Genomic DNA, 71,807 nt, shown 5'->3' with positions numbered 1-71,807 from the left:
TTTACATTAGGGTTAGGGTTACAAACTAGGGTTTTACATTAGGGTTAGGGTTTAAAACAGGGGGATTAAATTAGGGTTAGGGTTTCAAACTAGGGTTTTACATTAGGGTTAGGGTTTCAAACTAGGGTTTTACATTAGGGTTAGGGTTTAAAACAGGCAGATTAAATTAGGGTTAGGGTTTCAAACTAGGGTTTTACATTAGGGTTAGGGTTTCAAACTAGGGTTTAACATTAGGGTTAGGGTTTCAAACTAGGTTTTTACATTAGGGTTAGGGTTCAAACACGGGTTTTACATTAGGTTTAGGGTTTCTAACTAGGGTTCCAAATTAGGGTTAGGACTTCAAACTAGGGTTTTACATTAGGGTTAGGGTTTCAAACTAGGGTTTTACATTAGGCTAAGGGTTTAAAACTAGGGTTTCAAATTAGGGTTAGGACTTCAAACTATGGTTTTACATTAGGGTTAGTGTTTCAAACTAGGGTTTTACATTAGGGTTAGGGTTTAAAACAGGGGTTTTAAATTAGGGTTAGGGTTAAAAACTAGGGTGTCAAATTAGGGTTAGGTTTTCAAACTAGGGTTTTACATTAGGGTTAGGGTTTTAAACAGGGAGATTAATTTAGGGTTAGGGTTTCAAACTAGGGTTTTACATTAGGGTTAGGGTTTAAAACTAGGGTTTCAAATTAGGGTTGGGGTTTCAAACTACGGTTTTACATTAGGTTTAGGGTTTAAAACAGGTTTTTTTTTAATTAGGGTTAGGGTTTCAAATGAGGGTTTTACATTAGGGTTAGGGTTTCAAACTAGGGTTTCAAATTAGGGTTAGGGTTTCAAACTATGGTTTCAAATTAGGGTTAGGTTTTCAAACTAGGGTTTTACATTAGGGTTAGGGTTTAAAACAGGGGAATTAAATTAGGGTTAGGGTTTCAAACAAGGGTTTTACATTAGGGTTAGTGTTTCAAACTAGGGTTTTACATTAGGGTTAGGGTTTCAAACAGGGGTTTCAAATTTGGGTTAGGTTTTCAAACTAGGTTTTTATATTAGGGTAAGGGTTTAAAACATGGGGATTAAATTAGTGTTAGGGTTTAAAACTAGGGTTTCAAATCAGGGTTGGGGTTTCAAACTAGGGTTTTACATTAGGTTTAGGGTTTCAAACTAGGTTTTCACATTAGGTTTAGGGTTTCAAACTAGGTTTTCAAATTAGGGTTAGGACTTCAAACTAGGGTTGTACATTAGGGTTAGGGTTTCAAACTAGGGTTTTACATTAGGGTTATGGTTTCAAACTAGGGTTTCAAATTAGGGTTAGGTTTTCAAACTAGGGTTTTATATTAGGGTTAGGGTTTACAACTAGGGTTTACATTATGGTTAGTGTTTCAAACTAGGGTTTAACATTAGGGTTAGGGTTTCAAACTAGGGTTTTACATTAGGGTTAGGGTTTCAAACAAGGGTTGTACATTAGGGTTAGGGATTCAAACAAGGGTTTTACATTAGGGTTAGGGTTGCAAACTAGGGTTTCAAAATTAGCGTTAGGGTTTCAAACTAGGGTTTTATATTAGGGTTAGGGTTTTCAACCTAGGGTTTTACATTAGGGTTAGGACTTCAAACTAGGGTTTTACATTAGGGTTAGGGTTTCAAACTAGGGTTTTACATTAGGGTAAGGGTTTAAAACTAGGGTTTCAAATTAGGGTTTGGGTTTCAAACTAGGGTTTTATATTAGGGTAAGGGTTTAAAACATGGGGATTAAATTAGGGTTAAGGTTTCAAACTAGGGTTTTACATAAGGGTTAGTGTTTCTAACTACGGTTTCAAATTAGGTTTGGGGTTTCAAACTAGGGTTTTACATTAGGGTTAGGGTTTCAAACTAGGGTTTCAAATTAGGGTTAGGGTTTCAAACTATGGTTTCAAATTAGGGTTAGGTTTTCAAACTAGGGTTTTACATTAGGGTTAGGGTTTAAAACAGGGGAATTAAATTAGGGTTAGGGTTTCAAACAAGGGTTTTACATTAGGGTTAGTGTTTCAAACTAGGGTTTTACATTAGGGTTAGGGTTTCAAACTAGGGTTTTACATTAGGGTAAGGGTTTAAAACTAGGGTTTCAAATTAGGGTTTGGGTTTCAAACTAGGGTTTTACATTAGGTTTAGGGTTTCAAACTAGGTTTGGGGTTTCAACCTAGGTTTTTAGATAAGGGTTAGGGTTTCAAAAGAGGGTTTTAAATTAGGTTTAGGGTTTCAAACTAGTATTTTACTTTAGGGTTAGGGTTTCAAACTAGTTTTTCAAATTAGGGTTGGGGTTTCAAACTAGGGTTTCAAATTAGGTTTGGGGTTTCAAACTAGATTTTCACATTAGGGTTAGGGTTTCAAACTTTTTTTTCAAATTAGGGTTAGTGTTTCAAACTAGGGTTTTACATTAGGGTTAGTATTTCTAACTATAGGTTTCAAATTAGGTTTGGGGTTTCAAACTAGGGTTTTACATTAGGGTTAGGGTTTCAAACAAGGGTTTTACATTAGGGTTAGTGTTTCAAACTAGGGTTTAACATTAGGGTTAGGGTTTTAAACTAGGGTTTTACTATAGGGTTAGGGTTTCAAACAAGGGTTTTACATTAGGGTTAGTGTTTCAAACTAGGGTTTTACATTAGGGTTAGGGTTTCAAAAAGGGGTTTCAAATTAGGGTTAGGTATTCAAACTAGGTTTTTATATTAGGGTAAGGGTTTAAAACATGGGGATTAAATTAGGGTTAAGGTTTCAAACTAGGGTTTTACATAAGGGTTAGTGTTTCTAACTACGGTTTCAAATTAGGTTTGGGGTTTCAAACTAGGGTTTTACATTAGGGTTAGTGTTTCAAACCAGGGTTTTACTTTAGGGTTAGGGTTTTAAACTAGGGTTTTAAATTAGGGTTAGGATTTAAAACTAGGGTATTACATTAGGGTAAGGGTTTCAAACTAGTTTTTAAAATTAGGGTTGGGGTTTCAAAGTAGGGTTTCAAATTAGGTTTGGGGATTCAAACTAGAGTTTTACTTTAGGGTTAGGGTTACAAATTAGGGATTCAAATTAGGGTTTCAAATTAGGGTTTCAAATTAGGGTATAGAGTTTCAAACTAGGGTTTTACATTAGGGTTAGGGTTTCAAACTAGGCTTTAACATTAGGGTTAAGATTTCAAACTAGGGTTTTAAGTTGGGTTTAGGGTTTCAAACTAGGGTTTTACATTAGGGTTAGGATTTCAAACTAGGGTTTCAATTTAGGGTTTCAAACTAGGGTTTTACATTAGGGTTAGGATTTCAAACTGGGGTTTTATATTAGCGTTTCCAAATAGGATTAGGGTTTTAAACTAGGGTTTTAAATTATGGTAAGGGTTTCAAACTAGGATCATACATTAGGGTTAGGGTTTCAAACTAGGGTTTAACATTAGGGTTAGGGTTTCAAACTAGGGTTTTAATTTAGGGTTTCAAACTAGGGTTTTACATTAGGGTTAGGATTTTAAACTGGGGTTTTATATTAGCGTTTCCAAATAGGATTAGGGTTTTAAACTAGTGTTTTACATTATGGTAAGGGTTTCAAACTAGGATCATACATTAGGGTTAGGGTTTCAAACTAGGGTTTAAAATTAGGTTTAGGGTTTAAAACTTGGGTTTACATTAGGGTTAGGGTTTCAAACTAGTTTTTCAAATTAGGGTTAGTGTTTCAAACTAGGGTTTTACATTAGGGTTAGTGTTTCTAACTACGGTTTCAAATTAGGTTTGGGGTTTCAAACTAGGGTTTTAAATTAGGGTTAGGGTTTCAAACCAGGGTTTTACATTAGGGTTAGGGTTTTAAACTAGGGTTTTAAATTAGGGTTAGGATTTAAAACTAGGGTATTACATTAGGGTAAGGGTTTCAAACTAGGGTTTTACATTAGGGTTAGGGTTCCAAATAGGATTAGGATTTTAAACTAGGTTTTTACATTAGGGTTAGGGTTTCAAACTAGTTTTTCACATTAGGGTTAGGGTTTCAAAGTAGGGTTTTACATTAGGGTTAGGGTTTCAAACTAGTGTTTTACATTAGGGTTAGTTTTTCAAACTAGGGTTTTACATTAGGGTTAGGGTTTCAAACTAGTGTTTTACATTAGGGTTAGTTTTTCAAACTAGGGTTTTACATTAGGGTTAGGGTTTCAGACAAGGGTTTTACATTAGGGTTAGTGTTTCACACTAGTTTTTCCAATTAGGGTTAGTGTTTCAAACTAGGGTTTTACATTAGGGTTAGAGTTTCAAACTACGGTTTCAAATTAGGTTTGGGGTTTCAAACTAGGGTTTTACATTAGGGTTAGTGTTTCGACCAAGGGTTTTACATTAGTGTTATTGTTTCAAACTAGCGTTTTACATAAGGGTTAGAGTTTCAAACTAGGGTTTTAATTTAGGGTTAGGGTTTCAAACTAGGGTTTGACATTAGGGTTAGGGTTTCAAACTAGGCTTTAACATTAGGGTTAGGATTTCAAACTAGGGTTTTAAATTGGGCTTAGGGTTTCAAACTAGGGTTTTACATTAGGGTTAGGATTTCAAACTAGGGTTTTACATTAGGGTAAGGGTTTCAAACTAGGATCATACATTAGGGTTAGGGTTTCAAACTAGGGTTTCAAATTAGGTTTAGGGTTTCAAACTTTGGTTTTACATTAGGGTTAGGGTTTCAAACTAGGGTTTCAAATAAGGGTTAGGTTTTCAAACTAGGGTTTTACATTAGGGTTAGGGTTTCAAACTAGGATTTTATATTAGGGTTTCCAAATAGGATTAGGTTTTTAAACTAGGGTTTTACATTAGGGTTAGTTTTTCAAACTAGTTTTTCACATTAGGGTTAGGGTTTCAAACTAGTTTTTCAAATTAGGGTTAGTGTTTCAAACTAGGGTTTTACATTAGCGTTAGTGTTTCTAACTACGGTTTCAAATTAGGTTTGGGGTTTCAAACTAGGGTTTTACATTAGGGTTAGGGTTTCAAACCAGGGTTTTACATTAGGGTTAGGGTTTTAAACTAGGGTTTTAAATTAGGGTTAGGATTTAAATCTAGGGTATTACATTAGGGTAATGGTTTCAAACTAGGGTTTTACATTAGGGTTAGGGTTCCAAATAGGATTAGGATTTTAAACTAGGTTTTTACATTAGGGTTAGGGTTTCAAACTAGTTTTTCACATTTGGGTTAGTGTTTCAAAGTAGGGTTTTACATTAGGGTTAGGATTTCAAACTAGTTTTTCAAATTAGGGTTGGGGTTTGAAACTAGGGTTTTACATTAGGGTTAGGGTTTCAAACTAGGGTTTTACATTAAGGTTAGGGTTACAAACTAGGGTTTTACATTAGGGTTAGGGTTTCAAACTAGTGTTTTACATTAGGGTTAGTTTTTCAAACTAGGGCTTTACATTAGGGTTAGGGTTTCAAACTAGGGTTTCAAATTAGGGTAAGATTTTAAAATTGGGTTTTACATTCGGGTAAGGGTTTCAAACTAGTTTTTAAAATTAGGGTTGGGGTTTCAAATTAGGTTTGGGGTTTCAAACTAGAGTTTTACTTTAGGGTTAGGGTTTAAAATTACGGTTTCAAATTAAGGTATAGTGTTTCAAACTAGGGTTTTACATTAGGTTTAGGGTTTCAAACTAGGGTTTCAAATTAGGGTTAGGGTTTCAAATTAGTGTTTTACTTTAGGGTTAGGGTTTCAAACTAGGGTTTTACATTAGGGTTAGGGTTTCAAACTAGGGTTTCAAATAAGGGTTAGGTTTTCAAACTAGGGTTTTACATTAGGGTTAGGGTTTCAAACTAGTTTTTCACATTAGGGTTAGGGTTTCAAACTAGTTTTTCAAATTAGGGTTAGTGTTTCAAACTAGGGTTTTACATTAGGGTTAGTGTTTCTAACTACGGTTTCAAATTAGGTTTGGGGTTTCAAACTAGGGTTTTAAATTAGGGTTAGGGTTTCAAACCAGGGTTTTACATTAGGGTTAGGGTTTTAAACTAGGGTTTTAAATTAGGGTTAGGATTTAAAACTAGGGTATTACATTAGGGTAAGGGTTTCAAACTAGGGTTTTACATTAGGGTTAGGGTTCCAAATAGGATTAGGATTTTAAACTAGGTTTTTACATTAGGGTTAGGGTTTCAAACTAGTTTTTCACATTAGGGTTAGGGTTTCAAAGTAGGGTTTTACATTAGGGTTAGGGTTTCAAACTAGTGTTTTACATTAGGGTTAGTTTTTCAAACTAGGGTTTTACATTAGGGTTAGGGTTTCAGACAAGGGTTTTACATTAGGGTTAGAGTTTCAAACTACGGTTTCAAATTAGGTTTGGGGTTTCAAACTAGGGTTTTACATTAGGGTTAGTGTTTCGACCAAGGGTTTTACATTAGTGTTATTGTTTCAAACTAGGGTTTTACATAAGGGTTAGAGTTTCAAACTAGGGTTTTAATTTAGGGTTAGGGTTTCAAACTAGGGTTTGACATTAGGGTTAGGGTTTCAAACTAGGCTTTAACATTAGGGTTAGGATTTCAAACTAGGGTTTTAAATTGGGCTTAGGGTTTCAAACTAGGGTTTTACATTAGGGTTAGGATTTCAAACTAGGGTTTTACATTAGGGTAAGGGTTTCAAACTAGGATCATACATTAGGGTTAGGGTTTCAAACTAGGGTTTCAAATTAGGTTTAGGGTTTCAAACTTTGGTTTTACATTAGGGTTAGGGTTTCAAACTAGGGTTTCAAATTAGGGTTAGGTTTTCAAACTAGGGTTTTACATTAGGGTTAGGGTTTCAAACTAGGATTTTATATTAGGGTTTCCAAATAGGATTAGGTTTTTAAACTAGGGTTTTACATTAGGGTTAGTTTTTCAAACTAGTTTTTCACATTAGGGTTAGGGTTTCAAACTAGTTTTTCAAATTAGGGTTAGTGTTTCAAACTAGGGTTTTACATTAGCGTTAGTGTTTCTAACTACGGTTTCAAATTAGGTTTGGGGTTTCAAACTAGGGTTTTACATTAGGGTTAGGGTTTCAAACCAGGGTTTTACATTAGGGTTAGGGTTTTAAACTAGGGTTTTAAATTAGGGTTAGGATTTAAATCTAGGGTATTACATTAGGGTAATGGTTTCAAACTAGGGTTTTACATTAGGGTTAGGGTTCCAAATAGGATTAGGATTTTAAACTAGGTTTTTACATTAGGGTTAGGGTTTCAAACTAGTTTTTCACATTTGGGTTAGTGTTTCAAAGTAGGGTTTTACATTAGGGTTAGGATTTCAAACTAGTTTTTCAAATTAGGGTTGAGGTTTGAAACTAGGGTTTTACATTAGGGTTAGGGTTTCAAACTAGGGTTTTACATTAAGGTTAGGGTTACAAACTAGGGTTTTACATTAGGGTTAGGGTTTCAAACTAGTGTTTTACATTAGGGTTAGTTTTTCAAACTAGGGCTTTACATTAGGGTTAGGGTTTCAAACTAGGGTTTCAAATTAGGGTAAGATTTTAAAATTGGGTTTTACATTCGGGTAAGGGTTTCAAACTAGTTTTTAAAATTAGGGTTGGGGTTTCAAATTAGGTTTGGGGTTTCAAACTAGAGTTTTACTTTAGGGTTAGGGTTTAAAATTACGGTTTCAAATTAAGGTATAGTGTTTCAAACTAGGGTTTTACATTAGGGTTAGGGTTTCAAACTAGGGTTTCAAATTAGGGTTAGGGTTTCAAACTAGTGTTTTACTTTAGGGTTAGGGTTTCAAACTAGGGTTTTACATTAGGGTTAGGGTTTCAAACTAGCGTTTTACATTAGGGTTAGGGTTTCAATCTAGGGTTTTACATTAGGGTTAGGGTTTCAAACGAGGGTTTCAAATTAGGGTTGGGGTTTCAAACTAGGGTTTCAAATTAGGCTTGAGGTTTTAAACTAGGATTTTACATTAGGGTTAGGGTTTCAAACTAGGGTTTTACATTAGGGTTAGAGTTTCGAACTTGGGTTTTATATTAGGATTAGGGTTTCAAACTAGTGTTTTACATTAGGGTTAGTTTTTCAAACTAGGGCTTTACATTAGGGTTAGTTTTTCAAACTAGGGCTTTACATTAGGGTTAGGGTTTCAAACTAGGGTTTCAAATTAGGGTAAGATTTTAAAATTGGGTTTTACATTCGGGTAAGGGTTTCAAACTAGTTTTTAAAATTAGGGTTGGGGTTTCAAAGTAGGGTTTCAAATTAGGTTTGGGGTTTCAAACTAGATTTTTACTTTAGGGTTAGGGTTTAAAATTACAGTTTCAAATTAAGGTATAGTGTTTCAAACCAGGGTTTTACATTAGGGTTAGGGTTTCAAACTAGGGTTTCAAATTAGGGTTAGGGTTTCAAACTAGTGTTTTACTTTAGGGTTAGGGTTTCAAACTAGGGTTTTACATTAGGGTTAGGGTTTCAAACTAGCGTTTTACATTAGGGTTAGGGTTTCAATCTAGGGTTTTACATTAGGGTTAGGGTTTCAAACGAGGGTTTCAAATTAGGGTTGGGGTTTCAAACTAGGGTTTCAAATCAGGCTTGAGGTTTTAAACTAGGATTTTACATTAGGGTTAGGGTTTCAAACTAGGGTTATATATTAGGGTTTCAAAATAGGATTTTGGTTTCAAACTAGGGTTTTACATTAGGGTTAGAGTTTCGAACTTGGGTTTTATATTAGGATTAGGGTTTCAAACTAGCGTTTTACATTAGGGTTGGGGTTTCAAACTAGGGTTTCAAATTATGGTTAGGGTTTCAAACTAGCGTTTTACATTATGTTGAGGGTTTCAAACTAGGGTTATATATTAAGGTTTCAAAAGAGGATTAGGGTTTCAAACAAGGGTTTTACATTAGGGTAAGGGTTTCAAACTAGGGTTTTAGATTAGGATTAGGGTTTCAAACTAGGGTTTCAAATAAGGGTTAGGGTTTCAAACTAGGGTTTTATATTAGGGTATCCAAACAGGATTAGGGTTTTAAACTAGGTTTTTACATTAGGGTTAGTGTTTCAAACTAGTTTTTCACATTAGGGTTAGGGTTTCAAACTAGTTTTTTAAATTAGGGTTAGTGTTTTAAACTTGGGTTTTACATTAGGGTTAGGGTTTCAAACTAGTTTTTCAAATTAGGGTTAGTGTTCCAAACTAGGGTTTTACATTAGGGTTAGGGTTTCAGACAAGGGTTTTACATTCGGGTTAGTGTTTCACACTAGTTTTTCAAATTAGGATTGGGTTTTCAAACTAGGGTTTTACATTAGGGTCAGGGTTTCAAACTAGGCTTTTACATTAGGGTTAGGGTTTCAAACTAGTTTTTCACATTAGGGTTAGTGTTTTAAACTAGTTTTTCAAATTAGGGTTAGTGTTTCAAACTAGGGTTTTACATTAGGATTAGTGTTTCTAACTACGGTTTCAAATTAGGCTAAGGGTTCCAAAATTGGGTTTTACATTATGGTAAGGGTTTCAAACTAGTTTTTAAAATTAGGGTTGGGGTTTCAAAGTAGGGTTTCAAATTAGGTTTGGGGATTCAAACTAGAGTTTTACTTTAGGGATTATGTTTCAAATTAGGGTTTCAAATTAGGGTTTCAAATTAGGGTTTCAAATTAGGGTTTCAAATTAGGGTTTCAAATTAGGGTTTCAAATTAGGGTATAGAGTTTCAAACTAGGGTTTTACATTAGGGTTAGGGTTTCAAACTAGGCTTTAACATTAGGGTTAGGATTTCAAACTAGGGTTTTAAGTTGGGTTTAGGGTTTCAAACTAGGGTTTTACATTAGGGTTAGGATTTCAAACTAGGGTTTCAATTTAGAGTTTCAAACTAGGGTTTTACATTAGGGTTAGGATTTCAAACTGGGGTTTTATATTAGCGTTTCCAAATAGGATTAGGGTTTTAAACTAGGGTTTTACATTATGGTAAGGGTTTCAAACTAGGATCATACATTAGGGTTAGGGTTTCAAACTAGGGTTTAAAATAAGGGTTAGGTTTTCAAACTAGGGTTTTACATTAGGGTTAGGGTTTCAAACTAGTTTTTCACATTAGGGTTAGGTTTTCAAACTAGTTTTTCAAATTAGGGTTAGTGTTTCAAACTAGGGTTTTACATTAGGGTTAGGGTTTCAAACTAGTTTTTCAAATTAGTGTTGGGATTTCAAACTAGGGTTTACATTAGGGTAAGGGTTTCAAACTAGTTTTTAAAATTAGGGTTGGGGTTTCAAAGTAGGGTTTCGAATTAGGTTTGGGGTTTCAAACTTGGGTTTTACATTAAGGTAAGGGTTTCAAACTAGTTTTTAAAATTAGGGTTGGGGTTTCAAAGTAGGGTTTCAATTTAGGTTGGGGTTTCAAACTTGGCTTTTACATTAGGGTCAGGGTTTCAAACTAGGGTTTCAAATTGTGGTTAGGGTTTCAAACTAGCGTTTTACATTGGGGTTAGGGTTTCAAAATAGGGTTATATATTAGGGTTAGGGTTTCAAACTAGGGTTTTACATTAGGGTTGGTGTTTCAAATTGTGGTTAGGGTTTCAAACTAGCGTTTTACATTATGGTTAGGGTTTCAAACTAGGGTTTTACATTAGGGTTGGGGTTTCAAACTAGGGTTTCAAATTGTGGTTAGGGTTTCAAACTAGCGTTTTACATTAGGGTTAGGGTTTCAAACTAGTTTTTCACATTAGGGTTAGTGTTTTAAACTATTTTTTCAAATTAGGGTTAGTGTTTCAAACTAGGGTTTTACATAAGGGTTAGAGTTTCAAACTAGGGTTTTAATTTAGGGTTAGGGTTTCAAACTGGGGTTTGACATTAGGGTTAGGGTTTCAAACTAGTTTTTCACATTAGGGTTAGGGTTTCAAACTAGGGTTTTACATTAGGGTTTCAAACTAGTTTTTAAAATTAGGGTTGGGGTTTCAAACTAGGCTTCTACATTAGACTTAGGGTTTCAAACGACAGTTTCAAATTAGGTTTGGGGTTTCAAACTAGGGTTTTACATTAGGGTTAGGGTTTCAAACTAGGGTTTTACATTAGGGTTAGGGTTTCAAACTAGTTTTTAAAATTAGGTTTGGGGTTTCAAACTAGGCTTCTACATTAGGGTTAGGGTTTCAAACTACGGTTTCAAATTAGGTTTGGTGTTTCAAACTAGGGTTTTACATTAGGGTTAGGGTTTCAAACTAGGGTTTCAAATTAGGGTTAGGGTTTCAAACTAGTGTTTTGCTTTAGGGTTAGGGTTTCAAACTAGGGTTTTACATTAGGGTTAGGGTTTCAAACTAGTTTTTCAAATTAGGGTTGGGGTTTCAAACTAGGGTTTCAAATAAGGTTTGGGTTTTCAAACTAGGATTTTACATTAGGGTTGGGGTTACAAACTAGGGTTTTACATTAGGGTTAGGGTTTCAAACTAGTTTTTAAAATTAGGATTGGGGTTTCAAAGTAGGGTTTCGAATTAGGTTTGGGGTTTCAAACTTGGGTTTTACATTAAGGTAAGGGTTTCAAACTAGTTTTTAAAATTAGGGTTGGGGTTTCAAAGTAGGGTTTCAAATTAGGTTGGGGTTTCAAACTTGGCTTTTACATTAGGGTCAGGGTTTCAAACTAGGGTTTCAAATTGTGGTTAGAGTTTCAAACTAGCGTTTTACATTATGGTTAGGGTTTCAAACTAGGGTTATATATTAGGGTTTCAAAAGAGGATTAGGGTTTCAAACAAGGGTTTTACATTATGGTTAGGGTTTCAAACTAGGGTTTCAAATAAGGGTTAGGGTTTCAAACTAGGGTTTAACATTAGGGTTAGGTTTCAAACTAGAGTTTTATATTAGGGTTTCCAAATAGGATTAGGTTTTTAAACTAGGGTTTCACATTAGGGTTAGGGTTTCAAACTAGTTTTTCAAATTAGGGTTAGTGTTTCAAACTTGGGTTTTACATTAGGGTTAGTGTTTCTAATTACGGTTTCAAATTAGGTTTGGGGTTTCAAACTAGGGTTTTACATTAGGGTTAGGGTTTCAAATAAGAGCTTTACATTAGGGTTAGTGTTCCATACTAGGGTTTTACATTAGGGTTATGGTTTCAAACAAGGGTTTTTTACATTAGGATTAGTGTTTCACACTAGTTTTTCAAATTAGGCTCAGGGTTTCAAACTAGGCTTTTACATTAGGGTTAGGGTTTCAAACTAGGGTTTCAAATTAGGGTAAGATTTTAAAATTGGGTTTTACATTCGGGTAAGGGTTTCAAACTAGTTTTTAAAATTAGGGTTGGGGTTTCAAATTAGGTTTGGGGTTTCAAACTAGAGTTTTACTTTAGGGTTAGGGTTTAAAATTACGGTTTCAAATTAAGGTATAGTGTTTCAAACTAGGGTTTTACATTAGGGTTAGGGTTTCAAACTAGGGTTTCAAATTAGGGTTAGGGTTTCAAACTAGTGTTTTACTTTAGGGTTAGGGTTTCAAACTAGGGTTTTACATTAGGGTTAGGGTTTCAAACTAGCGTTTTACATTAGGGTTAGGGTTTCAATCTAGGGTTTTACATTAGGGTTAGGGTTTCAAACGAGGGTTTCAAATTAGGGTTGGGGTTTCAAACTAGGGTTTCAAATTAGGCTTGAGGTTTTAAACTAGGATTTTACATTAGGGTTAGGGTTTCAAACTAGGGTTTTACATTAGGGTTAGAGTTTCGAACTTGGGTTTTATATTAGGATTAGGGTTTCAAACTAGTGTTTTACATTAGGGTTAGTTTTTCAAACTAGGGCTTTACATTAGGGTTAGGGTTTCAAACTAGGGTTTCAAATTAGGGTAAGATTTTAAAATTGGGTTTTACATTCGGGTAAGGGTTTCAAACTAGTTTTTAAAATTAGGGTTGGGGTTTCAAAGTAGGGTTTCAAATTAGGTTTGGGGTTTCAAACTAGAGTTTTACTTTAGGGTTAGGGTTTAAAATTACGGTTTCAAATTAAGGTATAGTGTTTCAAACTAGGGTTTTACATTAGGGTTAGGGTTTCAAACTAGGGTTTCAAATTAGGGTTAGGGTTTCAAACTAGTGTTTTACTTTAGGGTTAGGGTTTCAAACTAGGGTTTTACATTAGGGTTAGGGTTTCAAACTAGCGTTTTACATTAGGGTTAGGGTTTCAATCTAGGGTTTTACATTAGGGTTAGGGTTTCAAACGAGGGTTTCAAATTAGGGTTGGGGTTTCAAACTAGGGTTTCAAATCAGGCTTGAGGTTTTAAACTAGGATTTTACATTAGGGTTAGGGTTTCAAACTAGGGTTATATATTAGGGTTTCAAAATATGATTTTGGTTTCAAACCAGGGTTTTACATTAGGGTTAGAGTTTCGAACTTGGGTTTTATATTAGGATTAGGGTTTCAAACTAGCGTTTTACATTAGGGTTGGGGTTTCAAACTAGGGTTTCAAATTATGGTTAGGGTTTCAAACTAGCGTTTTACATTATGTTGAGGGTTTCAAACTAGGGTTATATATTAAGGTTTCAAAAGAGGATTAGGGTTTCAAACAAGGGTTTTACATTAGGGTAAGGGTTTCAAACTAGGGTTTTAGATTAGGATTAGGGTTTCAAACTAGGGTTTCAAATAAGGGTTAGGGTTTCAAACTAGGGTTTTATATTAGGGTTTCCAAACAGGATTAGGGTTTTAAACTAGGTTTTTACATTAGGTTTAGTGTTTCAAACTAGTTTTTCACATTAGGGTTAGGGTTTCAAACTAGTTTTTTAAATTAGGGTTAGTGTTTTAAACTTGGGTTTTACATTAGGGTTAGGGTTTCAAACTAGTTTTTCAAATTAGGGTTAGTGTTCCAAACTAGGGTTTTACATTAGGGTTAGGGTTTCAGACAAGGGTTTTACATTAGGGTTAGTGTTTCACACTAGTTTTTCAAATTAGGATTGGGTTTTCAAACTAGTGTTTTACATTAGGGTCAGGGTTTCAAACTAGGCTTTTACATTAGGGTTAGGGTTTCAAACTAGTTTTTCACATTAGGGTTAGTGTTTTAAACTAGTTTTTCAAATTAGGGTTAGTGTTTCAAACTAGGGTTTTACATTAGGGTTAGTGTTTCTAACTACGGTTTCAAATTAGGGTAAGGGTTCCAAAATTGGGTTTTACATTATGGTAAAGGTTTCTAACTAGTTTTTAAAATTAGGGTTGGAGTTTCAAAGTAGGGTTTCAAATTAGGTTTGGGGATTCAAACTAGAGTTTTACTTTAGGGATTATGTTTCAAATTAGGGTTTCAAATTAGGGTTTCAAATTAGGGTTTCAAATTAGGGTTTCAAATTAGGGTATAGAGTTTCAAACTAGGGTTTTACATTAGGGTTAGGGTTTCAAACTAGGCTTTAACATTAGGGTTAGGATTTCAAACTAGGGTTTTAAGTTGGGTTTAGGGTTTCAAACTAGGGTTTTACATTAGGGTTAGGATTTCAAACTAGGGTTTCAATTTAGGGTTTCAAACTAGGGTTTTACATTAGGGTTAGGATTTCAAACTGGGGTTTTATATTAGCGTTTCCAAATAGGATTAGGGTTTTAAACTAGGGTTTTACATTATGGTAAGGGTTTCAAACTAGGATCATACATTAGGGTTAGGGTTTCAAACTAGGGTTTAAAATTAGGTTTAGGGTTTAAAACTTGGGTTTTACATTAGGGTTAGGGTTTCAAACTAGGGTTTCAAATAAGGGTTAGGTTTTCAAACTAGGGTTTTACATTAGGGTTAGGGTTTCAAACTAGTTTTTCACATTAGGGTTAGGGTTTCAAACTAGTTTTTCAAATAAGGGTTAGTGTTTCAAACTAGGGTTTTACATTAGGGTTAGGGTTTCAAACTAGTTTTTCAAATTAGTGTTGGGATTTCAAACTAGGGTTTACATTAGGGTAAGGGTTTCAAACTAGTTTTTAAAATTAGGGTTGGGGTTTCAAAGTAGGGTTTCGAATTAGGTTTGGGGTTTCAAACTTGGGTTTTACATTAAGGTAAGGGTTTCAAACTAGTTTTTAAAATTAGGGTTGGGGTTTCAAAGTAGGGTTTCAAAGTAGGGTTTCAATTTAGGTTGGGGTTTCAAACTTGGCTTTTACATTAGGGTCAGGGTTTCAAACTAGGGTTTCAAATTGTGGTTAGGGTTTCAAACTAGCGTTTTACATTGGGGTTAGGGTTTCAAAATAGGGTTATATATTAGGATTAGGGTTTCAAACTAGGGTTTTACATTAGGGTTGGGGTTTCAAACTAGGGTTTCAAATTGTGGTTAGGGTTTCAAACTAGCGTTTTACATTATGGTTAGGGTTTCAAACTAGGGTTTTACATTAGGGTTGGGGTTTCAAACTAGGGTTTCACATTGTGGTTAGGGTTTCAAACAAGCGTTTTACATTAGGGTTAGGGTTTCAAACTAGTTTTTCACATTAGGGTTAGTGTTTTAAACTATTTTTTCAAATTAGGGTTAGTGTTTCAAACTAGGGTTTTACATAAGGGTTAGAGTTTCAAACTAGGGTTTTAATTTAGGGTTAGGGTTTCAAACTGGGGTTTGACATTAGGGTTAGGGTTTCAAACTAGTTTTTCACATTAGGGTTAGGGTTTCAAACTAGGGTTTTACATTAGGGTTTCAAACTAGTTTTTAAAATTAGGGTTGGGGTTTCAAACTAGGCTTCTACATTAGACTTAGGGTTTCAAACGACAGTTTCAAATTAGGTTTGGGGTTTCAAACTAGGGTTTTACATTAGGGTTAGGGTTTCAAACTAGGGTTTTACATTAGGGTTAGGGTTTCAAACTAGGGTTTTACATTAGGGTTAGTTTTTCAAACTAGGGTTTTACATTAGGGTTAGGGTTTCAAACTAGTTTTTAAAATTAGGGTTTGGGTTTCAAACTAGGCTTCTACATTAGGGTTAGGGTTTCAAACTACGGTTTCAAATTAGGTTTGGTGTTTCAAACTAGGTTTTTACATTAGGGTTAGGGTTTCAAACTAGGGTTTCAAATTAGGGTTAGGGTTTCAAACTAGTGTTTTACTTTAGGGTTAGGGTTTCAAACTAGGGTTTTACATTAGGGTTAGGGTTTCAAACTAGTTTTTCAAATTAGGGTTGGGGTTTCAAACTAGGGTTTCAAATAAGGTTTGGGTTTTCAAACTAGGATTTTACATTAGGGTTGGGGTTACAAACTAGGGTTTTACATTAGGGTTAGGGTTTCAAACTAGGGTTTTACATTAGGGTTAGTGTTTCAAACTAGGGTTTTACATTAGGGTTAGGGTTTCAAACTAGTTTTTCAAATTAGTGTTGGGATTTCAAACTTGGGTTTACATTAAGGTAAGGGTTTCAAACTAGTTTTTAAAATTAGGATTGGGGTTTCAAAGTAGGGTTTCGAATTAGGTTTGGGGTTTCAAACTTGGGTTTTACATTAAGGTAAGGGTTTCAAACTAGTTTTTAAAATTAGGGTTGGGGTTTCAAAGTAGGGTTTCAAATTAGGTTGGGGTTTCAAACTTGGCTTTTACATTAGGGTCAGGGTTTCAAACTAGGGTTTCAAATTGTGGTTAGGGTTTCAAACTAGCGTTTTACATTGGGGTTAGGGTTTCAAAATAGGGTTATATATTAGGATTAGGGTTTCAAGCTAGGGTTTTACATTAGGGTTGGGGTTTCAAACTAGGGTTTTACATTACGGTTAGTTTTTCAAACTAGGGTTTTACATTAGGGTTAGGGTTTCAAACTAGTTTTTAAAATTAGGGTTGGGGTTTCAAACTAGGCTTCTACATTAGGGTTAGGGTTTCAAACTACGGTTTCAAATTAGGTTTGGTGTTTCAAACTAGGGTTTTACATTAGGGTTAGGGTTTCAAACTAGGGTTTCAAATTAGGGTTAGGGTTTCAAACTAGTGTTTTACTTTAGGGTTAGGGTTTCAAACTAGGGTTTTACATTAGGGTTAGGGTTTCAAACTAGTTTTTCAAATTAGGGTTGGGGTTTCAAACTAGGGTTTCAAATAAGGTTTGGGTTTTCAAACTAGGATTTTACATTAGGGTTGGGGTTACAAACTAGGGTTTTACATTAGGGTTAGGGTTTCAAACTAGGGTTTTACATTAGGGTTAGTGTTTCAAACTAGGGTTTTACATTAGGGTTAGGGTTTCAAACTAGTTTTTCAAATTAGTGTTGGGATTTCAAACTTGGGTTTACATTAAGGTAAGGGTTTCAAACTAGTTTTTAAAATTAGGATTGGGGTTTCAAAGTAGGGTTTCGAATTAGGTTTGGGGTTTCAAACTTGGGTTTTACATTAAGGTAAGGGTTTCAAACTAGTTTTTAAAATTAGGGTTGGGGTTTCAAAGTAGGGTTTCAAATTAGGTTGGGGTTTCAAACTTGGCTTTTACATTAGGGTCAGGGTTTCAAACTAGGGTTTCAAATTGTGGTTAGGGTTTCAAACTAGCGTTTTACATTGGGGTTAGGGTTTCAAAATAGGGTTATATATTAGGATTAGGGTTTCAAACTAGGGTTTTACATTAGGGTTGTGGTTTCAAACTAGGGTTTCAAATTGTGGTTAGAGTTTCAAACTAGCGTTTTACATTATGGTTAGGGTTTCAAACTAGGGTTATATATTAGGGTTTCAAAAGAGGATTAGGGTTTCAAACAAGGGTTTTACATTATGGTTAGGGTTTCAAACTAGGGTTTCAAATAAGGGTTAGGGTTTCAAACTAGGGTTTAACATTAGGGTTAGGTTTCAAACTAGAGTTTTATATTAGGGTTTCCAAATAGGATTAGGTTTTTAAACTAGGGTTTCACATTAGGGTTAGGGTTTCAAACTAGTTTTTCAAATTAGGGTTAGTGTTTCAAACTTGGGTTTTACATTAGGGTTAGTGTTTCTAACTACGGTTTCAAATTAGGTTTGGGGTTTCAAACTAGGGTTTTACATTAGGGTTAGGGTTTCAAACAAGAGCTTTACATTAGGGTTAGTGTTCCATACTAGGGTTTTACATTAGGGTTATGGTTTCAAACAAGGGTTTTTTACATTAGGATTAGTGTTTCACACTAGTTTTTCCAATTAGGCTCAGGGTTTCAAACTAGGCTTTTACATTAGGGTTAGGGTTTCAAACTAGTTTTTCACATTAGGGTTCGTGTTTTAAACTATTTTTTCAAATTAGGGTTAGTGTTTCAAACTAGGGTTTTACATAAGGGTTAGAGTTTCAAACTAGGGTTTTAATTTAGGGTTAGGGTTTCAAACTAGGGTTTTTATTAGGGTTAGGGTTTCAAACTAGTTTTTCAAATTAGTGTTGGGGTTTCAAAGTAGGGTTTCAAATTAGGTTTGGGGTTTCAAACTAGGGTTTTACAATAGGTTTAGGGTTTCAAACAAGGGTTTCAAATTAGGGTTTCAAATTAGGGTATAGAGTTTCAAACTAGGGTTTTACATTAGGGTTAGGGTTTCAAACTAGGCTTTAACATTAGGGTTAGGATTTCAAACTAGGGTTTTAAGTTGGGTTTAGGGTTTCAAACTAGGGTTTTACATTAGGGTTAGGATTTCAAACTAGGGTTTCAATTTAGGGTTTCAAACTAGGGTTTTACATTAGGGTTAGGATTTCAAACTGGGCTTTTATATTAGCGTTTCCAAATAGGATTAGGGTTTTAAACTAGGGTTTTACATTATGGTAAGGGTTTCAAACTAGGATCATACATTAGGGTTAGGGTTTCAAACTAGGGTTTAAAATTAGGTTTAGGGTTTAAAACTTGGGTTTTACATTAGGGTTAGGGTTTCAAACTAGGGTTTCAAATAAGGGTTAGGTTTTCAAACTAGGGTTTTACATTAGGGTTAGGGTTTCAAACTAGTTTTTCACATTAGGGTTAGGGTTTCAAACTAGTTTTTCAAATTAGGGTTATTGTTTCAAACTAGGTTTTTACATTAGGGTTAGGGTTTCAAACTAGTTTTTCAAATTAGTGTTGGGATTTCAAACTAGGGTTTACATTAGGGTAAGGGTTTCAAACTAGTTTTTAAAATTAGGGTTGGGGTTTCAAAGTAGGGTTTCGAATTAGGTTTGGGGTTTCAAACTTGGGTTTTACATTAAGGTAAGGGTTTCAAACTAGTTTTTAAAATTAGGGTTGGGGTTTCAAAGTAGGGTTTCAATTTAGGTTGGGGTTTCAAACTTGGCTTTTACATTAGGGTCAGGGTTTCAAACTAGGGTTTCAAATTGTGGTTAGGGTTTCAAACTAGCGTTTTACATTATGGTTAGGGTTTCAAACTAGGGTTTTACATTAGGGTTGGGGTTTCAAACTAGGGTTTTACATTAGGGTTAGGGTTTCAAACTAGTTTTTAAAATTAGGGTTGGGGTTTCAAACTAGGCTTCTACATTAGGGTTAGGGTTTCAAACTACGGTTTCAAATTAGGTTTGGTGTTTCAAACTAGGGTTTTACATTAGGGTTAGGGTTTCAAACTAGGGTTTCAAATTAGGGTTAGGGTTTCAAACTAGTGTTTTACTTTAGGGTTAGGGTTTCAAACTAGGGTTTTACATTAGGGTTAGGGTTTCAAACTAGTTTTTCAAATTAGGGTTGGGGTTTCAAACTAGGGTTTCAAATAAGGTTTGGGTTTTCAAACTAGGATTTTACATTAGGGTTGGGGTTACAAACTAGGGTTTTACATTAGGGTTAGGGTTTCAAACTAGGGTTTTACATTAGGGTTAGTGTTTCAAACTAGGGTTTTACATTAGGGTTAGGGTTTCAAACTAGTTTTTCAAATTAGTGTTGGGATTTCAAACTTGGGTTTACATTAAGGTAAGGGTTTCAAACTAGTTTTTAAAATTAGGATTGGGGTTTCAAAGTAGGGTTTCGAATTAGGTTTGGGGTTTCAAACTTGGGTTTTACATTAAAGTAAGGGTTTCAAACTAGTTTTTAAAATTAGGGTTGGGGTTTCAAAGTAGGGTTTCAAATTAGGTTGGGGTTTCAAACTTGGCTTTTACATTAGGGTCAGGGTTTCAAACTAGGGTTTCAAATTGTGGTTAGGGTTTCAAACTAGCGTTTTACATTGGGGTTAGGGTTTCAAAATAGGGTTATATATTAGGATTAGGGTTTCAAACTAGGGTTTTACATTAGGGTTGGGGTTTCAAACTAGGGTTTCAAATTGTGGTTAGAGTTTCAAACTAGCGTTTTACATTATGGTTAGGGTTTCAAACTAGGGTTATATATTAGGGTTTCAAAAGAGGATTAGGGTTTCAAACAAGGGTTTTACATTATGGTTAGGGTTTCAAACTAGGGTTTCAAATAAGGGTTAGGGTTTCAAACTAGGGTTTAACATTAGGGTTAGGTTTCAAACTAGAGTTTTATATTAGGGTTTCCAAATAGGATTAGGTTTTTAAACTAGGGTTTCACATTAGGGTTAGGGTTTCAAACTAGTTTTTCAAATTAGGGTTAGTGTTTCAAACTTGGGTTTTACATTAGGGTTAGTGTTTCTAACTACGGTTTCAAATTAGGTTTGGGGTTTCAAACTAGGGTTTTACATTAGGGTTAGGGTTTCAAACAAGGGTTTTTTACATTAGGATTAGTGTTTCACACTAGTTTTTCAAATTAGGCTCAGGGTTTCAAACTAGGCTTTTACATTAGGGTTAGGGTTTCAAACTAGTTTTTCACATTAGGGTTCGTGTTTTAAACTATTTTTTCAAATTAGGGTTAGTGTTTCAAACTAGGGTTTTACATAAGGGTTAGAGTTTCAAACTAGGGTTTTAATTTAGGGTTAGGGTTTCAAACTAGGGTTTTTATTAGGGTTAGGGTTTCAAACTAGTTTTTCAAATTAGTGTTGGGGTTTCAAAGTAGGGTTTCAAATTAGGTTTGGGGTTTCAAACTAGGGTTTTACAATAGGTTTAGGGTTTCAAATTAGGGTTTCAAATTAGGGTTTCAAATTAGGGTATAGAGTTTCAAACTAGGGTTTTACATTAGGGTTAGGGTTTCAAACTAGGGATTTTATTAGGGAAAGTGTTTAGAACTAGTTTTTCACATTAGGGTTAGAGTTTCAAACTAGTTTTTCAAATTAGGGTTAGTGTTTCAAACTAGGGTTTTACATTAGGGTTAGTGTTTCAAACTACGGTTTCAAATTAGGTTTGGGGTTTCAAACTAGGGTTTTACTTTAGGGTTAGGGTTTCAAACTAGGCTTTAACGTTAGGGTTTGGGTTTCAAACTCGGTTTTTACATTAGGGTTAGGGTTTCAAACTAGGGTTTTACATTAGGGTTAGGGTTTCAAACTAGGGTTTTTATTAGGGAAAGGGTTTCAAAATCGTTTTTCAAATTAGGGTTGGGGTTTCAAAGTAGGGTTTCAAATTAGGTTTGGGGTTTCAAACTTGGGTTTTACATTAAGGTAAGGGTTTCAAACTAGTTTTTAAAATTAGGGTTGGGGTTTCAAAGTAGGGTTTCAAATTAGGTTGGGGTTTCAAACTTGGCTTTTACATTAGGGTCAGGGTTTCAAACTAGGGTTTCAAATTGTGGTTAGGGTTTCAAACTAGCGTTTTACATTGGGGTTAGGGTTTCAAAATAGGGTTATATATTAGGATTAGGGTTTCAAACTAGGGTTTTACATTAGGGTTGGGGTTTCAAACTAGGGTTTCAAATTGTGGTTAGAGTTTCAAACTAGCGTTTTACATTATGGTTAGGGTTTCAAACTAGGGTTATATATTAGGGTTTCAAAAGAGGATTAGGGTTTCAAACAAGGGTTTTACATTATGGTTAGGGTTTCAAACTAGGGTTTCAAATAAGGGTTAGGGTTTCAAACTAGGGTTTAACATTAGGGTTAGGTTTCAAACTAGAGTTTTATATTAGGGTTTCCAAATAGGATTAGGTTTTTAAACTAGGGTTTCACATTAGGGTTAGGGTTTCAAACTAGTTTTTCAAATTAGGGTTAGTGTTTCAAACTTGGGTTTTACATTAGGGTTAGTGTTTCTAACTACGGTTTCAAATTAGGTTTGGGGTTTCAAACTAGGGTTTAACATTAGGGTTAGGTTTCAAACTAGAGTTTTATATTAGGGTTTCCAAATAGGATTAGGTTTTTAAACTAGGGTTTCACATTAGGGTTAGGGTTTCAAACTAGTTTTTCAAATTAGGGTTAGTGTTTCAAACTTGGGTTTTACATTAGGGTTAGTGTTTCTAACTACGGTTTCAAATTAGGTTTGGGGTTTCAAACTAGGGTTTTACATTAGGGTTAGGGTTTCAAACAAGGGTTTTTTACATTAGGATTAGTGTTTCACACTAGTTTTTCAAATTAGGCTCAGGGTTTCAAACTAGGCTTTTACATTAGGGTTAGGGTTTCAAACTAGTTTTTCACATTAGGGTTCGTGTTTTAAACTATTTTTTCAAATTAGGGTTAGTGTTTCAAACTAGGGTTTTACATAAGGGTTAGAGTTTCAAACTAGGGTTTTAATTTAGGGTTAGGGTTTCAAACTAGGGTTTTTATTAGGGTTAGGGTTTCAAACTAGTTTTTCAAATTAGTGTTGGGGTTTCAAAGTAGGGTTTCAAATTAGGTTTGGGGTTTCAAACTAGGGTTTTACAATAGGTTTAGGGTTTCAAATTAGGGTTTCAAATTAGGGTTTCAAATTAGGGTATAGAGTTTCAAACTAGGGTTTTACATTAGGGTTAGGGTTTCAAACTAGGGATTTTATTAGGGAAAGTGTTTAGAACTAGTTTTTCACATTAGGGTTAGAGTTTCAAACTAGTTTTTCAAATTAGGGTTAGTGTTTCAAACTAGGGTTTTACATTAGGGTTAGTGTTTCAAACTACGGTTTCAAATTAGGTTTGGGGTTTCAAACTAGGGTTTTACTTTAGGGTTAGGGTTTCAAACTAGGCTTTAACGTTAGGGTTTGGGTTTCAAACTCGGTTTTTACATTAGGGTTAGGGTTTCAAACTAGGGTTTTACATTAGGGTTAGGGTTTCAAACTAGGGTTTTTATTAGGGAAAGGGTTTCAAAATCGTTTTTCAAATTAGGGTTGGGGTTTCAAAGTAGGGTTTCAAATTAGGTTTGGGGTTTCAAACTTGGGTTTTACATTAGGGTAAGGGTTTCAAACTACGGTTTCAAATTAGGTTTGGGGTTTCAAACTAGGGTTTTACAATAGGTTTAGGGTTTCAAGCAAGGGTTTTACATTAGGGTTAGTGTTTCAAACTAGGGATTTTATTAGGGAAAGTGTTTAGAACTAGTTTTTCACATTAGGGTTAGAGTTTCAAACTAGTTTTTCAAATTAGGGTTAGTGTTTCAAACTAGGGTTTTACATTAGGGTTAGTGTTTCAAACTACGGTTTCAAATTAGGTTTGGGGTTTCAAACTAGGGTTTTACATTAGGGTTAGGGTTTCAAACGAGGGTTTCAAATTAGGATTAGGGTTTCAAACTAGGGTTTTACATTAGGGTTAGGATTTCAAACTAGGGTTTTACATTAGGGTAAGGGTTTCAAACTAGGGTTTTACATTAGGGTTAGGGTTTCAAACTAGGGTTTCAAATTAGGTTTTGGGTTTCAAACTTGGGTTTTACATTAGGGTTAGGGTTTCAAACTTGGGTTTTACATTAGGGTTAGGGTTTCAAACTAGGGTTTTACATTAGGGTTAGGGTTTCAATCTAGGGTTTTATATTAGGGTTTCCAAATAGGATTAGGTTTTTAAACTAGGGTTTTACATTAGGGTTAGTGTTTCAAACTAGTTTTTCACATTAGGGTTCGGGTTTCAAACTAGTTTTTCAAATTAGGGTTAGTGTTTCAAACTAGGGTTTTACATTAGGGTTAGTGTTTCTAACTACGGTTTCAAATTAGGTTTGGGGTTTCAAACTAGGGTTTTACATTAGGGTTAGGGTTTCAAACAAGGGTTTTACATTAGGGTTAGTATTTCAAACTAGGGTTTTACATTAGGGTTAGGGTTTCACGACAACATAGAACTTTCCATTTTGAAGCTAACATTAGTGGTTAACATCAGTGCTTGCCCCTCCATTTCTGAATTTTAAAAATAGTATGCGCTTTAGTTACCTTCTTGATCTGCTGTCATTCTGTTCCATGCATGTCACAATCACCATCTACTAACAAAGACATTCGATGGTAGGGCTCGTGCTGACTTTGGTCAGAAGGGATTTGTCAGAGTCACAATAAATCCACTTATTGCGTCTACTAGTCTTTACAAAATCAGATTTGAATAAAGGCAGCTAATTTCAATGGTTACAACAAGATGACCATAAAATCCAATGATTACTGTAAGACCTGCTTTCTCGTCCAGTGTCCAGAACTGAATAAAAAAATCACATGTTGAAAATATCTTATCAGAATTGGGATTTGAACCCACATCTCCATTTGAAGACCAGAAAGCCCAAACCACTGAGGAAAGATGCATATCTTGAGTCTGGCGCATTAGACCACTCGGCCATCCTGACATGCAAAAGCTTTAAATAATGGGAAACTAAACCTGCAACAGTCTGGTCCCAGCCAAAATGCATCCAGAAGTACTTTTCAGCTATGCGTTTTGAACCCATGCCTTCATTTGGAGGCAGAAATCCCAATTTGCTGTGGAAGGAGTCATCTTTTGTCAGGTGGCCAAGAGTAATCGTCTATGCTGAGTTGTAACAATCTGTATTTCTTGGCAAGCTAAAATGCAATAATCTGATCAGTTAAGTACTGCTGAGTCCATACTCATGTTCAAATGAATTGACAAGACTTTAACTCGAACCTTTGCCTTTCTTGGGAGACCAAAAATCCCAATACACAGTGGAAGGAAGTACACCTTGTCTAGCACCTTAGAACACTTGACCAGGCTGACACTTAAGAACTCAGCATTAACACCAGTGCCAGCCCACATGTCTCAAATAGCAACCGGAAACAGCGCCAAAAGTCCATACTCATGTTCAAAAGGAATTGACAAGACTTTTGCTTGAACCTATACCTTTCTTGGGAGACCAAAATTCCCAATACACAGTGGAAGGAAGTACACATTGTCTAGCAATTTAGAACACTTGACCAGGCTGACACTTGAGAACGTGTGTACTTTTGTAAACCGTTATCTAAACAAGAGCCAACAGCTGGTCAAAATTTCAACAAACAATGATCCCTTATAAAAATATCACCTTAGCCACGTCAACCCTGATGCCTTCAACAGTAGTTGTCAAGAGTGTGCTTTGTACCCATGGCTGCACTTGGTCCAAATTTGCTGAGGTACAGTATCAGTCACGCACCCTCGCTGTTTCCGGCCACTGCTGCGACACACAGGCAGCGTCCCAACACTTATACCCCCCCACCCTTGCGCTTCTACTGATGGGCGAGAGCGCGCAGCTCTCTGAAATGCTTCGGAAGACTGAGACAGACACACGACACACTCGCACCCATTGACAGGAAGCGCAACCGAGGGGAACAATGGCATAAGCACAAGGTACGGGACGCGGCCAACATGTCGGAAACAGCAACTGGAAACAGCGCGTCTGAGACACAAAGAAGTCCCGCCTCCTTTGTGGCGTATACCCCATAGCAATGCTCACATACTTAAACAAAATAGACAAGACATAGAGCTAAATTAAAGATACACACTCATTGTCAGCAGGATTCGAACATACGAGGGGAGACCCCAATGGATTTCTAGTCCATCGCCTTAACCACTCGGCCAAACATTTAAATGGGGCATGATGGACTGCTTGGCGGTTGAAGGAAAAGGAAAAAAAAGGGGAAAAGGAAAAAAAGGGGTAAAATTCACGGGCCTGAATTCCGGCGCAGGAAGGTTATGATCATCAAGAACTTTTTTGCATGTTGTTTCCATGTTGCAAAAATTAATAAATTCTTTCTATCAGATGTATTTTTTTCTGTTTTGAGAAAAAAAAAAGTTTAACCAACAAGTTCCACACCCTTGCCAGGATTAGCGTGTGATACCATTACATCACAAGAGATGTTTTGTTGTTGTTGTTGTTGTTTTGTAGTTACAGCAACAACTATAGAGGATTTTTTTCTTTAGTTTTTTTTTTTTTTTTTCATATTTTCATTCGTATCATACATTACTTCCTATAAAATCTTTAGTCTGATCTGATCTGTAGGCTGTCTGGTTGTTCTTCTTCAGTAACATAGACACCAGATTTTCTTCTTTAACGACAACCTTAAATATGCCCTTTTCATTTTAACACTAGTGTTTGCTCAATAGCCCAGTTGGGGCAAAGTGTAGAAAGAAACAGTATCTAATACGGTCCACAGATGGTCTCAAAGATTTAACCGCCTAGTTTCTTGGTAAATTCTGAGAAACCAAGTCAGCAGACACACCTTCAACACTTCACTTCAAACCCAGACTTTAATTTGATCATAAGTCTCAATTTGCTGAGGAACCAGTCACACCTTGACATCACCATTCATAAACATATTTGTCAAAGATTTGAACCTACACGGCGAGAACCCAATGGATTCCAAGTCCATCGCCTTAACCACTCGACCACAACAACATCAAACTTTCTCTTTCGATGTTAACTTTTATAAATGACCATATTTTGTGTACTTCAGGAAACGTCCTGTACGCAAGCTAAATTTAAGCTAACCAGCTAGTTTACGAAGCCATCAGCATGGAGGGATTGAACGATGCCACCCTAACCGTTTTAAGGGGTAATGTATTACTTTTAAATATAAGCAGACATGAGGGACTTGAATTGCATGACTCAAGTCCAGAGTTGGGCATTTGACATGAGATTATATATATATATATATATATATATCCATCCATTTTCTTGGAGCCTATCCCAGCTGGCTTCGGGCAGTAGGCGGGGTACACCCTGAACTGGTTGCCAGCCAATCGCAGGGCACACAGAGACTGATGGTGTATCATATAATTTGTAATCTTTTGCGTGTCCAAAAAATTGAAGATGAGACTTCTTTGTGAAAATGCTTCTTGCAAGGATGATTTATTACAGAGATCTCCAGTCACACAGTTGAATATCACGTAAAGAGTGCCATCCAAGAGTGCGTGCCTCCCCCCTGAGAGACGGCCCTTTATTACAATCAGAGTTTGAAAGAAAAACGCCTCTTCTCCTCCCATCGAATAAGAAAAACAGATTGGTTCTCACAATATGCTATGTTGATCTTTCATGTGGGAAGAAAACAGAATCTCAATATGCCAGCTTGCACTTTCTTCATATTTTAGCCAAAACATGTTCTCAGTGTACACTTTCTCAAAACAGAATCTCAGTAAACAGATTGAACTTTCTCAAGCAGGACACTGGAAAGGGAATTGAGACAAAAACAAGATAACAGATAGGTTAAGGTCGCGTTGTATTGAGTTTAACATTATTTCACCTGCTCTACACATCTATAACTAAATTCAACATGGTTAAAATATAAAATAAAGAAGTAAAAATGTTAATAATGTTAACATTCCCTCTGTTGGGCTTGAAAAAGCCCAAAAACTAAACATTTAAACATTTTTACCAAAAGATTCCAGCGGGATCTTCATCGTCGCAAATGGCTGGTGCAACATTAAAATAAGAGCAAATGAAAACACTCTTTTAGCAGGAGAGGAGGTCAGTCATATGTCAAGAACAATGTGATTCATTAAAAGATTTTTTCAGTGAAATAAGCATATCATATATGAATACGATGTGTTGTGGTTATGTTCAAAGTTGTGGCGAGGGGATCCCAGAAATACCAGATTGGCATGACAGTCAATATGAGAAAGAGTGTCATGATGTAACCGCAATTGAAGATGCAATTGAAGACGCAATTGAAGACGTGTTGTCGCTTTGAGTGATGAAGTTCTTTGTTGAATGAGAAGGACGTTTGTCAGTTCCGTTTTTGTTCTTGCGTTTGTTTTTTTTGTTTTTTTAAGAGGGCCCTTCAGCTCTGCGATTGGCTGGTAACCAGTTCAGGGTGTACCCCGCCTACTGCCCGAAGCCAGCTGGGATAGGCTCCAGTACCCCCGCGACCCTTGTGAGGAAAAGCGGTCAAGAAAATGGATGGATGGATGGATGGGTCCTTCAGCTTCCTTTTAGAACCCACGTCAACTGCCAGAGATGCAAGGATTGATCACCGCGATTTATCTTCCCAAGGTGTGACTCAATCTTTGTGGAATGATGCCCGGAAAAGGACACGAGACTCAATCTCCATCGAGTGATGTCCTCAGCTCGTCAGGTGGACACTGGAAGCAGGCCTGGTTTTCCAGTTGACTCGTCAGGTCGTTCCCGTTGGTGGGGGTTGAGCAGGAGGCGGACCCGGCGGGTCTGATAGGCAAGATGTGGAACGATGTGCCCCCAGTGAACTGGACCAGATTGACCTCTCAATCACCTCATCTGGGTGCAGAACATTTTTATTTAGTCACTAATAAACATACATATTCACATCCCTTCTTTTTGAAAGAGCATCTGGTAGTTTTTTGTTAGTTTGGAGTTAGTAAATGTTAGTGAAGTTCTGTAGGTCCGTCCTGGGGAACAATTCTGTTTGTTGTGACATTCAATCAGAATCCAGCCTTTGGCTGAGTTTAATGACCTAAGCACATTCATTAATGCAACAATGAAAATCTTATAGCCAATTCAAATCTGATGAGGCCAATTTTGTCTACAGCTTATACATGGGTTCTATTGTCTGATCAAATTTTCCTAGGAAACCCATATGATGGTATATAATGATTAATAAAATGTTTTACCATGATATTTACTGTTATAGATATGGTATGAATGTGCTTCCAGCCATAAAATAAATGCAACTATCACCAGCAAGTAAAACCCATAAAAATAACATTTGACCCCCAGAGCTGCTCACGTCCGGCCGGAACCGTGAGCACCCCCGGGAGAGATCCTTCAATTGTTTCGGAAATAGAACATATTCACCTTATTTTCGCCGTCTTTGCCAAAACTTACTCTCCTCCGTTGTCAAAGTCCAATCACCAATCATCAATTGTCCTCCTGTGAATTCATTCATTCTCACGGACTATATAATTATCACATTGAGACTAACTTATAATTCTATATTTATTTAATTCAACATGGACTGTTTGTGTGCATATCTCCCTTCGCGACGATCCACACAGACAGACCAGTAATTCCCCCATCTGAAAAAAGATCGACTCAGATCATTTTTCAGACCAGTATATAAAAAAAATAGAACTGCAGCAGTAAATAAATTGTTGCTTTAAAAAGAGGGGAATTTTTTTTTTTAATTTAACCAGCAAATTCGCCAATGAGTCCCAACTCAGTTGTTTAAATTTCAAAAGAGAAATGGGCAAAATATTAGAAGACCAAATTCAACAAGCCTCAAATAACGGAAAATATAATAATTAAGATTAAAATAAATTTTATCCTATCCTTATTCACATAAGCTGTTTTCAATTTCCGAAACCACACAAAATTTACCAGTATTTTCTTTTCTACTATAAAAATAGAAATATTGTAGCTTAAGCCCATAAATTTACAAAGAACCCCCGTTTTCAGCCAACCATCAATTATTATTAAGATATGAAGTCGCCCTTCATTTATCATTAATATTGCGGCACCCAAACGGAGTGAGGTATTAATTTTAAAAAGTTATTAGAGCCACTTTAGACAGGCCCATATCAGTTGGGTCAATAGATTGTAGTTTTAACATGTCACCATCAAGTTTGCTAGTCCCCCTTGTTGATGTCGGTCCAAAAGCTGATTGTTCTAAAACAGACATGGAGACAAAAAAATCAGATTAAATCAAATAGGCATCAAAAGTTTTAGAATATAATAAATCTGTGTGTATAAAGTGTTGCCAATCAGTTGCTTCTGTGTACGGAATGCTCCACTGTATACCTCACCACCACATCTGTCATCAAAGAGAGTGAAATGCATGCAGTCAGGTACCATATTGTATGAGTGAAGGTTACGAACCCAAAGAGCCCATTTTGTCCAGAAATTCTCAGCATCCCTCCAGCCGGAGGAATCAGTGTCAATCTTTGCCCAGTAGACGTCTGCAGTGGCGCATGTAGGTACCACTGGAAACTGGGTGAAGGCGGAGTTACTCGTGCAGTGATAAGTATGTCCATCTGGGAATTGAAGCGGGAGTCCGTAATGTCAATGATTGGTTCTTCGAGACCTTTACATGTGAGTTCAGGGTCCAGTCATTGCCGAAACTGTCCACCAGGTGGCGCCAGGATCCGCTGCTGTTCATCAGGCGGCGGCAGGAACTGCTGTTGTTCATCAGGCGGCGGCAAGAACTGCTGCTGTCCAGCAGGTGGTGCCAGGTAGTGCTGATTAGGGGGAAAGGGCAGATATTGTTGTGATGATGCCCGCGTACGTAAGCCACGCCCCCTCTGCTGGTGGTAGTAGCCGCGACCATGTTGTTGATAGAAGCCGCGTCCATTTTGTTGTCTGCGGCCTCTGCTCCAGATGCCACGTATGTCCTGTCGGCATTAATTTTTCCAGTGGCCGGCTCGACCACATTTGAAGCATTGATTTCGATCAACAAAAGGAAGTGACCGAAACATAACACAATCTCTCACAACATTAGGCGATGAAATATCAGTGGAGGGCGGAACAACAAGGTGCTCCTCTTTGTTGTCATGTGCCTCTGCCCCAACATTATTAGGTGATGACATATCAGTAGAAAGTCGGAAGAACAAAATCCTCCTTTATTTTTTAATTAAAAAAATTAAAAAATTAAAAAAATTTAAATAAAAAATAAAAAAATTATAAAAAAATAACAATTTCTGAAAGTTTGCAATTAAATAATTGCTAATTATAATTCAGTATTGTTATGTTTTACAGTATTTAATTTGATATGTTTTGCATACTTTCGTAAATAATATTTAAGATGAGATAGGACAGCTTTGCTCTAAAAATTTACAAATATAATACAGAGTCAGTTGGCAAGTGTCCAGTTTTCAATGAATATTCCACAAGAGCACGGTCAATGAAGGCCGCAGCCCCCTTGTCAGCTTTTGGTCAAACATCAAGTCAGAGATTATTTTTAATTACATATCACCTCAAATTATGTTAAAAATGTGACAACTCCCAGATGGCTCCCTCATGGAAAGTTCTGTCCAGTCTCAGGGACTTGCACGCAAAATGGCCGACTTCAAATTCTGAAATGGGACTCAGATAGAAAACAAAGGTTAAATCATTTTTACACCTACGAATAAGTCATCATAGATACAGGAAAAAAATAAAAAAATATTTTTCTATTTACAAGCATTTTTTTTTTTTAATTGTCACCGACAAAGGGAGGAAGTCTCCTCCATTTTCAAAATATGCACCCTTTTTCCATTAAAACCTACTCTTTCCCCTTCTGCAAACGCCATTCATATACATCCTATCTTATCTGTTCTCCTCCATTTTAACTCCTGCTATCTACAAACTTCATCCTTTTTTCATTAAAACCTACTCTTTCCTTCTACTTCAACATTACGTAATCCACCTTTTCCATTGTCAGGGTCATACAACCAGAACGGGGAATGGGGAAGTTCCTTCCAAGGACTGTACTTAAGTCTCGGGAATGCCCCTCAAAATGTCTGACACCAGATTCTAGAAAGAAACTCAAGGTTAAATAATGCTCTCACGTACGAGGAAAATTATGAGGGAAAAACAATTAGCTATAACAAAAAAATATTTCATGTAAAAAACAACCATATATTTCTAATAGCAGACCTAATTATAAAAATAAAATACGGATGTCACCTGACTCTAGCATCTGTAAAAGCAGACCTAATTTAAGCATATACAAGCGCAACAATCACACAATTAACCCTATCTCTTTTATAGAAAAAAATTACATTCCCTCCAAAGGTTTTGAGGCTTTCGGCTATTTAATTTGGAAAAAGAGTGACATCTGGCGGTCAGCTAGAGTCATAGCAACTATAATCTTCAAAGTGATTCGCCTAATTAATTTATATTCCAATCTCACAGCAATACATTCAGTCTTACAGTTGTGTATGTTAATGAAGTGAGGTACACATGTAAGTGTCTTCAAAGTGGTTCACTGTACTAGTCAATGTGATGTGCTGTTATTCGTTCGATTTGTATAAACATAATTTAGTTATGACGCAAGTGCGCTGTGAAGCCAGATAATCAAGTATTTCAACATCAGTCTTTAGGAGATGTGATTGAGGGCCTTAAAGAATCAGTTATGGCAACAATTTATGTAATGTCGTCTAATTATTTAACGTAGGCACTGACGCCCGCGGCCTGTAAAACAGAGTCGCGTTGGAGATTTTTATTAGTAATATTACCGTCCCAATCAATTTATCCCGTTCAGCCTTTACTAAACGGTTTTATTTATTTTATTACGTAAATTCGTCGTCTACAGCTGCTTTTATTTACAAAGCGAGAAAAAATAGAACGGTATTTACTTAGATATCATCACAGCCATCCAAGCGATCTTTACAGAACCACCCAAAGTCAACATTTCAGCAATAATCATCATTTAATACACTTTTCTTACAGTTACGTCCGGGTTTTTCCTCTATATATAAAAAAAAAAATACATATATCTCTAACACTTTTGTAACCAGCGATCGGCGTTTACGTACACATACAGCTTAAACTGCCGTCATCAAAGACATCAAGCAAACCACAGATCTTATCGGAGAGAACTAACCTTTTCCACAATAAATCTAAGTCCAGTCGTTCAATTTTAAATACATTTCACGTCATTGTTTAACGATCAACGGCCGATTACAAACCCCGGAAGCTTCTCAAGTCGTCTAGCGGAAGTACTATCAGGTCAAACCATTTGGTGTCGCGGTCCAAAGCGCCCCCGTAACTTATATTAAACATTAACCTGTCTAGTTATTATTATATTAAAGTTATATAAATAGTTATAAATGTAGTGACGTCTCACTTATAATACAATACAATTAGTCGACAAAATAGCTCATCGCGCCCCCGTAAAAATAATAATAAATGACGTCAGACAATTGTACTTCAGACAAACATAAAATATCGTTTTCGCGATATAAAAAATATATCATGATCTCTATCCTCTTAAAATAATAAATACTGCTTTAAGTCAATCACGAAACGCCTACTTCAGCCTGTTTGCCACAATTATTTGATTCAATTGTGCAAAATCCATCGTAACATTACGTACCAAACTCTGGTAATATATCCTCATCTGCGCATGTGTAAATCTGTTGTCTTTCAGCTGAACAAACTTGTCCAAGAATCTTTAATACCAAATTATCCAAGGACCTCTCGATTGCTCTAACAGCGGCGTACTAAATCCGCTTGTGTCAATCTGTTTTACAAAGCTGAATAAATGTTCAAGGATCTTTACGATGTCTCAACAGCGGCAGTACTATCCGCTGTGTCAATCTGTAGTCCTTCTCAAATTTATCCAAGAACCTCTCGTTTGTCTAAACAAACTGTTTTTATTGGCAGCTGCGCACTTACATTGGCAGCTGCGCACAAATCTACAAGGATTTTAACAACAAATTATCCAAGTACCTCTCGTTTGTCTAAAACAAACTGTTTGACAATTCAGCGTATAAACCAACGTGACGGCATTTCCGTAAACAATGCTCCCATCACCACGTACGTGTACAGTTCAAACACCGTAGCAAAATCCAAAATCAGGGACTTCGCGTTCAACAAAACGACTTCAAATTTTACCACTACCTGTTCACACAGATCTCATCTCCAATGTAATTTTACAAGACGAATACCAGCTGCAGCGCTTCCAAACAGACAGAATTCCTTAAACGTGGATAAAATGTCCACTTACCGTAATTAATGTGGCCTGGAATTCTATCCGTCCGTGAACGCCACAGTTCGTAAAACGTCGTTCGTCGGGTGGTCACCATTTGATGGCGTATCATATAATTTGTAATCTTTTGCGTGTCCAAAAAATTGAAGATGACACTTCTTTGTGAAAAGGCTCCTTGCAAGAATGATTTATTACAGAGATCTCCGGTCACACAGTTGAATATCACGTAAAGAGTGCCATCAAAGAGTGCCATCCAAGAGTGCGTGCCTCCCCCCTTGAGAGACAGCCCTTTATTACAATCAGAGTTTGAAAGAAAAACGCCTCTTCTCCTCCCATCGAATAAGAAAAACAGATTGGTTCTCACAATATGCTATGTTGATCTTTCATGTGGGAAGAAAACAGAATCTCAATATGCCAGCTTGCACTTTCTTCATATTTTAGCCAAAACATGTTCTCAGTGTGCACTTTCTCAAAACAGAATCTCAGTAAACAGATTTAACTTTCTCAAGCAGGACACTGGAAAGGGAATTGAGACAAAAACCAAGATAACAGATAGGTTAAGGTTGAGTTGTATTGAATTTAACATTATTTCACCTGCTCTACACATCTATAACTAAATTCAACATGGTTAAAATATAAAATAAAGAAGAAAAATGTTAATAATGTTAACAAGACCAACAACCATTCACACTCACAATCACACCTATGGACAATTTGGAGTGTTCAATTAATTAACCTGCCATGCATGTCTTTGGAATGTGGGAGGAAACCGGAGCACCCGGAGAAAACCCACGCAAGCACGGGGAAAACATGCAAACTCCTTCCAGGAAGGCTGAAGCCCGGACTCGATCCCACGTCCTCTGCACTGGGAGGCGGAGTGTACATGCAAGTGTGCGGCAGCGGCCGATAAGTTTGAGTTGTCCTATATTTTGAGGCTAAATAGGTGGCAATATGTTGTGTCGTCCGATGTCATGAATGAAAATTAGGACGCACAAAATGATTATTGCTGGTCATTACTCACCGTCATTTAGGTGCCGCTGGCGCTGCCGCAGCCTCTTTTAATGTACATGTACTGTAGTGTTGGTGAACTAATCAGGCCAAGCGGCGAACAAACAACAACTCTTTAATGACAATTTGCAAGTAACTGTCAGCCGTAACCACGCCAGAACACAACAGCTTTACCCAATTAAAACATTTAGCATTCCCAATTAACACTCATGTGGCATCATTCCCACTTCCAGATTCTACAATATGTTTGGCTCATCTAGGTCACTTTGGGTAAAATTTTCAAAATTCCCCCAAATTCTTGTATTCTAGCATTTTTCACCAATTAAAAAAACAATTACCATTCATTCAAATCGCATATTCAGCAAAATAAATGTAAACTCTTCAGCGTATCCTTCCTGCATTAAAATTAAAAAATAAAAGCTAAAAGTTCTGTGGCTTTTTTTTGGTTGTTTCTCTCCACTAATTTGTGCATTTTTTTTTTAATTGATTCACACCAACCTAACTTTAAACAGATCAGCTTATCCCTGCTGTAATATTTGTTTCAATATTTCTAAATAAAAGCCAAAAATTACTATTTTTTGCTTTGCTGCTCTAATTTCTACATTTTTGGTCTCACAGTGGCCAATAAAGTAGTCACCAATGTCCCCCTCCCCCACCCCGCATCCTCATTTACACATCCCCAAGATTACCCAAACAGGTGGCCAAAATATTAGGTAGACCCCAGTTCATGTGTGTGGGCGTACCCAATGAGGTGGCAAAAACTACTGTACTGTAGTTTTAATTGTGTAAAAAAAGTCCTCTCTGTTAAGTGATGTAATACAATTTACTAGATGTGTGCTATCAAAGTACATGTTTGTTGTGAATGCGAATTCCCAAAAGAACACCGTTTGGTTGTGCGGGTAAATACAGTAAAAAAAAAAAAAAGTTAAATTTGTATTCAATCTTGTCAGGGAAGACAAATTAGGGCTGCACGATATTGAAAAAACATGCAATAAGAAATATGGGTGTCAAGTGCTGTGTTATTGATATTATTGCAATATTGAACATGTACCTAAAGAAATTACATTATTGTTATCTAATGAAAGAAAAAAAAAATTTATGTGGCAAAATAAGTTGGCTCAATGTATTGTTAGCTAAATAATTGCAATAACTTACAATTATATAAGTATATTTTAAAGTTATTTAGTAATGCCAGAAGATACTGTTTTCCTATGTATAGACAGCAATGAGCAAGGTTGCATCTGATTGGTCAAAGTTAATGCTAGTGCTATTGCACATCTTTGTGATGTGCATATTGCGCCGGCTATTGTCGCGGTCACAATATTTTTTCAATATATTGTACAACCCTACAACAAATATACAGTAACCACCTTTGAGTTTTATTTTAAAATATTTTTTAAGAAACAACTACAGAAATTTGAATCCATTGTTTGTTTGTCTTCACACTGTGGCTGCCGTGGCTCACAGTGTAGATACGGTCATTCAGTAACTAGAAGGTCGACGGTTTGATCCCCGCTCTCCCCCGAGTCATGTGTTGTTTTGTCCTTGGGGAAGACACTTCACACACATTGCCTCCACTGCTACTCACACTGGTGTATGTAAGGTGCGAATGTTTGGTGGTGGTCGGAGGGGCTGTAGGCGCACACTGGCAGTCGCGCTTCCATCAGCCTGCCCCAGGGCAGCTGTGGCTACTTAAGTATCTTACCGCCACCACAGTGTGAATGTGTGAGTGCATGAATTATGTATCCATTCCATTGTAAAGTGTCTTTAAGTGTCTAGAAAAGCGCTATATAAATCCGATTGAAAGACCAAACAAACAACAACAAAAACTATATATGTATTATACTCTATACCCCATCCCACCGACCACCACCCCAAAAAGTATATATATATATATATATATATATATATATATATATATATATATATATATATATATATATTATTTACAAAACGGCCACACAGTATGTACACTGAATTGTGACAATATGGTGAAATGGTGACAATAAATAGTGATTGTCTGTACAATAAAGGTGGTGGTGTGCTGAACAACAGTTATAAAGAATCAGATGGGCAAGAATACAGTGCATGTTACAGTCCTTTAAAAAGACTAATGACCTTCTTCTGATCCAACATGCGAATGAACTCATATTCTTGCATGCCAGCATGAGGTCCAGTTCTCAGTCTTTTGTTCCTCAGTATTTCAAAATAATGGCTCCAATTTCCTTCTCTGTCGGCACCAAACCCAAAAACATTGACCTGGCAGGAAAAACACAATTGTAAATATGATTTAGATATCGAACAATGCCAGATTATCCAAAAATATTTTATAAAAGCTAAAAATATTGTTATTGAATTTTTTGGGGTTTAGCTAATGATTTTAATGAGTATTTTGTTAATGTCGGCAGTAATTTGGCAAAGTAATTCCCTGAACCAAGAAACAAATATGAAATAGATAAGCACATTAAAATAACTCATCCACGATGTTGCTTAATGCTGTGAATAATACAGAAATATTAAATGTTGTTAAAACATTAAAAAAAAAAAAATCCATTGACAGTTAACAGTTAACATTGATATGACATTAGTAAAAAGTATTATAGAATATGTTGTGCAACCTTTCACATATATATGTAATTTGTCATTTAAAGCCATTATATTTCCATCAAAAATGAAAATAGCTAAAGTTATTCCTATTCATAAAAATGGAGAAAGACACATATTCACTACTTATAGACCAATATCACTGCTTCCACAGTTCTAAAAAATTCTAGAAAAATTATTGTCATATAGACTGGACAATTTTATTGAGAAACATAAGCTTTTAAGTGAAAATCAATATGGGTCAAGAGAAAAATGGACCACCCTCAATGGCAATCATGGAACTTGTAGAAGCAATATCTACCAACATAAATAATAAAACATTTGCTGTTGGGATTTGAAAAAAAGCTTTTGATACTATAGATCATTCAATATTAATGGATAAATTAGAAAGATATGTCATACAAGGTTTGCCATATAAATGGATGAAAAGTTATTTGGATAATATATATCAGTACTTACAGTTTAACAATATACAATGAAAACACTTGAAGATTACTCATGGAGTCCCCCAAGGGTCTGTGCTAGGCCGAAACTATTTCTTTGTATATAAATGATACCTGTTGTGTCTAAAAAAATATTCAAAAGTGTCTTATTTGCTGATGACATAATTCTCTACTGTTCAGGAGATAACCTGAAGCAGGTTCTGACTACTGTGGAGAATGAATTAAACACATAAAAATGGTTTGACATGAACAAATAATCAGTAAACATAAATGAAACAAAGTTTATAGTTGTTGGTACTCGGCAAACCACACCACTGGTCAAAATTATGGTAAATTAAATTGAAATCGAAAGAGTGTATGAAAATAAATTTCTTGAAGTAGTTATTGATGAAAAAAATTATGTTGGAAGTCACACATAGATAATGTCAAAAGGAAAATGTAAACAATTATAGGGATACACTCTAAAACTACAAATGTTCTGAATAAGAAATCATTATACACATCATTATTATTACCATATCTGACCTATTGTGTGGAAATCTGGGGATACAGTATACGCAAATGAAACAAATACCGGCCCTATTTTCAAACTGCATAAAATAGCCATAAGAATTATTAATCAATCAAAAATATACAGAACCAACATTGACTATTTATTAAATCAAATACAATGAAATTCTACGACTTAATTGAATTTAAAATAGCACAAATATAGTACAAAGTACACAACAATCTACTCTGCCACAGTACTCAGAAGCTGTTTGAAATTTGTCACGGCTTGAGAAGGGAGGACCCAGATGCAGTGAGGAAGGCGAGCCACGGCAGGGATGCGGATAACTTTGATTTAATGTGGCGATAAACGCAAACACAAAATCGCGCACACAGGCGGACAAAAGTAAACACAAACTCACGCACACAGGCGGATAGCAAACAAACTCAAAATCACGCACACAGGCGGACGAAAACAAGCACAAACTCACGCGCACAGGCGGATCACAAACAAACTCAAAAGCACGCACAGTGGCGGCAAAAAGGTAAGTCATGGGCAGCAGGAGAAACACTTGTAAGACGAGTACAGTCGGGTCAAGAGAGCGGCGTCTCGGAGTAATCACCCGACACTCCTTGCTGTGTCCATCAGGCTTTTATTGAGGTCTGATGGCAAGATGGGCAGCAGGTGTGTATGGTGGGTGGAGCCCACCAGCTGACCCAAATCATGACAAAATTAGAGAGAGTCCTTATAACATAAGGGGTACAAGTGTCTACAAAAAAAAAGAACAAATATTAAGCAAAGGTGTTAATTTGTGGAATAATTTTGTAACTGACCTGAAAAGATGTGAGTCACTTGCTGATTTAAAAAAAAATGTTTAAAAGCAAAGTTTAAAAAAGTACTTAAATCAGACATGAGCTCTTAAAATTGTATAAATGTTGTAATTTTTTCCCGATTTTATCAGTATGAGTGCAATGAAAACTGTATATGTGAGTATGAGGATATGATTCATAAATGTTGGTTTGGTTTGGTTTTATTGAACATATAAAAAATGAAGAAAACACATAAAATATAGAAAAAAAACAAGAATAGGAAGAAAGAAAAGAGTTTATATGTTCAAAAGGGGTAGGAGGAAGTTAAAAACGTATCTAGTCCTACCCCTTATTCATTTTATGTTAATACAATAATAAGTTTTTCTGTGTTTTTTTCAGGAAAGCTCAGTATTGTTCATTCGATTTGACATCATCAATGCTCTCCTTTTTTTTTTTTTTTTTTTAAATAATAATAAAAAAAATAAAAAAATAAAGATTTTATATATATATATATATATATATATATATATATATATATATTTGTATGTGGGTGAGTATGTGTATGTGCGTGTGTGTGTGCGTGCGTGTGCGAGCGTGTGTGTATTCATCAGTTCACCTAAAGCCTATTAAAAAAAATCCCATACTAATAATATAATATAATAATAAATTGCCAAATGCAGAAACATCAATGTAAGTTATCACGATGTGGTGGCTCTCGCTAACAGACAGAATTAAGTAACCAGAATTAGTTTTAAAAATTCTATATACGTAGACCATGTTTCTATAAATTTTGATATTTGGTTTTTATTTGAGGCAGATATTTTTTCCATTAAAATGTGATTCATGAGGAGGTTAGACCATTGGTCGATATTCAGAGTTTGTTTATTTTTCCAGTTAACAAGAATTGTTTTTTTTTGCGATAGTAAGGGCTACAAGTGTAGATTGAAATTGTTTATGTGGTAAGTCAATTGTTGTTAGGTCACCTAGCAAACACAAGGTTGGAGATAAAGGTATCCTACAGTCCAAAATAGCGGAAAGTTTTTCTAAGACTTTAGTCCAGAAATACATAACCGGAGTACATAACCATAAAGCATGAACATAAGTGTCTGTAGTGTTTTGTAAACATTGGAGACAAATGTCTAAAACTTTCATTTTAATGGTGGCTTAAAAATGTATCTCGTCCTACCCCTTATTCATTTTATGTTAATACAATAATAAGTTTAATGTATTTCAACAAAAGAAAAATGCTGAAATGTATTATGGTATATGCCTATGAATTTCATGTACATATGATGTAAGTGCAATTGTATAAATGACCAGGTTTATACATGTATCTTTTATTGAAATACATTAACCTATTATTGTATCAATAATGAAATAAGTCAAAACATACAACAAATAAGGGGTAGGACTAGATAAGTTTGCAACTTCTTCCCACTCCCTTTTGAACATATTAACCGTGATTAATTCTTGTATAAGGTTTTTTTCCCCTCTTCTTTGAAATCTTTATTTTATTTTTCTGCTACTTGTTTATATGTTTAATGAACAAAATCAATCAATCAATCAATCAATCAAGATTGATTTGAGTTGGCCAAATTGAAACGTTTTTATGGACATTTTCCAGTTATTTTTATATTATTTTTTAAATTACTGTTCCTAACAAGTCAGGTATTGCTTCTGGTACTGTGGCTCCCTCTAGGGGTATGCTGAAGGAATTAGGTTCAGTTGTAAAGTCATCATCTTATTTCAGTTTAATACACTTTCATTACATTTCATCTTTGAGAACTGTTTGTTTTTAAATATTTCTTTAGCTATACTGTATATTTTTTCACCGGACTTTGATATGCAGTACATTTGAATCCAAATAAAAATTTTGTCAGCATTTTTCGTGTGATGATACAAAATATAGAAAAATAAATAAATCAAAATGTAAGATTGACAGAAACTTTCATTATTATTATTATTATCAACTTCCTAAAAGGATCAATTAAGAGCCACCTACTTCATCACATATTTGTAAGCTTAGCACCAAGGTCATGAAGCCAGTAGATGGGTAGCGGCCTTTCTTTTTCATCCACATTTCATGAGAATATTTCATGAAGGCCGGGTTGATGATCATCACCTGTTGCAAGTCAGACTCTTAATAAAGACACTCAAACTGAAATGAAGAACTGTATCCCAAGAAAACAAACATGTTTGACTGACGTGATTACTTTTAGGTCAGACTCACCAAGTCCTTGTTGCCTCTCCTCTTTGGGCCCTTCTGACTGTAAAAACACCATCGCATATATCATTTTATCAATTTGCCCTTAGGTGTGGGGTTCTATATCTGCAAGCCTTTTGCCCACCATTATTGGGGGCTGCAAAGATAAATATTTATTTACTGTCCAAACTATTGAGAGTGGCAATAGAACACCTACTGAGGGGCGAAGCTGTTGAGCAGCCAAAGCAAGTCCTTCATCTTGAACGGAAAGAACACAAGATGAGTGTTTTTGTCCACATTGGTGGCGCTTTCAGGATACATGACGCGATGAGTTGTCTTGGTGCCAACGTCTGACTCGTAGCCCTTGGTGGGCCCGCGGTTCATTCTATATGAATCACAATGTCAAGCATTTAAGTCATCAGACGTTCAGTGGTACCTATAGAGTTTAACTCATTTATTGACCATGCTTATCACTCTAATCACTTGATTTTCAAAACTTTCCTCAATCAAAATAATGGAAATTAAAAAAAATTATAAAAATGTAGCGGCATATCCAGCCATCATCTGAGCCACTTATCCTCACAAGGGTCGTGGGCGTGCTGAAGCCTATCCCAGATGTCTTCGGGCAGTAGGTGGGGTACACCCAACCCTGTCAATTAACCTAGTGTAACATACATGTTTTTCAGAATGTGGGAGGAAACCCGAGTACCCGGACAAAACTCACGCAGGCACGGGGGAGAACATGCAAACTCTACCGAGGATTCGATTTCACGACCTGTGTGCTGAGAGGCAGGCGCTCTAACCAGTCAACCACCGCGACGCCCTGGAACTGTATAGTAATAATAAATAAAAAACATAAAGAACATTTTTAATTTCTATTATTTTTACTTCACATTCACTTAACTTAATCTTGTTTTTTGTTTTTTTCCTTTTTTGTCATGCTTTCCTCACTTTCAACACCTTCCCAATCCTAACACACTTGGCTGGCATTACAGCCTGTATCCTCTTCAGTATAGTTCGTTATAGAAGTTGTATTACGCTCATACTACTTCGCCAAGTCGACTTGACAAACAAACATTTCGCTCAAGTTTTTGGACCGATGATTAGAAAAAAAGATTTGTCAAAAACCAGAATCCCCCTAAAAACAAGCCAAAGCACTTGTAAATTAAGGTACCACTATAAGGTGGTGGATTTACCTTATTACGATGTCATGGTAATCAATTAGCTGGCCGTAGTGTGATCCTTTGAGATTGGCCGAATTGCCCACCACCGCACAAGTCCTGCAACGGTCGGACGATTGTTGCTCAACTTGTGGGGTGGGTGGAAAGATCGTAAAGAGTTTGTCGACAGTTTCATTGAAAAAACTGAATGGGCGCTTTTCCCGCTGCACATTCTGAAAAAAAAGAAGATTTGACAATAGTGACATGAAGATACAAAACTAAAACTCGTTTGATAAAAAATAAATAAAAAACCCTCTCTCTAATCTGGAAACACACACACACACACACACATTCATTGGCTAGATGTATTTTAAGTACACTAAATGTAACTGAAACTAACTTTTGCATTTTGTACCCAATTTTGTAAACCCTGCCCTTGCTAATATTAATTCCAGCACAATGAAGTGAAAGTGTAATTGCAGTTCATTATATATATATATATATATATATATATATATGAAGCTGGCTCTTAGGACATGGAATGGCACCTCTCTGGCGGGGAAGGAGCCGAAGCTGGTGTGTGAGGCAGAGAAGTTCCACTCTGGAGTTGCCCACGGTGAGAGGAGCAGAACAGGTGTGGGCATACTTATTGCCCCCCGGCTTGGCGCCTGTATGTTGGGGTTCACCCCATTAGACGAGAGGGTAGCCTCCCTCCGCCTTCGGGTGTGGGGGGGGGGGCAGGTCCCGACTAATGTTTGTGCATATGCACCAAACAGCAGTTCAGACTACCCACCTTTTTTGGAGTCCTTGAAGGGTGTGCCGGAAGGCGCTCCATCTGGGGACTCCCTCATTCTGCTAGGGGTCTTCACATGGGCAATGACAGTGAGGCCTAGAGGGCGTGATTAGGAGGAACAGCCTCCCCGATCAGAACCAGAGTGGTGTTTTGTGAGAGGTGGTTGGAAAGCTCCTCGGTGGCAGGGTCCCGGGGGTGGATGAGTTCCGCCCGGAGTTCCAAAAGGCTCTGGATGTTGTGGGGCTGTCGTGGTTGATAGACCTATACAACATCGCGTGGACATCGGGGATAGTGCCTCTGGACTGGCAGATAGAGGTGGTGGTCTCCCTTTTTAAGAAGGGAGACCGGAGGGTGTGTTCCATTAATAGAGGGATCACATTTCTCAGCCTCCCTGGTAAGGTCAATTCAGGGGTGCTGGAGAGGAGGAAGTCGATTCTCGGATTCAGGAGGAGCGGTGTGGTTTTCGTCCCGGCCGAGGAACAGTGGACCAGCTCTTCACCCTCTGCAGGGTTCTCGAGGGTGCGTGGGAGTTCGCCCAACCAGTCTACATGTGTTTTGTGGATTTGGAGAAGGCGTTCGACCGGGTCCCTTGGGGAGTCCTGTGGGTGGTGCTTCGAGAGCACGGGGTACCGAGCCCCTTGATACGGGCTGTGCGGTCCCTGTACGATCGGTGCCAAAGCTTGGTCTGCATTGCCGGCAGTAAGTCGGATTTGTTTCTCCTCCAAGGCTGCCCTTTGTCACTATTCTGTTCATAGCTTTTATGGACAAGATTTTTAGGCGCACCCAAGGCCTTGAGGAGGTCCGGTTTGGTGGCCTCAGCATTGGATCACTGCTTTTTGCAGATGACGTGGTGCTGCTGGCTTCATCAGGCTGTGATCTCCAACTCTTACTGGAGCGGTTTCGCAGCAGAGTGTGAAGCGGTTGGGGTGAAGATCAGCACCTCCAAATCCAAGACCATGGTCCTCAGTCGGAAAAGGGTGGCGTGCTCTCTCCGGGTCGGGGATGAGATCTTTCCCCAAGTAGAGGAGTTCAAGTATCTTGGGGTCTTGTTCACGAGTGAGGGCAGGATGGAGCGGAAGATCAACAGGCGGACCGGTGCTGCGTCTGCAGTGATGTGGACTCTGTATCGGTAGGTTCTGGTGAATAAGGAGCTGAGCCGAAAGGCGAAGCTCTCGATTTACCAATCGATCTACGTTCCTACCCTCACCCATGGTCACGAGCTGTGGGTCGTGACCAAAAGAACAAGAAGAAGATACAAGCAGCCGAAATGAGTTTCCTCTGCAGGGTGTCCGATAGGGGTGTTAGAAAAAATCGATTCGGCAATATATTCTCGAATCGATTCAATATGCGGCCGAATAGATTTTTAAACATACATTTTTTAATGGATATATTCAACAAAACGTCTAATTTAGGGTTAGGATTTACATATTAAGCATGGAAGAATGTTATATTAATGGAACATTAAGCCTTAATATTTTATTTCAGTGCTGTTCAAACATGACACAGACTGCAACCTGTTTGTTAAATGCAGTGGCTCAGTTATAAGCCTGAATTTTCAGATATATAAATACATTTTCATACAAATCTTACAGTGTACATGTACAAGTTTACTGATAAGTATTTTCTAAATTTGAGTTTAAAAAAATCACAATAATCAATTTATAGATTCGTATTGGGATTAATCGGTATCGAATCGAATCGTCACCTATGAATCATGATACGAATCGAATTGCCAAGTACTAGGCAATTCACACCCCTAGTGTCCGGGCTCTCCCTTAGAGATAGGGTGAGAAGCTCGTTCATCCAGGGTCGAGCCGCTACTCCTCCGCGTTGAGAGGATCTAGCTGAGGTGGCTCGGGCATCTGGTTCGGATGCCTCCTGGACACCTTCCTGGAGAGGTGTTCTGGGAATGTCCCACCGGTGGTACAACCCAGGACACGCTGGAGAGACTATGTCTCTCGGCTGGCCCGGGAACATATTCCGGGATCCCGCCGGAGGAGCTGGTTGAAAAGGCTGGGGAGAGGGAAGTCTGGGCATCCCTCCTAAAGCTGCTTCTCCCGCGTCCCGACCTCGGATAAGTGGTATAAGATGGATGGAGATATATATATATATATATATATATATATATATATAATGAAAAAAATCGGGGGGAAAATCATAAACCAAATTTTTTGTTTAAAAAAATCTGAGATTTTATTTATAGGCAAAATCCGTTGTGATATTTTACTTGGGATGCACGATAATGCTATTTTCAAACAATACCTATAAACCAATAATTTAGAAAGTGCCGATGTCAATAACAGATAAGTAAGGGTTGAAGAGTTGGGCACAACTTGTGCTACAACCACAACACATGGACCAACATGGCAAGTCTATTATTATCGGCAGATTTCTTTATTATATGGCTTATCTGTTTGACGCCAAATTGGTCGATAATTGCCGATAATTATCGCCACCGATATTATCGTGCATCCACATATTTTACTGAGTGGTGAAGGTTTGCAAATGTTTGCGAACGTAGCGAAGGTTGTTTTTTTGTCAGGGTTCATTAAGTTTCCAAGATGTTCACAAACAGTTTTAATGGTTGGAAACTATTTTTCTTGTTGCCATCAAATTTTGAACATGTTCAGGATTTCTTTGCAACAAGAAACATTGTTAGCGACCGTTAGAATTGTGGACTTCTGGCGAACGTCTTTGCAACCTTTTGCAACCTTTAACAAACAGTGATGAAAAAAACACAAACACTTACAACAAGCATTCGACACTTAATCAGAATAAAATGTGCTACCTTCCACCAGCTGAAATCATCCTCCGACATTGGGGTTTGTTTGGTCAAAAACGGCTTTGGTGATGCACCAATCAACATTTTAAACTCATGTTCACCCTCAGTCAAACATTTCTGGCAGTTGCAGGCACGCAACTTATGCGGCCAGAGCGAATACAAGTCTGTCAGATTCCATTTGGACTTGTAGAACAAACCGGCGGCAGTCAAACACAGTAGGGTAAGCAGGATTCTAGTCTTTCCCAGTGTGGACACCATTCCCGTGGGCCTGTGGAACACAATAAGCAGAGCATTGATGACTTGATAGCTGTTAGAATAAAATCTGAATTGGCTGTAGTTGATGGACTCACACCTAAATATCTCATAATTTGCTATCGTGTTCCTCATGACTCCATCTTAGGCTCACTACTACTACTCTCTGAAGGGTGTTTTTGACATTTTCCAGAACCAGCTTTCACAGCTAAAGTAATAAATAAATGCTATCAAAAGAAGATACGATTCTTACAGTACATGGTAATAACTTACAAACCTAACCTCTGTGACTGTCTTGATGATTCTCTCTCTCTCACCTTCAAACCGCATGTTAGCTTCTTCAAAGTTGTGATTTCCCCCGTTAAAGTTGATATTTACATCAAAATACTTTGTACAGTAATTAAAAAAAACATATTTGTGAGACCTGGAAGAGCCGGAAACAATATTTTGTGCTTTCCGCACGGACGTTCATTGCTGACGGACGGCAGAGCGGAGCTAATTCAAACTTAAACACGGAAATGTGATGCACCTGATGGTGAGCCGACCTGCTCGATGGACGTTGAAGACATTTAACATTTTCTATGCATATTTTTACTGTTTATGAATTTACTTATAGTATATAGATGCCATATAACTGTGATAATGTTTGTGTGAAATATATTGGACATATAACTGTAGTGTAATGAATAACACTTTTCACTCCCTTCCAGCTGGTGAGATAGGAATGCACATGGGAGGCATGTTCTCAAGTTCTCAAGTTGATAACACTGTGGGTCTGAGGGAGTCTAGGTCGCATGGTAGTACCTGTCTAATCATATATTTCCGGCTTTGGACGAAACTGGAGTAAACATGTCAATAAATCACTTGTCTGTCTATTATAATTGCTAACCCTTTGTCCAGCCTCAGAGGAGGAGTATGCTTTTTTCATCTATAAAGCGACTGTGTGTTTTTCATATGGACACACTGGAGGCTTAACATCACCTTTGAATGTAAGCATGTCTTGTGTCTTTTAAGAGCTCTTAAAATAAATTCTTTATAAAGAAGGCTTCTTCATCAGATCTCATTTTTCAATTATTTTGAACACGCAAAGATTACACTTAATATAGTAATCAAATAATACCTTCAATTGGTGACCTCTGACGGCGACAAATTGGGACGTTTTTGCAACAGCTGTGATGATCTTGGACAACTGAATTTCTAAATGCGCAAATATTAACAAGGTGAGTGGACAAATTATCCACGTAGAGAAATTCTGTTTGTTTGGGATTACTCAGAGCTGCATTACAACCGTACCAAATTGTATTTGAGATCTGTGAACAAGTTAGGGGGGGTTTTGAAGTCGTATTTGTTACGGAGGGACGCGAAAGTCCTCGATTTTGACAATTACTACGACATTGATCCATGCATGGGTTGGCCCGTTGAATACGGAAGTGACGTCAAATGGGAGCGCTCCGCCGTTCGGAAACGGCATATGAGATTGGTTCCGCGGTGGAATAGGCTGTCTTGTTTTTATTTTTATTTTGGTATGAATAAGCCCTCCGAATAATTTTACGGAGTGAGCGGAGAGGATAAGCCGCCTGTGTGGTATTATTCACACGGTGTGTGTGCTGTGGGTTATTATTAAAAACCGTGGGACATAATTCCGCGGGGTGTGTGTGTTGTGTCGAATTAACCCGCTCGTGTGATATTCACATTGGAAGCGAGAGCTATGAAGAAGCCGCTCGTGTGATTTCATTCACATTGGAAGCGAGAGCTGTGAAGAAGCCGCCCGCGAAGATCCGGATAAGTATTTATTAAGTCGCGCAAAAAGATATTTAATTTCTGTTTCGTTTTTTCTTTTTCTTTTCTTTTTCTAAAAAAAATAATATATATATACAGTATATATAGAATAATTTTTTGGGGGGATTAATGAGAATAGTTTTGATCTGTTGTATTGTAGTATCATAAGTGAGACGTCACTGACTTTATAAATATTATAAACGACTAAATTACTACATATAATGGACGACATTTTTGCCCGAGACTCAGGGTGGTTTGATTTGCGTAAACTTCCGGTCCATACTCAAAGCTTGTCGCTAAGCGAACAAGTCACGGCCGCAACACTCGTCATGGCTGAAGCGCTGCCACCACGGCGACGGCGGAAGATGAAAAATATTTTAAATGAATGGATGCGGACTAATTGTGATAAAGGTTGGTTCCCACCGTTAAAATCTGAGACATGTCTGATTGCATTAATGAAGTCTGTAGAGCTTACTTGTGTAAAACAGCGCCAAACGCTGATTACCTCCGTGAAAAACACATCTATAGTTTCTTCGAATGGAAGAAAAGTTAGACGGTGTGGGGTCGTGGACCAAATGTTGGTTTGTGCTAGAATGTTAGCGTTGGGTAGCTCTGTGAAAGTTGCTCGTAAAACTGTTGAGTGAGTCCGCTAGCCACGGCTCGGCTAACGGCGACGTGTTTGATGAACGCATGGCGAATGCTAGGCTAAAATCTCCGCCAGTTTAAAATTGTTAGAAATGAGACATGACCCGGAAAATAGATTAAATAAGGCAAAAGTTTTCGGATTGGAATTGGCTCGGCATGCGGAGATTCCACAGTCTATTGGTTCTAGATGGCGTACTAATCTGGAGCATGTGTGACTTGTGTGATTAGGAGAGAATGTTTTTTTGTTATAAAATGACTAGGGTCAATTGTGTGATTATAATGGGAATTTTTCTAGTTGGTATGTGTGTGCGTATGTGCCCCAAAAGTTTGAAAAAAGTTGAGAGAATTGTTGAGTAATCGAATGAGACCTAGATAAGGAAAGTGGAGGCTATCCGGGTGGTTTGGAAGTTAACTGAATCTGTAATTGTGAATAAGAAATGTGTGGATGGATATTTCATTTGTTTTTCTTTAAAATCTTTAACTATATGTTTGGTGTTGTTTTTGAGTAGAAAAGACTGGTGTGATAATGGCGTTTGTTTTTCGTATAGGAATGTAGAAAAAAGAAAAAGAAAAAATAGGTTTTGAATGTGATTTTCCCTCCCCCTTTTTCTGCTCCTTCCCTGTGTCTTGGAAGAGAGGAGGGGGATTTGTGTGGAAAATAGGAGTCAGAGGGCAATGTGTCCTGTAATGGGAGCTTTTCTTTTTTCTAGGTAAGAGAAGAATGCGTAAAGATAAAGAGGTCTAGATGATACCTACAGGCCACTATCCATATTATTTTTAAAAAAAAAATCAGATCTGTGTTTTTTATAGTTGAATGAGTAATAAAACCAAATTTTAATATAGTTGAATAAGTAATAAAACCAAATTTTAATTGAAATAGACTTTTCATTTTTGATTTTTTGATTTCCCCTGCATCTCTGATAACTCATTCGTAGGTGTGAAAATGATTTAACCTTTGTCCTTATCTGAGTCCCATTCTAGAAGTCTGGAGAGGACTTTCCTCCAAGTGGCCAGGGTGACTGACAGCTGTCACATTTTCTTAAATTTGAGGTAACATGTAATGAAGAAGTCGTCTATGGTAGATATATGCGTAAATATAGTAATACTACTTGCTATAATGTAGAACACATTTAGATGAAACTACAAAATACATATTTTTTGAGAAAATTATTTTTAATTATAACAAGCATATAAATCTCTTGCTGTGATCTCATCTCCCTCTGTCTGTTCCGAGTGTATAAGTGTTTCAGGCAGGTTCAATCTTTGACGAGAGGTGTTGTTCTTGGGTGTCTCCAACGTGCTGGAATAACCTGGCTGTTGGGCACAGAGTGGACGGCGAACTGAACAATGGTCACTTTCGGGGGGGGGGGGGGGGGGGAGTGATCACACGGACTGCGAAAAGGATGGTATACTGCAAATCCGCTCGCCATGAGACTGTTCAATGACTCTTATGAATTATCTGAGCAAAATGTCCATCAACTCTTTGAGCAGACATCTCAAACTCTCATCACAGCCGTCCTGATGAAACTGTCAGGGGTCTCCAGTGACAGCTAAGGCCTGCTTTGAACTTTGCCCTGCATAAACTGCTATCAACAAGGACAGGAAGGAATATGAACTCCAGTGTGGACTCAAAGTTCGAGTCATCTGAGATCGGCCTTTGAGTCATATTTTGGTCTGTTTTGAGTACAGTTTGCACTCTGCACTCTGTACTGTGTCGGAAAAGGAGATGTGATCTATAGCAACGCAGTTTCGGAAATTGAGAACGGCTTATGTGAATTAGGGTAGTATAAAATGTATTCTAATCTTTAATACTATATTTTCCGTTGTTTGATGCTTGTTGAATTTGGTCTTCTAATTTTTTGCCCATTTTCCTTTTAAATTTTAGCTTCTGGATTGGACTCAGATGTGGAACACTTACGGCAAAATTGCTGGTTGAAATTTTTTTAATTTTTGATTAAGGTCGCAGCACTGATTTTAATTGGGTCATGATCTGCAAAGTTGCCTACTGTGTTGTACAAGCCCCGCTACTCTGTAGAAGAGGGGAGGATAATTAGCATTTTAAGATTACTTTTTGGTTTATTTGAAGTAGGTATTTTGATCTTTTATCTTATTTTACAGTTAGTTTGTTTTTTACTCACACTGTGTTGCCTGGACAGAATTCAAATTTGCGCCTCCAAGGGTTTTGTTTTTAGGAATTGTTGCAAGACTAAGCAGGATCTGCTCCTGTAGTCTTGGTGTTGGACAAATTGCCCCAATTTGGTTTTTATTATCAACAGGACATAAGGTGTCAGTTTTTTTCCCTTTTTGAAGCAGCAATTTGTAAGCGGCTGCAGTTTTCACATTCAGGTCTGAAATGATCAAAATTGATCTTTATCAGATGAGGGAGTCAGTTACTGGTCTGTCTGTGTGTGTCACGAAGGAAGGTATGCACACAAACAGTTCATGTTGAATTAAATCAATATAGGACTATAAGTTAGTCTGAATGAGGTGATACTTCTATAGTATGTGAGTGAATTAATTCACAGATGGAGAATGGAGAGGATTTGACTTGGAGGAAAGTAAGTTCTACAAAGATGACAAAAGACAACCCGAATAGCAGAAATACGGTAAGTATATTCAATTTCAGAAACAATTGAAAAGTATCATTTCTAGAGCCTATGGAATTTGCCATTTAGGTGTGGAAGGAACATTGGGACACCTGGTGGACATTATTTTATGAGACAAGTTGTAAAAATGAACTGCAGGACTGCAGTGTTTATTAAAGGTATAAATATATATAAATCTCTTCTCAGACTGTTTATGGCCCGGCCGGACATGAATAGTTCTGAGTTAAGATGATGTTGTTTTTAAATGATTTACACTGCTATAATAAAAACCAGCGTAAAAAATACAGAAATTTGATGTATGATAAAAAGTACATTTATGCTAAATCTACAACAGTAAATATCATGGTAAAATATTTGATTAATCATTATCTACTATTATAAGGGCTTCTTAGGAATATTGGATTAGACGAACCCATTTGAAAAAACAAAAACTTCATAAGATATAAAAAGGCTGGACTCCTTTTGAGGGTCATAAAAACAGGCCGTTTCCCACCCCCAATGTTCCGCTGGGGGAGTCACACGTTGAGAGGCCCCCAGTAATTAAGGAGATAGTGTCTACATTCTCTAAGCTAAACAGATGTTCCTTCAAAAATAAATGATTGTAAATATGTGTGGTTGAAAGTAACTAAACCGAAATGGTCTTGTCCTCATTGGCTAGGTCCATTTAAGGTCAAGGAGCGTACATCCTGTGCGGTGCGCTTGTATCGGAAAGGAGATACTTGGTATCATCTCTCATCTACAAGGCCGGCTGTTTCTGGTTCAACAATGCCACCAAGGGCAACCATCTGATGATCTACGCCCACACCAGTTGGAGCCATCTCACCGAGCCCCACCACGCCGTTTCCAGTGTCTACCTGACAAGCTGTCCAAGGAGGGAAGCTGCAGCGTAGGAGGTCCTGGAAGGAGATTCATTGTAGTGCCTTTTCCATGGGCAAAGCTGACCAAGTGTCAATCTGCTGTTTGAAAGGGGGAAATCACTCAATGGTGATTTGAGTCACATGCCCCTTTTCATCAATTCACAAGGATAGATTCACACTGGGAATGAAGTCCCGTGACCTTTCCTGCGATCTCTGGCAGTGAGCCAGGGTTCGGAAAAAGGCTGACAACGCCTCTTAAAAAAAAAAAAAAAAAATCATCAACCAACGACTGACGAACATCCTTCTCCTTCAACAAAAGAACTTCTTCTCAAGATGGCTTCGATGAAGAACTCTGCTACTAATTGCTGCATTGTGACGGTTTTTCTCTCGTTAATTGTTGTGCCATTTTGGTTTTTCATGAAACCCCTTGACGTGAGTTTGAATACAACACACCGTGATAAAAGAAATGTTATTTCTACCCAAATTCCAATGGATAATGAACTGGGCGTATAATAACTCAATTGTCCTGACCGTTGCTCCTAACACAAACACATCTGTCAAACTCCCCATTAAATCTTTGAAGGGATTTAGTAGTGGGGGGCCGACGAAGGGGGGCCTTTGGCTCAAGTACTGGTGGTATTTGACAGGTAGTGTTTTACGACTGGACTGGAGCACCTTCATTACCACCCAAAGTGGCCGATACTGGCCGTCAGGTTCCAGTGGTGAGGCAGTTTTTTTTTTTAGCAAGAGAGTAACATTGAGAAGAATGGGACATCAATTCGAATAAATTTTTGTTCTTCCTGAAGGTAATATCCGGCCACCTAATGTAACCATAAATAACACCTTTTGTTATGGCCTAATGCTGTGGGCATGGTTCTCTGGAACTGATCCCTATTTTCCAATTTTAATTTGCATTGATAAAACTATGAGTAAGACAGAACAACCTGAAATGACTAAATCAGAATCGTATAGCCCTTGATATGTTACTTGCAGAAAGGGGTGGTGTTTGTTCAATGTTTGGAGAACAATGTTGTACTTTTATTCCTAATAACACTGCACCGGGTGGAAGTTTAACCAATGCCATTGAGGGACTCCGGACACTTAATTAAAAAAATGAAAGAGCAGTCCGGTATCGATACGTCAATTTGGGATAACTGGATTGATGTGTTTGGAAGATATAAAAATTTGGTTTCAGCTTTTGACAACTTGCGGTTGTTGCTGTATTCCTTGTTTGAGATCGTTGTGCACGCGGCTTATTGCCACAGCCATCGAAAAGCAAGATGTACAAAACAAGTCGTCTTATATGATGGTTGAATCTGTAACTTCTAAAGCTATGACCGCGGTGGCGACATCAGATGAAGATCCGGCTGGAATTTTTCTCTAGACTATTTCTAAGGGGTTTAATGTCTTATTTTGAACAAATATATTTTGTTCATTGAGGGACTGAAGACATTTAACATTTTCTATGCATATTTTTACTGTTTATGAATTTACTTATAGTATATAGATGCCATATAACTGTGATAATGTTTGTGTGAAATATATTGGACATATAACTGTAGTGTAATGAATAACACTTTTCACTCCCTTCCAGCTGGTGAGATAGGAATGCACATGGGAGGCATGTTCTCAAGTTGATAACACTGTGGGTCTGAGGGAGTCTAGGTCGCATGGTAGTACCTGTCTAATCATATATTTCCGGCTTTGGACGAAACTGGAGTAAACATGTCAATAAATCACTTGTCTGTCTATTATAATTGCTAACCCTTTGTCCAGCCTCAGAGGAGGAGTATGCTTTTTTCATCTATAAAGCTACTGTGTGTTTTTCATATGGACACACTGGAGGCTTAACATCACCTTTGAATGTAAGCATGTCTTGTGTCTTTTAAGAGCTCTTAAAATAAATTCTTTATAAAGAAGGCTTCTTCATCAGATCTCATTTTTCAATTATTTTGAACACGCAAAGATTACACTTAATATAGTAATCAAATAATACCTTCAACGTCCATTGCTGGAAGTAACAACAACACATCTTTAAATAACTTTAACTCTTTGACTGCCAGACGTTTTCAGAAACGGGTTGTCGCCAGTGCCAGCTGATTTAAGCATTTTGACTGATCTTTCAAGGTCCACAGAAAATGTTGTGTTTGGACTATGGAAACACACATACTACCAAATGAAAGATTGGACTCTCATCTTTCATCAGAAAAAAGTTTGTTTCTACCTTATTCCGTTCTTCAGTAATCAACAATAGAAAATGGTTACTTTCACCGAAATTCTCTCTTTTGAAACAAAAAACGGAGAAAAACAGCTTTTTGTGAAACGATGTTATTTCATGCACTCTAGTGAATTGTACACCTATTTTTGTCCATGAATGATGCCACAAACACCTAAATAGTGCTTTACTTCTGTAAAACGCTTTCACCAACAATGAAAAAGTGTTTTTAGATTGCAAAATACGTTTATTTCCATTCAACAGTGTAACAATTTAACAAAACAATTTCGCTAACTATTTACAAATGTGTGCAACTGTACTGCACTTTTAGCGTTGGTCGATGCCTTTAGTCTTGTAAGTGTTGAGCTGCTTGCAAACGGGGCGCCATTCTCCGTGTGCTCCTCCTCAGCCACCTAGCTCTCCCCCCCACATCTCCTACTGCCGCGTCAATGCTTTCAAACCACGGAGTCATCATCATCATCGATGATGATCATCGTCGTCATCAATGTGCTCTTTATCGTTGGTCGATGCTTTTCGAATTTGAAAAAAACGACTCAGGCGTGAGCTGCCGCAGCCGGTCGCCATTTTTCCTTTGTCTAACATTCTCGTCTCCTGCTCGACGCTCTAGCTCCGCCTCTACTGACGCCCACCTGATCTTGTCAAAAGAGAGTCAGCGCTGCCCTCTAGGGGCCAAAAATAGTCATTAGGCTCACGAGACCTGCTTGAAACTTTCAGGACAGTTCCGCAAGCCTTGCCAGCACCAGTTTCAAAAAAAAAAAAAATGGGAGGACGTCTTTTAACGTCTTTGGCGCTCCTCCGTAGGTTTTTGCAGAACGTCATTTAACGTCTTTGGCAGTAAAAGAGTTAAAAAGGCGTGATTACTGTGGGAAATGAACAAAAAAAGGTGTTACGTACGAGGCACGAGCGCCGTAAAGTCGAAACGAGGACTCCATGTATTTAATACATGAATACACCTGCCCAATGTTTTCTGAGGTATAGACTACATATCACGTAGCAATTTGTTTTACCGTTGTAGCAGACGTGTGTGACGTCATGCATGTTGTGATCACGTCTCTGATCAACTGCTGGAAGGAGTCATGACATGCTTTTTTGTTGTGTTTGTATTGTATTGTATTGATTTTGATGTTTTATGTAATGTTTTGTGCTGCGTTTTCTGTAAAGTGCTTTGTGGCAGCTAAGGCCGTTTGAAAACCGCTATATAAATAAAGATGACTTGAATTATAAAATCTTTACACATCACTGTCAGTTGCTGTATCTACGAAGGTTGTCAAGCATTTATTTTTCAACAGGTTCATAGATGACAAGTTTTTGGGAAAGGTCATAATCCTATTTTCATTCCCCAAGAGATGGCTGTGACGTAGCTGAATGATCCTGCTCTCTTCACCTTCTTTTAGGCATGAAAATCTCTCACCTTTTGGTGAAATTTGCTGTTTTCATCATTTCAAACCAAATTGGGTCACTTACGTAAATTGTGCAGATCTGTTGAGAAAGGCCATATACACATGTAGCAGGGCATTTTTTTAAATGGATACAGTATTTCCATCCTCTGGGTGTAGAAAAAAATTGTATCTACACCACCACGTTTGTAGAAAAGAAAACATCCACAACTAACTGCATTATTGCATTTTTAAGTATGTTCATAACAATTCCAGACCTTAAGGTGGCAACAGTTCCAAATCCTATCCAATCAGAGTACGCCTCCGTCTGGCGACTCCAGTTCCACAAATTGGGCCTACAATGAGATACATGCCAAGCCTCTAAGCGGCAGTAGTTAGCCAAATACTCCTCGTCTCTTGACGTCACTTTGCCATACGTCACACAAGCACAGACTGTCAGCTGCTGATCTGTATATATGCAGATCAGTGCTCTCAGCGCACACAAGACTTTTTTTCATTAATTAAAAAAATACATCATAAAAGGAGCATAGAGGAAAACAAAGAGGATAAATACAAAATCTTAAAAAGCTTCACTTGTCTTTTTTTAACAACTTTTTTCGCCACTCACTCACCACACACACATATACAAAAATGGTCTCCCCGGTGGGGAAGCAAATCCACGCCGCCTTTTTTTCCCCTTGTTATTTTTTAACAACTTGAGGTATGTGATTGAGAGTGACATCTGTAGAGGACCGTAAAACTTTGTTTACTGACGGACAGATGTGACAGCGGACCCGGAGAAATACGCAAATCTTCACTTTGGCCGGAGATTTTAACGAAAAAAATCCCCACGGACGTGTGGATGACAGGGCAAACCGCAGAAAAATATCTCCCATTTGCAAAAAACTCGGCTATGTGTATACATGGCCTAAGGTGGAAAAGCGCTACAGTATATAAATGAACCATTTAACATTATATCAAACAGGGTTTTTTTTCTTTAATTTATTCAGAGCAGAGTTTTGATAAATGTTAAGTTAAATGTAATATTAGGAGTATTAGATGCCTGCTACTACTTATTCATTGAAATTGATGAATCGAGTCCCATGTTTTATTGGACAGTGTTAATAATCAAATTATCAAAAATAAAAATTGAACATTTCCTATTATTTCTTAATTTTATAGATACTTTGGTGATAAGAGACTTTTTGTTTTTTGTTTTGCTTGAGCCCCTGCTATATTGGCCAGCCACACCTGGCCATGGCATTCAAACGAGTTGTGACCACTGTTGGTGATCAGCACTTAAAACCTGTTCTTGGAGGTCTGCACTATTTGCGTAAGTCGACTGAGGCTTAAATAGTACACAAGTACAAAGTAAAACAAACACAGCCATTCAAATCTGGAGCTGCTTGACTTGATTTTTGTCATCTTGTGTTGAATCTTAAAGACAATGGAAGCCTATCTGGAAAAGCCACCTGATATTATTCTGGCTTTAAGCCAAATGCCAATGTGAAGGGAATTCTTCTTCCCTCACTCACTCACAACCGCATACACTTTGGATAACTAACCGCAGAACAGCAGCTGGCAGTTTTTAAACATGATTGCAAATTCTGTTTACAATTGGATGTTCTTAGCTCCTTTGGGGTTATGCTGTTTTTTCTATGAAAGCTCTTCAGCCCCCAAGGGGTGTGCTTTTCCTGTTTGTGATGAACTCTACCTTGCTTTGTTGTCAGTTGATAATCAGTCTTGTTTGCTTAGTCAGACATAAAGCTCACTTTTCGTTTGTTCTAACATCTTTGTTTCTTCAATTTGATTACATTGCGTCTTAAATTGTAACTGTTTTGCGAAGGTTTTAGTGTCCTTCTGCTTTACTGTCGCATTGAATGTATATAATCTCACACACATTTATCTAGCTATCTATATCTATTTATATAAACAATCAAATTTTAAGACAATAACACTTTTTTTTTGTAGTTTTACTACATTTTTGGATATCACTACCAAAAGCACTGTACTCGCTTTGCCATATGCCATAAAATCAAACCATTCAAACCGCTCCCATGTTCATTCATAGCAGTTTAAAAAAAATAATAATCTTTGACTTGTGCAATCATCATTGATTAAAAAAAAAGTACCTACCTGTCACAGAAACGAGGTGTGAATCAGCTTGGTCAACGATGACAACAGCAGGAAGTTATACAATCAGGTAGAACAGGTAGTTGGCATGAAGGGGAGGATCCGGGAGGTGGTGGCTTTGGTCACAGTGGGACTTTGCACCCAATAAAACACACTAGATCATCATATAACACCAACATACTTGCGTTTTGTTTTCACAAGAGACCCAGATGCCATTACAATGAGAAATCCAGCAACACTGGTTCATTTTCAAAATCTTAATGCCTGGAACAATAATGCTAACCTGCAGGTGTCTGATTAAGCGGGTGTGGATTTAAATCATAAGGGTATCAATAGGGTACCAAAGAATTTCAAAACAATTGCAGATTATGTCATTTTATCTGAGTTTAAATCTCATTTTAATTATTTATCCACCTGAGCATGAAACATTTAAAACTAATTGAGTTAACGTCACAAAAGTGAGAGAAAACAGACATGTAAGACGAGGAGGCACGGCAGCTTCAGGTTTCATTTGTGAAGTGTTCGCTAACATAAAGAAAGCAGACATTTGAAGGGGAAAAGACCAAACAGGCACGTAAAGTGAACGAATTCAAAGGGATCAAATCACAATGCAAATGTGAGGTTGTTTTGAATGGTACCTGGAAATATTCAAAACATTCTCATCTTTGTACCATCAATTGCACTAAATGTTCAGTGTTTGAATTTGAATCAGTGTACAATTACTTTAGGTATGCATTGTCTTGTCAGAAGTATTTTTGAATTTGTGCCCTGCAGCTGCAAAAAATAATGAACATGCAAATAGTCACCTTTGAGGCATACATGGCAGTAAGACAAAGAGAGCCAGCATCATTAGTTTGCACCTGCCGCATTTTGCCTGAGCTTGTCATTTTGAGGCTAAGACACACACAAGGACATTGAAAGCATAGCCATGGATAAAACATGGAGCTCACATTAGCATGGGCCACTTTAAATTTCTAATTTATATTGAATATAGTGTAATCATTCGATTGCTAAACACCAAACAATTATGTCTGGGGATAGTGACTCACCTGATGCTTTGCCTTTTACCATTATTTTATAATAGTATAGTGTAGTGAATTCCAACAAAATTTGCAGATTTAATGTTGCACCGTCTTATGACGTAAAGTATTTTTTTTTTAAAACACATCAGAGCAAGGGGTGGCCAAGTTCGATCCTCGAGAGCCACTATCCAGCCTGTTTTCCATGTCTCCTTCCTTGAGCGCAGCTGAAGCTAATGATCGGCTCATCAGCAAGCTTTGCAGAAGCCTGATAATGATCCTAATCATGAATCAGGTGTGTTAGTGGAAAGAAACAGACTGGATAGGGGCTCTCAAGGATCAAACTTAGCCACCCCTGTTATGGAGCATCGAAAATTACACACACTCAACCCTTAGTCAGCCGGGGCGGAGCTAACTAAACGGTTTGAGGAAGAGGCCAAAGTGCAGTACTACTGTACATGTCCCTGGACGGTTGAGGTTAGTATTTGGTTTTCGGTCATTTTCGTCTGTAATTTTTGTTGTTCAATAAAGTGTTCAAACAATACTGTAATTGCGATGTGGTAGGGTTGGATTCTGTATTAAGCGCAGTGTTGTCTAGAACACAACACTTGCGAGTGCACGGGCACAGGCGACCAAATGCATTGCATAATTTTTTTATTCTTGTTTTACCGATAGGTTTTGTATGAGATTTTACCTTGATTTTTTTTTTTTTTTTTTGTCAAAATAGGATTTTCGGTTTAACCTCTCTTCTACTGCTATTTACTCAAGAATGACAATTGCTAGAGACACACTATTTTTTTTTGATGAAAGATGAGGGTTTAATCTTTCGATCTTTCGATAATTTTCTTTCGATAAGTCCCATGTATATATATACCCATAGAACACAATATTCTGTAGGCTGTCAAAAATGGATTAAAATCCGAGGGATGGCAGGGCTCTAAATGGCTGGCATTCAATGAGTTAATTGTGATTTAATCAGACCTCTATAAGCATGCTTTGGATGATAGCTTGATTTATGCAATAAAGCATGTCTATCAGTATCTTTAAAAACAAACAAACTTAGTAGCTATTTTTTTTTATTTGATTAGCATGTCTCATAAAGAAAACTTATGTGTCCAAAAATTCAACAAGAAAATTGCAAATTATGCTTCAATTTTATTTTAGGATGGTGTGAATTTAAAGTCGCCACGAAGTCCAGGAATTCCTGCTCAGTACCCTCCCACATGCCAAAAATGTTATCCAGATAACGCCAATACACAGCGGGAAAAACAGAAAGCTTCTCAATGGCAGTTTCCTCCCAATCGGCCAGATAGATGTCCGCATAAGATGGGGAGTATTTGCGTCCCATCGCACAGCCGCAGAGTTGAAGATAGAATCTCCTGTTAAAGAAGAAGTCATTTCTGGTGAGCGTAATCTCAAGTAATTGTAGAAGTTTACTGTCGGGCCGCTTGGGGTCAGGGTATTTATCAAATATTTTCCTTATAGCTAATAACCCCCTAGTCTAGAAGTTTCTATATTTGTGTAAAGTGAATCAATATCAATAGAGAATAGCATAGCATTTTCTGAAACCTGCATCTGCTGCACTTTCTTTACAAATTTATATGTATCTTGAATGTAACTCCTATGAGTTTTAGCTAGAGGGTTAATGAAATAATCTTTAAATTCAGTAATTGCATATGATTCATACCCACAATCACACACAGTCGGACGTCCGACAAGGACTCTAAAGGGTATGGTCTATGTGTCAGGAGCTTTATGAATTTTGGGCAAAAGGTAAAATAAACGAGGCCTCGGTTGATCCGGGCCATCTAAATATCTTTTTTGTTTAGGGCGTTATTATAGTTTGATTGATCCGGGCCATCTAAATATCTTTTTTGTTTAGGGCGTTATTATAGTTTGATTAAGTTCTTGTAATTTGTGCCAAAATCTGGCATTTCCTTTGAAGTGTGATAACTTAGTCATTTATGAATATTTTTTTCACTTTCAACCGCTCAAAATGTTCACTGGCATCAGACCTATCTATACATATATAGTTTAAAAAAAAAAAAGAAGCTTTTTTTAATGCCCTCTATGGACAATAATAGCAGTATTATGCTAACAGCAAAATTAACTATGCTGTATATATATATGTAAAATAAAGTTCTAATTTGAATATTTCATATGACATATTTAGAGGCTTGAATAAGTCCATAAGTCATAACAATAGAATTTTTTCTGCATGCCCAGTTTTCACACAATGGCAGTTTTCCGAATAGCACAAAACTCTTGTAATTTTGCCGAAATCAGGCATTTCCTTTGAAGTGAGATAACTTAGTCATTTATGAATATTTTTTTCACTTTCAACCACACAAAATGTTCAGTGGCATCAGACCTATCTATACATATATAGTTTAAAAAAAAGAAGAAGCTTTTTTTAATGCCCTCTATGGACAATAATAGCAGTATTATGCTAACAGCAAAATTAACTATGCTGTATATATATATATGTAAAATAAAGTTCTAATTTGAATATTTCATATGACATATTTAGAGGCTTGAATAAGTCCATAAGTCATAACAATAGAATTTTTTCTGCATGCCCAGTTTTCACACAATGGCAGTTTTCCGAATAGCACAAAACTCTTGTAATTTTGCCGAAATCCTTTTCCATTTCCTTTGAAGTGAGATAACTTAGTCATTTATTAATTTTTTTAATGCCCCCTATGGACAACAATAGCAGTATTATGCTAATAGCAAGACTAACTATGCTGTGTATATATATATATAAAATAAAATAATAATTTGAATATTTCATATGACATAGTTAGAGGCTCAAACAAGTCCATAAGTCATAACAATATAATTTTTTTATGCATGCATTTTGTATTCATTTATTAGCCTTTGGCGCCACCTAGTGGATTTTTGTGTTAACACTCTAAACACACAAATTCCTCTATTTTCATGTTTATGACTCGTCAAAGAAGCAATTGCATTATAACACAGCAGGTTTACAGCATATCAAAAACTATGATTTATAATGGGAGTCAATGAGCCAAAATCAGGCATTATTACAACAACTTCATGTTAATCTCTCCCTCCTGTTTGGTAATAATTATAAATTACAGCATGGCGCCAATTTGAACTTCTACATTTTTAAACAATCCTGGTAAAATGTCAGGTCCCTAGTGTATTTTTTTCAAATGTTTTTTCTTTGATGAAAAACAGAAAAAAGCCAGAAAATGGACAAATAACGCCCAGGGGTTAAACGTGATATATTTATTGTTAAAAAGCGTCTGTGTGATAGTCCCAATCCTTTTTTTTGCGTTTCTTTTTGTATAGACTCAGATAACGGTTTACAATATATTTTGTCACTTAATTGTCTATTAGCTTCCAAAATCTAATTATTTCTATCTTGTATCACAATTTGTCCTCCTTTAACCACTGGTTTTAGAACAATGCTTTTATTATTACTTACATTTTTAACATCCTGCTGTTGTTCACGAGACAGATTATGTAGGTTCCAATGATGGATTCCATTGTTTTAATGTTCGTAAATTATTCTCAATTAGATTTTTTATACCATCAGAGACATTATCTATAAGCAGTTCCCAGTTTGAGGATCCCGCATTTAATATAGGTTTATTTTGATTAGCCATAGCAAAATGATCCAAAAGTTTTAATCGTCTATGAAAATTATGCAAATCTGCTCATAATTTAGCTGTTCGAATGAATATTAGACCTCTCTCTTATATTTCTAATTGTGTACTCAAAAGTGAAAAATGGTACACACAAATTCATCACAGTTTTCTCCCCATTCAAAAGTTGAATTGCTCCTTTCAATATCTAAAAATCTTATCAGCCATCTGCGTTGTCCAATGAATTGGATCATCATTACACACTTGGAATAAAAAATAATTAATTTCTGTCAGAAAAGTGTATTTCTCGTTGATAAGCTGGTTCAGTTTCATTCAATAAAGCCTGTTTTTTATCATTCAATTTACACGAAAAGTTAATCATTGGTACAAAGACCGTTTCATTAGGAAAAGTAAATTGACAAGTTTTCATCAATTGTTGTAGTTGTTTATGCGTCTGTGTTTGTGTTTGTTCTTGCAGGCAATTATTCAAACCTACCGCCAGAATCACTTTTCGAGTTACCGATTGACGAAATCGTTTTTTAAGGACCTCATTAAAATGGTGAAAGGAAGCACCCGGGTAACTATCTACCTGTATCGAGAGCTTCTAAAAGATGGAATACCGGGCAACATTGGAATTACCTATGAATAAGATTTGTTTTAACTGCCTCCAGGGTCCAGTCGCGAACCTTGCACTGAGTGCGTGGATAGACCAGTGGTTCCTGGCGATCCTAAGGATGTCAACAACAATGTCAATGTCAACAACAGCAATTGATAGCTTCTCGGTATATGGTATCAGATCCTTATTCTGGTTATTTCCTCTATTTAATTATAATGTAAAGTTTTCATTTTGGCAAAATGAAACTGCATTACTGTAAGTCTGTCTTATCACTGTAGGTGAAGCCGTCGCGTTGAGATAAAACAAGTCAGCTGAAACCACATTTTGTTGTTGTTGTTCTTTACCTATCTTTTTTGATTCTCCCAAGTTGCCCAAGTTGTGGTGAATCATAGATCGTACTGCTACAGGGGATTACTTTATTGAATTTAAGAGCCCTTATCAAAGGGGATTCGGTTGACCTTTCCGAACCATTACTATGCTGGTCTGAGGGAGGTTAAAAAGAGGCATAGAAAGAAAAGAGTTAGGGGTTAGACACAAGGGGAGGGGGGTTGAAGTTAGGAAAAACTGAGGTTGGAAGACCAGGGAAAGGAGTGGGATGAGGGTTAGAGAGAGGCCCATGGCGCTTCGATGTCGAAAATCTGTGTGGGCGGAGTTAAATGTTTATGTCCACCCGACATGGCGGCATGCCTCGAACTGCGCTCTGAATCCAGGGCTTACTCAACTAAGCGGCTGCTGAGGGCCCCGTCTCTCTGTCTCTCTCTCTCTCTATCCCTCCCTCTCTCTGCTAAATATTAACCTGTTTCTGTGTGCATCTAGGCCAGGGATAGGGAACCCTGGTCTGGAGAGCCGCTGTCCTGCCTGTTTTCCATGTCTCCCTCCATCAGCACACCTGATTGATGAACAAGAACGTTATCAGGCTTCTACGGAGCTTGCTGATCAGTTGAGTCAGCTGTTTGAGGAGAGAGACATGGAAAACAGGTAGGACAGTGGCTCTCGAGGGCCAGGGTTACCTATCCCTGATCTAGGCTATAGAAGCCCAAAAGTGTCAAAATTCAATAAATAAAAATGTTGTTTTGAGATAAATATCCTTTTGATAAATAACAGACAAATATGTAATATGGTCATTAAATTGTAAAATGAGGTGTTAGTATTATTATGAAATATTAATACTATTCTTTAATATGTAACAAATATTTTATTTTGATGAAATATTTCATGATTATTTTAACAACGCCATACTTTTTAATAATAATGACATTTATTTTCCAAAGTTTTATAAGATAAGAAAACGTTGTTGTTTTTACAAAGTCAGTTTTTTTTTCATAATGCCCTTTTTCTCAATGGCCTTTCTATTACATAATGGTGTTTCACAGCTAAATGACTTGATCTTGTCCATCAAATCACATGAGGCGGAGCCAGTTACGTGATTGGCTCAGTTCATTATATAGACATGAGCAGCAGAACTTGAAGTATCAATTCACGCATGGAGAGTTTAGGGCAGGAGTGGGCAAACTTTTTGGCTTGGGGGCCACATTGACTTTTAAAATTTGACAAACGGGCCGGGTCAGCACAATATATGATCAGGGTTGGGAGGGTTACTTTTAAAATGGATCCCGTTACAGTTACAAGTTACCTGCTCAAAAATGTAGTTAGTAACGTAATTCAAGTACCATAATATTAAAGTAATGTAATGATTACTTTGGATTACGTTTGGATTACTCCAATACCAAGTACGTATGCTCATGAAGTCAAAATAAGAATTAATTATCACCACAATTTATTCCATGGCAGAATCCCCTGTCAGAAAGAATTTCAACGCCCATCTCCGGCAGAGCTTCTCCATTGTCCTGGGGGAGGCGTGGGACATTGAGTCCGAGTGGACCATGTTCCGCGCTTCCATTGTTGAGGCGGCCGATCGGAGCTGTGGCCGTAAGGTGGTTGGTGCCTGTCGTGGCGGCAATCCTCGGACCGGGTTGCCGTCAAGCTGAAGAAGGAGTCCTATTGGGCCTTTTTGGCCTGTGGGACTCCGGAGGCTGCTGACGGGTACCGGCTGGCCAAGCGGAATGCGGCTTCGACAGTCGCTGGCAAAAACTCGGACATGGGAGGAGTTCGGTGAGGCCATGGAAAACGACTTCCGGACAGCTTCGAGGAAATTCTGGTCCACCATCCGGCGTCTCAGGAGAGGAAAGCAGTGCGCCATTAACACTGTGTATAGTGGAGATGGGGTGCTGTTGACCTCAACTCGGGACGTCGTGAATCGGTGGGGAGAGTACTTCGAAGACCTCCTCAATTCCACCGACACGCCTTCCTTTGAGGAAGCAGGGTCTGGGGACTCTGAGGTGGGCTCCCCTATCTCTGGGGTCGAAGTCGCCGAGGTGGTTGGAAAACTTCTCGGTGGCGGGGCCTCGGGGGTGGATGAGATCCGCCCGGAGTTCCTAAAGGCTCTGGATGTTGTGGGGCTGTCATGGTTGACACGTCTCTGCAGCATCGCGTGGACATCGGGGACAGTGCCTCTGGTTTGGCAGACCGGGGTGGTGGTTCCTCTTTTTAAGAAGGGGGACCGGAGGGTGTGTTCCAACTTTAGAGGGATCACACTCCTCAGCCTCCCAGGTAAGGTCTATTCAGGAGTGCTGGAGAGGAGGGAGGTCGAAACTCGGATTCAGGAGGAGCAGTGTGGTTTTTGTCCCTGCCGTGGAACAGTGGACCAGCTCTACACCCTCAGCAGGGTCCTCGAGGGTGTGTGGGAGTTCGCCCAACTAGTCCTCATGTGCTTTGTGGACTTGGAGAAGGCGTTTGACCGTGTCCCTTGGGGTGTCCTGTGGGGGGTGCTTCGGGAATATGGGGTACCGAGCCCCCTGATACGGGCTATTCGGTCCCTGTACGACCGATGTCAGAGTTTGGTCCGCATCGCCGGCAGTAAGTCGAATTTGTTTCCTGTGAGGGTTGGACTCCGCCAAGGTTGCCCTTTGTCACCAATTCTGTTCATAACTTTTATGGACAGAATTTCTAGGCGTAGCCGAGGCGTTGAGGGGGTCCGGTTTGGTGGCCTCAGCATTGCATCTCTGCTTTTTGCAGATGATGTGGTGCTGTTGGCTTCTTTAAGCCGTGATCTCCAGCTCTCACTGGAGCGGTTCGCAGCCGAGTGTGAAGCGGTTGGGATGAGGATCAGCACCTCCAAATCCGAGACCATGGTCTTCAGTCGGAAAAGGGTGGAGTGCCCTCTCCGGGTCGGGGATGAGATCCTGCCCCAAGTGGAGGAGTTCAAGTATCTTGGGGTCTTGTTCACGAGTGAGGGTAGGTTAGAGTGGGAGATCGTCGGCGGATCGGTGCAGCGTCTGCAGTGATGCGGACGCTGTATCGGTCCGTTGTAGTGAAGAAGGAGCTGAGCCGAAAGGCAAAGCTCTCAATTTACCGGTCGATCTACGTTCCTGCCCTTACCTATGGTCACGAGCTGTGGGTCGTGACCGAAAGAACAAGATCCCGGATACAAGCGGCCGAAATGAGTTACCTCCGCAGGGTAGCCGGGCTCTCCCTTAGAGATAGGGTGAGAAGCTCGGTCATCCGGGAGGGACTCAGCGTCGAGCCGCTACTCCTCCACGTTGAGAGGAACCAGTTGAGGTGGCTCGGGCATCTAGTTCGGATGCCTCCTGGACGCCTCCCTGGGGAGGTGTTCCGGCGGAAGGCCCCGGGGATGACTATGTCTATGTCTCTCGGCTGTCCTGGGAACGCCTTGGGGTCCCGTCGGAGGAGCTGGCTGAAGTGGCTGGGGAGAGGGAAGTCTGGGCTTCCCTGCTAAAGCTGCTGCCCCCGCGACCCGACCCCGGATAAGCGGAAGAAGACGGACGGACGGACCACAATTTATATTTCTATACAGTGCGCCCCTGCTATTTGCAGGTGACAGGGACCCGGGCAACCTACCAATAGCAAAAATCCTTGTATAATTGGCAACCATTTAAATGCATGTGCAGTATAAATATGTTGATTGATTGGTTGATTGATTGATTGATTGAAGGCCATATACAGATAGATAAATAGATAGATAGATAGATAGATAGATGGACAGATATCCAATGAATAGGGAGAAAATTATGCTTTTAAAAGCACATTTCCCATTGTTGCTCATTTCACCCACATGCACGCATGCACTAATAATGCTATGAGGATGACCATGCGTGACATTAATTGCAAAATGAACTTTTATCCCAGTCACGAGTTTAGCCATATTGTGTATGGTGAATTGGTGGGAGGGATATTTGTTCGGAAGATGTAACCCACATTATGTTGTAGCGACAGCTAGCAAGAAGTTCCGCGTAGCATGCTGCAGGATCGACTCTCAGCTGAAACTTTTTCTTTGTTAAAGATAAATCGGTCTTTCAGCAAACAAGTATGTTCCAAACCGTAAATACCGGTCGCCACTTACTTCCTCTAAAGATGTTACGCTCGAGCCTTCCTGCTCGAATCTGATTCGAGCAAATGAAGCGGAGGCGTGTCGAAGCAGCGTCAACAACAACTGCTTTGGAGATGCCGAAAATCATGTGACCACAGCAAACGAGGCCAGCGACTTCAAGCTGTTTCGCGGGAAGGATGTACTTCGTGTTTGACAAACCTGCCTGCAGTAATTCAAGTCCCAATTACATGATACAAAATAGGAAAGGTTATGATAATTTGGTTCGAATATTTTTTCCATTTTAAGATTATGGAAATGTGTATACTATATAATAAAAACAATATCCCTGTTCACAAGCACTGCACCTACACATTAAATTCTGTAGTGAGTAAATTTAACTCTATTTAGAGTGGGACCAAGTTTTAGAGTAATATTTACACTTGGAAGAGAGTAAAATGAAGAACTGGAAAAATAAAAGTCAAAATTTGAGGAACGAACTCACGACCTTCAGTTTAGGAGACAGCTGATCTACTCTCTCAGCCAGCATCTCCTGATGTGCATTGGTATATATATCGCTCATGTCAGCTGGAATCTTCCTAACTCCGAGACAAAAATATATATTTTTGGTCTCTTTGAGATAAACAAACAATAGGAGTGACATAGCTTAGGTGGTAGTGTGGCAGGCTCCAAAGCTGAAGGTCGTGAGTTTGTTCCTCAACCAATGAGAGGCTTTTATTATTTATTTTTTTCAATTCTGTATTTTATTCTCTTTCAAGTGTAAATAAATATTAGCCTACTCTAAAAATACTGTTTTGAACACCACAGACAAAAACAATGACAAATACTTGATAGGTCAACCTTACTTGTGTAAATCACACTTTAAAAGGACGACACAATGCAGCAGTTGAAAAAAATAGGAAACATCCACTGAAACTTTATTGAATTTATGAAATGCTGAGGCTCATACATGATAGCAAGGAATGAAGCTTTGAAAACAGTGATTGTAAAAATTCCATGTACGCAGGTTTGACCAGCAGATGGAGCTCTTGCAGTATGTCAAATGCCTCGAAGCAGTGCATCATTTTAGGGCAATTGTCTCAAACGTGGTTCATTGTTTTGGAAAACCTCGGTTTCTCCATCCCTAAATTCCTCTTTTCATCCGTGAACCCTTTTAAACAGGCCACGTGCCCGACACGACGTCAACAAGTCTCTCTCTCTTACTCGCTCTCTCTCTCCCGGGCTCTCGCTCTGTCTTTTTCTTGCTCGCTCGGCTCTCATCGTAGGAATTGTAATCCCTCGAAATAATCCCCATTTTTAATAAATGTACCTGTAATCTGATGACATGTTTTTTTTCCCTGTAACTGTAATGGAATACAGTTACTCCAAAAAAAAAAAATCTGATTACGTAACGGCGGTACATGTATTCCATTACTCCCCAAGCCTGGATACGATACATATTTAAAAAAAAAAAATGCATTTGTTAACAGTACATATCCAACATAAACAGAAAAAATGGTGGTGGTAATCCTGTTGTGGCAATTCTCAGAACAAATCTGAGGTGTTTATCACTCATCTGGGATCTGTGGGGTGCTTTGTTGGTGTTCATCACACTAAAAGTCTGTTCACACACACATGTAGACAACAACAACACCAGCATCCTCTGTGCCATCGTCTGGATGTTTGGAAATTTGGCTGCACTTAATGATGCATAAAACTCATCTAGTTTCAGGGAGTTGAACTTGTCCTTTAACATCATGTCACATTGGAGATCAATCATTTCCAACTGCAACTCCTTTGACACCGTTTCCGGGTATTGTGAGAAGGAACATGACACCAACTGAAGTGGCCTGTCAATTTTTCCAAGATCATCAAAGCGACGGCAGAATTCCTCACGCAGGTTATCCATTGATTTCCTATATTTTTTCACATGTTGGGCCTCTTTTAATGGAGCCAGTGTGGGGAAATGAGTAGTGTTGTTCCGATACCAATACCAGTATCGGGAGAGGCCCCGATGCATTGAAACAGTGGTATCGGCAAGTACAAAACAAGTAACATGCCGATACCATTATTTCAGATGCTAATATAGGACTTGGATGCAGCATCTTGTGTTTTGCTTGTGCTCGACATTCACTGTTGAGTGACGTGTTCACTGCATGCTGAGCCAAGATATCCTATTGGCTATTTCAGCTATGGTGGCTCTGGGATCAGGAGGTCTGCCTGCAGGTGGAGCTCCTAAAAGGGGTGCTCCTCTGGCAACATTATTTACCTGCTGCGCGCACTGTAACTCATATTTTATCTGAGCTAACTGTGCCTCATAATCCTGCTGGCATTGTCGGAGATGGGTAACCTCGGCTTCAGTCAATGCTAATTTTGTTTGCAGGTCGTACGAGCGGTCTACTTGAAAATTGTGTTCCTCTCTAAGCGTTTGTAGCTGTACTTGGAGGCGCTTCACATCGTCGGATGACTGTGCTAGGAGCGAACTAACCCGCAAGTAATTTGCTTCGGCTTGTCGAAGTTGGTCGGTCAGTCAGACCAGTCACCTCTGATTTCAGCTTATGAATTTTGTCAGCAGCGGTTCTCAGCAGTCTTTTTTGCTCTCGATTTGTGTCTTCGGCAGATCCAAGAGCTCGGGTTAACTCGCCAATCTTTTGAGGAGAGTCATCGTCGGATGCAAATTCGTCTGCATCGCTGTCTGAGTTCTCGGCATGCACGGCGTCTGCGTATTCCAACTGTGCTTTAACGCCAACCAGTTGTGTCTCATCAACCTTAACTCGGTCGTTGGTGGTTTCCAGCTGCGCCGTTGTTTCAGGGTTCTGCTGTCGTGCCACTTCAAGCTGGTATTTCACCTGGCAATCCGCCGCATCGCTCAACTTCAGCTGCGCCACAAGATTCACTGTTAGACATCCAAGCATTCGAAGGAGTGAATTATCTCTTGGGGCTGTGGTTGCAGCTTCGCCCATGAGCTGTGCGAGGTTACTGTTAAGTGTATTGTTAACATTTTACTGTTTCAATTTAAATTTTGTTGAAAACGCAATCCCAAAACCTACACAAGTTGTGAGAAATCCATCCTAAATTTATATAAATTTTATTTCATTCACTCACTCACTTAAAAGCCGAGATAAAAAGTTTAAATTAAAATTGAATTAAATAAACAAAGACAGGAAGGGTAAATAATATTAAAATAAATCAATAGTCTTAGTCAAATTAACTAGCTGAAGTGTCAGTACAGTATGTGAATGTCTATTATGGATTTGGTTACTAAAAACTGTAAAACTGTAAGCTAGAGGAAAGTAACTCACAACAGTACAAATAATTATTTTTAATATGCTTAACCAAAAGTGTATATTGTTTATGTAAGCTAACGCTCCTTACAAATGAGCTAACAGGTGTAAACCTTGCGTTGCTTTTCCTAAACCGCGGGCCTATTAATGTAAATAGCTAGCGCGTAGCTACATTATACGTCATAGGAGCCTAGAACGCAATCGGTTATTAATATAGTAATTAAACACAAGCAGTCAATTAGCCCACGAATGTGTTTAATCGGCGTAGATAATTGTTATTATCTAGCGGGTCCCACGGTAGTTAAAAGCCACTCGGGGGAGAGGGAGGCTCAAAACGGGATTGAAATCAAAGTCGTGTATGCCTAGCATATGGTTTGTCACGTAATTCAATAGAGTTAATGAGTTAGCACACCGTCTTTAATCCTTACCAGCGGAGCAAGAAGACGCTTGCAACAGCGGTCAGCTTAACAAGCTAACGGTGGCTACGGCGACTAGCTTCGGCAGCTAGCGGTGCCGGCCGGTTAGCTCTTCGGCAAACGAGCGGACCACAACTCTGTTGCGGCCGGTGGGCCACGATACACTCGTCTAATAGCCTTTGGGCCTACAAGAGGCAGTCAGCCTTGAGGCAGGTTCAATAACTGGGCAGCTAGCGGGCAGGTTTTGCGGCCTGGCGGCTAGGCCTCTCCTGAACCACAGACAGCTCAAATTCACAAGGACAATGGCGCCACCTTGTGAGCGGGCGGGCGCGGTACACGTCTGGCATCCCAGCACAGGGGTACACGGCAGCCGAGCTGTTATTGGGCTTGTGATATTAACAATCACACCCAATATGTCTCCCACGATCGGGAGGAAAAACGGTGACAATACTCTAAAGCCGTTATGTTAGCCTCGGGTAGCTACTCCGAGATACATAAGACAGCGCGTCGTCACATCGCGGTACACAGCAAATTAAATTCCCAGGAAACAAAGACACAACTTCAAATTCAGCCAGCTGAAATTTACAAATTGCAAAACTCGAGTTCTATTACGTAAATCTTCAAAATACAAGTCACTATTCTCACAAACTGCAACTGGCTCTACTTTCTCAATTCTCGCTTCTCATTCACAATAGCAATTCACTATGTTCTTCACTTGTCCAAGATGGCGGCCCAGCCTCACACTTTTACCCCTGTCCATGATGGCCGCTAGCCATGCCCTTGCGACACATACAAGATGGCGGCTTGGCAGACGTTTGGCAACACTAAAGAGGTGAATCTATTAATTCAAAATGGTGTCTACACGCGCTTC

The 71,807-nt window shown here is 38.1% G+C and overlaps 2 protein-coding genes and 1 long non-coding RNA gene across 3 annotated transcripts; 2 read left to right on the top strand and 1 right to left on the bottom strand.

The window, feature by feature from the left end:
• Window positions 1-33,598: 33,598 nt before the first annotated feature.
• Window positions 33,599-58,800, bottom strand: LOC144054908 (CMP-N-acetylneuraminate-beta-galactosamide-alpha-2,3-sialyltransferase 1-like). The gene is made up of 8 exons (XM_077570314.1): window positions 58,653-58,800; window positions 57,607-57,736; window positions 45,726-45,987; window positions 42,181-42,377; window positions 41,202-41,369; window positions 41,012-41,048; window positions 40,784-40,903; window positions 33,599-36,694 (listed from the first exon to the last, which is right to left on the bottom strand). The coding sequence occupies exons 3-8, from the start codon at window positions 45,975-45,977 to the stop codon at window positions 36,527-36,529; spliced, it is 942 nt and encodes a 313-aa protein (XP_077426440.1). The 5' UTR covers window positions 45,978-45,987; window positions 57,607-57,736; window positions 58,653-58,800; the 3' UTR covers window positions 33,599-36,526.
• Window positions 47,175-51,965, top strand: LOC144054832 (uncharacterized). The gene is made up of 3 exons (XM_077570160.1): window positions 47,175-47,191; window positions 50,921-51,001; window positions 51,660-51,965. Exons 2-3 carry the CDS (start codon window positions 50,921-50,923, stop codon window positions 51,963-51,965), a joined length of 387 nt encoding a protein of 128 aa, XP_077426286.1. The 5' UTR covers window positions 47,175-47,191.
• Window positions 58,801-58,943: 143 nt separating the features above from the next.
• Window positions 58,944-62,971, top strand: LOC144054909 (uncharacterized). The gene is made up of 4 exons (XR_013294733.1): window positions 58,944-59,099; window positions 59,787-60,025; window positions 62,715-62,813; window positions 62,908-62,971. It is a non-coding gene; the product is annotated as an uncharacterized LOC144054909 (long non-coding RNA).
• Window positions 62,972-71,807: the final 8,836 nt, after the last annotated feature.

The sequence above is a fragment of the Vanacampus margaritifer genome, chromosome 7 (genome assembly GCF_051991255.1).
Source record: "Vanacampus margaritifer isolate UIUO_Vmar chromosome 7, RoL_Vmar_1.0, whole genome shotgun sequence".
NCBI lineage: Eukaryota > Metazoa > Chordata > Actinopteri > Syngnathiformes > Syngnathidae > Vanacampus > Vanacampus margaritifer.
Note: the sequence above shows the minus strand (reverse complement) of the source record. Positions and strands in the feature narration are given on the sequence as shown.

Bases quoted from the DNA above. Each gene is read 5' to 3' on its own strand.
- LOC144054908 (XM_077570314.1), bottom strand. From the start codon at position 45,977: ATGGTGTCCACACTGGGAAAGACTAGAATCCTGCTTACCCTACTGTGT. The intron at 41,370-42,180 runs GTAAATCCACCA...TGATTCATATAG, and splicing joins TACCATGACATCGTAATAAG to AATGAACCGCGGGCCCACCA. The intron at 36,695-40,783 runs GTAGGTGGCTCT...TTTTCCTGCCAG, and splicing joins GCTTACAAATATGTGATGAA to GTCAATGTTTTTGGGTTTGG.
- LOC144054832 (XM_077570160.1), top strand. From the start codon at position 50,921: ATGGAGAATGGAGAGGATTTGACTTGGAGGAAAGTAAGTTCTACAAAG. The intron at 51,002-51,659 runs GTAAGTATATTC...CTCATTGGCTAG, and splicing joins ACCCGAATAGCAGAAATACG to GTCCATTTAAGGTCAAGGAG.